The 60,948-nt window shown below is 39.2% G+C and overlaps 1 protein-coding gene and 1 pseudogene across 1 annotated transcript; both read left to right on the top strand.

Moving 5' to 3' along the window:
• Positions 1-14,362: 14,362 nt before the first annotated feature.
• On the top strand, positions 14,363-44,259 carry CIMIP6 (ciliary microtubule inner protein 6). The gene is made up of 5 exons (XM_055400114.2): positions 14,363-14,449; positions 18,254-18,461; positions 26,548-26,701; positions 42,903-43,018; positions 43,858-44,259. Exons 1-5 carry the CDS (start codon positions 14,424-14,426, stop codon positions 44,224-44,226), a joined length of 873 nt encoding a protein of 290 aa, XP_055256089.1. The 5' UTR covers positions 14,363-14,423; the 3' UTR covers positions 44,227-44,259.
• Positions 20,696-21,163, top strand: LOC129539477 (large ribosomal subunit protein uL23 pseudogene; annotated as a pseudogene).
• Positions 44,260-60,948: the final 16,689 nt, after the last annotated feature.

Genomic DNA, 60,948 nt, shown 5'->3' with positions numbered 1-60,948 from the left:
CCTGAGTTCAAACTCTTAACAGAAACAAGTCTAAGTTCTACACAGCACATCCCTCACTACTAAAAGTTTTGCTTTTAAAAAAATCTAACCATGCTAAAGACAAAGCTTGGGTGTATTAAATGGTATTTGTGTGACTAAATTTGAAAATACCACTTTGAGATGTGATAAAAGACCATTTTAATGCAAATTATTTTTTTCCCCAAACCATAACCTGAACTGTTTTTGAAATGCTGGTTGTCCCTGAGTTGCTCACAATTTCAATAGGAAACAAGATATTCACAAACACACATTTAGAGTGAAATTCTGAGGTAATTAGTAATGTTATAGTACTGTAGTTTATGTGGTGTAAATCCTAGAATTAAGGCCTGATGTTATGTGCTTCCTTAACATCTGATGAAATCAGGAGGGTCTCAAATAGCCTATAACTCTTAAGTTCTCTTTGCTAGTCTGCTCCCAGGGAAAGGGTCATGTAGCCAAACAACACTCCTTACAAGGGACCAGATGCACTTCTTGCTTATCCCCGAGTAACAAGTTTCAGTTCCCTGCCAGCCTGCAAAATTATTCAAACAAGCCAGCCATATCCTCCAGAGGAAACCAGGGGTGATCTCGTTCTTTTGACACTGAAGGCCTGCCTCCCACAGCCTCTGGTTGTTCACCCTGTTCCCATGTGGTCTTGCATGGCACGATGTCCTACATATGTGGCTAATAAACTGCTGCCAGTCTCATGTGTCCTGTCCCGTGTCCAGGGTCGTGTGTTCAGCCGTCCCCATAACCCCAGGACAGCACTCTCTCCTTTGTCAACAACACGAATGGGAGAGGATTAGAACAGGCTATGTACCTCAGTGCTATAAAAAGACCCAGTTTGAGAAAAAGATCCTTACAATGACTGTCTAAAAGGGTTCTGCGAAGTAGGTTGTACTGGACGGAGAATGGTGTTGACAATTTGGTTTTGCATGTGGCTTTGGTCTCATTTCTGCAATTCTCTGCTGAAGGAGCATGCAACCAAGAAACCACAGCCAAAGAGCAAACAAAATGCTGATTTTATTAACTGGACAAGGACCTAAAAGTGGATTACAAGTAAAAGCTGGATCACAGAAAATCATTTAGAGCAGGAAGCCAAAGTCAGCCCTCTTACCTCCAATGCCCTCTCCCTTGAATTCTATGTCCTCTTCAAACAGCTGCATGGCCATGGATGACTGCTGCATCAGGTCCATCCAGCTGCAGGTAGAAGAAGGAGGGTTGTGGTGGCCAGGCCAGCTGAGACAGACCGTGTCTAGTTTGTCCAATTTCTGGAGACAGGAAGTACAAGAGAGGACTGGGGCAGGCACCACCCCTGAGCACAGACCTTTCATCCAGCGAACCCACCCTTGAGTAAAACTGTCCCAGTCAAGGTCCTGTTCTGACAGTCTGCTGAGCAAGTTTGTTCTCCAGGGCAATGAAAGCAGGTGGAGAGAGGGGTGGCCGAAATGCAGCAACAGTTTCCTTCTAACCCACAAAGGTGAAAATAAATTCCTTCTCCCCAAAGGAAGAGAAGTATAACCACATAAATATAACTACGTCCACAAAACAGAGTAAAGCAGAAATGAAGATGGTTTGTGGTAAAAGAATACACTATTTGGACCAGAGGATCAAAACTGTGGGGCCGTGAGACACTTGGAGCCAGTGCTAAGACAAAGATTCATGCCTCCTGAGAGTGTGAAGTCCAAAGCTAAGAGACAGCTGAAATAACACCCAAGGAAAAATATATAGTCTGATTAAAACAAAAACCTTTCTTGCTCAATCAAACACAAAGGTCTCTCTGCAAAATAAACAAAAACACTAATTCAAAAAGATACATGCACCCCCCCAATGTTCATAGCAGCATTATTTACAATAGCCAAAATATGTAAGCAATCTAAAGTGTCCATCAGCAGATGGATAACGTAGATGCTACACACACACATACACACACACACACACACACACACACAGCCCTCAACCATAAAAGAATGAAATTTCGCCATTTGCAGTAGCATGGATGAACCCAGAGGGTATTATGTTTAGTGAAATAAGTCAGACAGAGAAAGACAAATACTGTATTGTTATCACTTAAACGTGTAATCTGAAAAATAAACTAGTGAGTATAACAACAAAAAAATCAGACTCATAGGTACAGAGAACAAATTAGTGATTAACAGTGAGGACAGGGAAGTGGGGAGGGGAAAGATAGCGCTAGGAGGTTAAGAGGCACAAACTACTATGTATAAAATAAGTGAACTACAAGGATATATTATTCAACACAGGGAATATAACCGAATCTTTTATAATAGCTATAAATCAAATACAACCTTTAAAAATTGTGAATCGCTATGTTGTACACCTAAAACTTATATAATATTTTATATCAACTACACCTCCGAAAATATGAAGGTCTTGGATACTCCAGCCTCTGGTACCCGTGACTAGGGAAATTACAGAAGCAAGGAGAAATCAGTGACTGGAAGAGAAAGAGCAGGGACTACATAAAACTTACGGATTTTTTGGCTGCTTATTCAGGAGCACCTACTTAGAATCTGCCAGATGCCAAGCACTGTGCCTAGGTGTACAGAGGGGCTGCCTAGGTGTACAGAGGGGAAAATGAGACAGTTTCAACTCTGAAGGCATTTATATCCTGATGGTAATGTTAATAGATAACTAGTGTCTGAGCACCAACCACGTGGCAGGTAGTATATTACAGATGGTCTGATTTTAGTGTCACAAAAACACTATGAGGAAAGCAGGCAGGGCCATTATTACCACTTTACTATGAGGAAATTAAGGTTCAGAAAGATAAAAGTTACTCAAAGTCATGTTGCTAAGAGATGGTTCAATTCCAGGACTCAGTATGTAACCACTGTGCTATATTCCTTCAAATACTGAATGAGAGGAAAGAGAATATTAAAAATAGGAAGTAGAATTTCAGTCCCACTTATATTCAGTTCAGAAAAATAAAAGTGTAATAGATCTAAGTAAAAAAGTATAAAAATTCTTAGAGAAGGTTAAAATAAAAAGTTTAAAGAGTAGTCACCATAAGAAAAAAAAAAAATCACAAGTCTCCCATTACTATATATGAATAGAAAATGATAGGAAGAAAATAAAGTTTGGGATATAACCCCACGAAGTATATCCAAGATAAAATTACATAGCTTCTATATATTTTATTTTATGTAACCTCAACCATTCACCGGAGAAGGCAATGGCAAGCCACTCCAGTATTATTGCCTAGAAAATCCCATGGATGGAGGAGCCTGGTAGGCTGCAGTCCATGGGGTCGCTAAGGGTCAGACACAACTGAGCGACTTCACTTTCACTTTTCACTTTCACACATTGGAGAAGGAAATGGCAACCCACTCCAGTGTTCTTGCCTGGAGAATCCCAGGGATGGGGGAGCCTGGTGGGCTTCCGTCTATGGGGTCACACAGAGTCGGACACGATTGAAGTGACTTAGCAGCAGCAGCAGCAACCATTCACCAGGGAAATAACATACTTAGAATCATTCTCTTTTCCCATAAGGGAGACTTTTTGTTCTCATCCAATCTAATTAACTCATATTCCAGTTAAAATAAACGTTTAAAGGTAATTATTTGGTCCTGTCTTCTGTACTATTCTGGCCTGTCTGTAGAGACAGAAATATGAGTTTGGAGCAGATTACCTTGTGTATGAGCTTCTCAGCCCAATATTCTCACACAGATAAAATATGGCTTAAATAGAGGATCAATAGCAGGCTCAACAAACAAGCAGAGCCTAAAATATCAACAAAAAGCAAAAGTTAAGGCGAGGCTGCTGCCAAAGAACATGCTGACACAAACTGTACTTAACACACAGGGAGCTGCCTCATCCTTTGAAACTAGCCCCAAGAGGGTGAGGTTAGGACAACACTATGGCCCAACTGATGCACTTAATAAAGGGAAGTTCAACCAAGTTCCTTCATATATAAATGTTCGTTTAACCTTGTGGCAGCATGTAGGGTAGGTGTTAGTATCTGATGTACAGACAAAGACACAGAGGCTCAGAAAGGTCACTCTTGACCAATCTTGGTTTCCAACAAGGAATCCCAGGCCCTTGTTCATTGTGGTAATTCATTTCCTTCAACAATGGCTCAAAAGTCTTCCCTGCAGTCCTCATGGGCTTGAGTAGCCATTATCCAAATATTAAGTAAAGACTATGATATTTCCCATATCTATTCTCTACCTGGCAAAAAATTTTTTGCAATGCTGCCTACTTTCTCTTAAAATACAGTAGAATTTCTTTTCCTGAATCTTACAACCCATTATTAAAGCCTCAGAAGTTGGCAGAGGAAGGAAGGAAGGAAAGGAGGGAAGGAAGAAAGAAAAGAAGCAGCAGAGAGAAAGCTTAAATCAGATAAATAGGTAAATAGTTTGCTCCCAGGCTTACTATAAGAGGATAAAAACATGGTTAAGTTTCCAAACTCCTGCAAATCTTGTAAATACTGAAATAATTAAATACAGCTTGAAGCACATAATGCCATTATAGTTACATAAGGGGGAAAGGATATGCTAGAATAATAGTTTAAGAGTGATGACTTGTGAAATGGTCATTTGCCACACCAACTCCTCCCTCCCACCCCCATACCATTGTGAAAGGAATGATACAGGTCAAAGAGAAGGGAATGGCAATCCACTCCAGTATTCTTGCCTGGAGAATATTCTTGCCAGAGCAGCCTGGCAGGCTACAGTCCATGAGGTCACAAAGAGTCAGACATGACTTTGCCGGTATGTACTAAACTGAAGGAGGTATTTGAGATAAAGACAGAGGATGAGATGGCTAGATGGTATCACCAACTCAATGCATATGAGTTTGGGTGAACTCCAGGTGTTGGTGATGGACAGGGAGGCCTGGAGTGCTGCGATTCATGGGGTCACAAAGAGTCGGACACAACTGAGTGACTGAACTGAACTGAAACTAACCCTTATCAATTAAAAGTGTTTTTAAAGTGAGTTTCCTATTTACAACCTCAACTGTGATTTCTTTTTATGTATATCCTACCTTAATTTTTTTTTTTTTAATGGAAGCTTTAAGTTAGCCCCTAACTCTTCACTTTTGGTACAGAAGGAAAGTAGTTTTTAATTTGGCATAGGTCTATATGATAGACCATCCATCCATATAAAAATGATTACTATTGTTTAGCAGTTCATTGGCATAGTCTGATATTGTGGCGCCACGTAAAGTCATGAGTTTACATGGAGTAATGGTGATTTGTGATTGTGTGCTTATTCTTGGATTGTTATGGTTTTCCTTACCAACCATGGAACAGAAACATCAGCTCTAACTGCTGCACACTTGCCAGAATGCACTGTGCATGGTTACATTTTACATGTTGATAGTGGAAACCTCCACTTTTCACTCCCCTTCCCCCACCACTGAATGGTTATCGTAGTCTCCTCCCCAAGCACAGCTTCCTGTCTGGGAGGCTTCCACTTCTAAAACACTGACCAATTTTAGTCTTTCCAGTTATTTTTACCTACTCTTATAATACCATAATGACATTCAGTTCAGTTCAGTTGCTTAGTCGTGTCCGACTCTTTGCGACCCCATGAACCACAGCACACCAGGCCTCCCTGTCCTTCACCAACTCCCAGAGTTCACTCAAACTCATGTCCATCGAGTCGGTGATGCCATCCAGCCATCTCATTCTCTGCCGTCCCCATCTCCTCCTACCCCCAATCCCTCCTAGCATCAGACTCTTTTCCAGTGAGTCAACTAGTCACATGAGGTGGCCAAAGTATTGGAGTTTCAGCCTTTTTTAGTCTTATGTTCAATTTTTACTGCTAATGGTTTAAAGGGAGAGGTAGAGAAACTAGATATAGAGGCAATGTAGTATAAAAAAGAGAGACTGATCTGAAACCAAATCCTAACTGTATCACTGTCTAGCTGGGTAACCTTCCACAAGGGGTAAAGATGGGGAAGAGTGGTGGGAATCATACTTATTGGCCAGGTGCCTTATGCATATCTTATTTAACATAACAATCCTACAAGATAAAAGCTTTTATCACAAATCTTTCAGGATCTTTTCTTATTCATTTACTTTTTAAAGATTAATAACAGGCATATTCAAAATCTAAACCTCAAAGAATTTAAATAACTTGCCCAGAACCATAGGGCTTTAATCACAGAGCTAGGATTTAAACTCAAGTCTACAAAGAATTGATGCTTTTGAACTGTGGTGCTGGAGAAGACTCTTGAGAGTCCCTTGGACTGCAAGGAGATCCAACCAGTCCATTCTGAAGGAGATCAATCCTGGGTGTTAATTGGAAGGACTGATGCTAAAGCTGAAACTCCAATACTTTGGCCACCTCATGCGACGAGTTGACTCACTGGAAAAGACTGATGCTAGAAGGGATTGGGGGCGGGAGGAGACGGGGACGACAGAGAATGAGATGGCTGGATGGCATCACCGACTCGATGGACATGAGTTTGAGTGAACTCTGGGAGTTGGTGATGGACAGGGAGGCCTGGCGTGCTGTGGTTCATGGGGTCGCAAAGAGTCGGACACGACTGAATGACTGAACTGAACTGGACTACTAACTCTGAAGTTCAATAAATATTCATTCTTTACCCCAAGGGAATACACAGAGAATAGCAATTTGTATCATCCAAAGGATCAAAGATAGATTTTTTATGGGCAGACGTTGAAGAATATAAGTTGCTTAGCTTAATAAGTAGTTTTAAACATTGTAAATCAACTATACTTCAGTAAAAAAAAAAAAACTTTTAAATTTAAAGGTGATTTTAATTAAATGTCAAGATTCTCTAAGGAATTTGTTGGACAATTATAATCTGTATCCATAAAACACTTGAAAATGAAAGGTAATGTACAGTTTGTATTATATAACGAAGAATTTTTCTGGGACAAGCTTGCTCATAGGGTGTATTGTTTGCAAGGTACTTTTCTAGGTGCTGAGAATCTCAAATGAATAGACTAAAATCTCATGGTCCTATGAGAACAGACCAGAATATACAAGGAGCTCAATTGGATAGCTCAATAATTAGGTAAGATGTGGTAATAACGTGCAAGGAAAATGACTGTATCTCTGGAAGTCTTCAAGTAGACAAAGGGAAATAGCCTAAAAAAGAAGCTAGACGAAAACAGAAAACCATCAAAATGACAGCTTAGACTAGTGATGTCTAAACATTTTGATAATGGTAACACCCCAGCCATGTTTCATTTTGCATTGTTCCTTCCTTAAGAAGTTCTATGTCGGTGTGTGTGTGTGTGTGTGTGTGTGTGTGCATGCATGTTCAGTCATGTCTAACTCTTTGTGATCCTATGGACTATAGCCTGCTGGGCTTCTCTGTGTGTGTGTGTGTGTGTTTGTGTGTGTGTGTTTGTGTGTGTGTGTGTGTGTGCATGCATGTTCAGTCATGTCTAACTCTTTGTGATCCTATGGACTGTAGCCTGCTGGGCTTCTCTGTCCGTGGAATTTTCCAGGCAAGAACACTGGAGTGGGGTGCCATTTCCTATTCCAGGGGATCATCTGGATCCAAGGATAGAATCTGTGTCTCTTGCGTCTCCCGCATTGGCAAGCAGATTCTTTACACTGATTCACCCTTGCCTATATGTCCATGGCTATTCACAAATCTTTAGCTACATGATCACTCTACTTAAAACGGTACCAAAATGGCCCTCTACTATTTTAGCCACCCAAGACTAGCCTTTCATTCATCCTTGGTTACACAGTTTCTATATGAATGACCACAGTTGGATTATTTAAAAATGAATCTTGAATTATGAAATTATAGAACCCTTCAAATTTATAAAATAGTCTCCTTCCTTCAGTCAGGTGAATTACCTAACTATTGATTTCTAACAATGATTTTGAGTAACCAGGCTGTAATTGTTTTAGTTATTTCAAGAAATTTCATAAAATTAAGGTTTTAACTTGTACATCTATATGAATAAATCCATACTCATGAATACATTCAAGGTCACTTATATTGGAGTGATCTATATGATTTATACCAGACATCTTTACTTTTTAAGAGACACAACACTTCTTACTTGTTATATAATCAATTGACTTTGAACTTGGACCAGAAGGAAATTAACAGTCCCTTTCATATCTGGAGAAGGGAAAGGCTACCACTCCAATATTCTAGCCTGGAGAATTCCATGGACTGCATAGTCCATGGGGTCACAAAGAGTCGGACACAACTGAGCGACTTTCACTTCACTTTACTTCAAATCTGTAATTCATCTGAACTTATCCATCCTCAAAGATAAACAAAACTAATATTAACATTTCTCATTCCTATTGCCCTCAAATTAATGTGTATTTTAGCCTTATAGTCTAAGGTAATGAAATAAAGACAATGTAATGCATGTACTTCATGAATTTTCTATCCTATTAATTATAAAAAAAGAAAGAATACTAACAGCCAGTTTTTAATGTGTGCTCTCTGGTGGCTCAGACAGTAAAGAATTGGCCTGCAATGCAGGAAACCTGGGTCGGGAAGATCCCCTGAAGAAGGGAACGGCAACCCACTCCAGTATTCTTGCCTGGAGAATCCCAGGAACAGAGGAACCTGGCGGGTTACAGTCTATGGGGTTGCAAATAGACATGACTGAGCAACTAACACTTTCATGCTTTTTTCACTTTACTTATGAGGATAAGTTATCTGCACGTATTTTGTAATTTAACCCTTACAACAAATGTAAATGAGGCAAAAAAAAACCCTACCTTTAAAACAATAAATAAAATTAGAGATAGCTTTGTTTATTTGCCGTATTCTTGAGATCCTCACCTGTATCCCATCACTGAAGAAAGAACTGAGAAGAAGCAGGAGCTTCCTGAGCCTCAGCTTTCCCATCAGGTTATACAACCGTACCTTCATTATTTTTGGCATTTTCCAATGGTTCGAAAAAAAACTGTTGACAATTTTCTGCATCTATAACATTTTGGATGAGCAATTTCCATCCTATTGTGTTTCCTCACATATGGTGTTCTAGCTCAAATAGCACTAGTATTTTTATCTTGCACAATTTAAGTATACCACTTTGAATTCTTCTTCGCTGACAAGTATCCAAATTACCTAACACAAATGAGAAAACTCCATGTGTGTTCATTGATTTTCAGACAAAAAATTTCCAACAGAATCACTGTATTTTACAGCTAGAACGGATCATAAAGACAATCTAATCTGTCTCTCTTTAGAAGTGATCATCTACAGCAGAGAGGTTTAAGTGTCTCTGCTAGGTCAGGTTAACTAGTTGATGGTAGAAAAAACTAATAGTACTTCAGTACTTTTTTCTACGTAAAAATGTCAATAGTTATGATAAAAATCCATATTATTTTTCAGTGTCCTGCAGAGTATGTTTCAATAATAAATGATGAGCACATTTTTATAATATTGTATTACTATCAGTACTGAAATTGAAAATTTGTGACTATGAGTTATATAATATCATTGTGGTTCAGAATTTTTTCCTGTATCCATAAATAGATTGTGACTTCCTTGTTGGTTGGCAGAATACTTTTCTTTATATATATATATATATATATATATATATATATAAAGATAGTCGACTTACAATGTTTCAGATTTACAGCAAGGTGATTCAGTTATATACATACTCAATATTACTTTTCACATTATTTTCCATTATAGGTTATTACAAGATACTGACTATAGTTCCCTGTGCTATATACAGCAAACCTTTGTTGCTTGTTGCATATCTGTTTTTTTTTTAATTAGAAATCTAGCATTCTATTTGTACTAAGTTAAACAAGTAGACTCAAAATGTCATACATTTTTTAGCTAGGCAAAAATTCATAAGTTTTCTAAAATATATATAGTATGTTCAGTTCAGTTCAGTCGCTCAGTCATGTCCGACTCTTTGCAACCCCATGAACCACAGCATGCCAGGCCTCCCTGTCCATCACCAACTCCCGGAGTTCACTCAAACTCATGTCCACAGAGTCGGTGATGCCATCCAGCCATCTCATTCTCTGTCGTCCCCATCTCCTCCCACCTCCAATCCCTCCTACCATCAGACTCTTTTCCAGTGAGTCAACTTGTCGCATGAGGTGGCCAAAGTATTGCAGTTTCAGCTTTAGCATCAGTCCTTCCAATGAACACCCAGGATTGATCTCCTTTAGAATGGACTGGTTGGATCTCCTTGCAGGCCAAGGGACTCTCAAGAGTCTTCTCCAACACCACAGTTCAAAAGCATCAATTCTTCGGCAATCAGCTTTCTTCACAGTCCAACTCTCACATCGTTACATACACTATATATATGTATACAAAGGCCTATGCTCAATAAAGGCTTGAGAAAGAACATAAAAAAAAAAAAAGCAAGAAGAGATGGGGAAACTGGAAAACACAGACTAAATGAAATGCAATCACTGAACAGAAATAGAAAAGGTGAAAGACACTAGATAAAAGGCACAATTTCTTTTTAAACAATCTTTTTTATATCCCTTAATAAACCTACACATACACGAACTACTTAACAGCTGAAAGAGACTGGCATAAATACATTTATATTTTAGACTAATACTATATGACTCAAAATAGAATCAAACAACTGTCATCCTGTATGAATGCAGGTGAATATGTTGTTTGGAGAGACAGAAAGTTGAGAAAACTTTTTTTTTTTTTCCTATCAAGCAATTGAGATTGTCCCTGACAGTGAGGGGATTTAGGCGCTTCAAGAGATTGGTGAAGACTGGAATAGAAAGTAGATGGAATGATGAGAGTTGACTGAGTCTTAAGACATCTGGTGACATATGCAGATCAAATTGCTCAATAAAAATAATAGCTAATAATAACTGAGGACTTAGTACATGTTTGGCTCTCCTCTCCATGCTCCTGAGTTAAATCATCTACACTTTGCAAGTCAGTTCAGTCACTCATTCGTGTCCAACTCTTTGCAATCCCATGGACTGCAGCATGCCAGGCTTCCCTGTCCATCACCAACTCCTGGAGCTTACTCAAACTCATGTCCATCGAGTCAGTGATGCCATCCAACCATCTCATCCTCTGTTGTCCCCTTTTCCTCCCACCTTCAATCTTTCCCAGAATCAGGATCTTTTCCAATGAGTCAGTTCTTCGCATCAGGTGGCCAAAGTATTGGGGCTTCAGTTTCAGCACCAGTCCTTCCAATGAATATTCAGAACTGATTTCCTTTAGGACTGACTGTCTGATCTCCTTGCAGTCCAAAAGACTCTTAAGAGTCTTCTCCAACACCACAGTTCTAAAGCATGAATTCCTCCTCGATCAGCTTTGTTTATAGTCCAACTCTCACATCCACACATGACTACTGGGAAAATCAAAGCTTTGACTAGATGGAGCTTTGTTGGCAAAGTAATGTTTCTGCTTTTTAATATGCTGTCTAGGTTGGTCATAGCTTTTCTTCCAAGGAGCAAGAGTCTTTTAATTTCATGGCTACAGTGACCATCTGCAGTGCTTTTGGAGCCCAAAAAAATAAAGTCTCTCACTATTTCCATTGTTTCCCATCTATTTGATATGAAGTGATGGGACCAGATGCCATTGATCTTAGTTTTCTGAATGTTGAGTTTTAAGCCAGCTTTTTCACTCTCCTCTTTCACTTTCATCATGAGCTCTTTAGTTCTTCTTCTTCGCTTTCTGCCATAAGGGTGCTGTCATCTGCATATCTGAGGTTATTGATATTTCTCCCAGCAATCTAGATTCCAGTTTGTGCTCCATCCAGCCTGGCATTTCGCATGATGTACTCTGCATATAAGTTAAATAAGCAGGGTGACAATAAACAGCCTTGATGTACTCTTTTCCCAATTTGGAACCAATCTGTTGTTCCATGTCCAGTTCTAACTGTTTCTTCTTGACCTGCATACAGATTTCTCAGGAAGCAGGTCAGGTGGTTTGGTATTCCCATCTCTTGAAGAATTTTCCCCTTTTTGTGGAAAATTTGCAAAAAACTTCACAAAACCTTAGGTTATTCTTTCTCCATTCTGTGAAGAAACTGAAGCTCAGAGAAGTCAGAACGTTCACTCAACTGAACCAGCTACTCAATAGTGGAATCAGAATTCAAACACTGATGCCCCCCAAGGCCTATGCTCCCAACCACAGTTTAATAGGATACAACCTAACTTAATAGATGAGTATGAGGCACTTTATTTTTTGGGGGGGCTCCAAAATCACTGCAGATGCTGACTGCAGCCATGAAATTAAAAGACACTTACTCCTTGGAAGGAAAGTTATGACCAACCTTGATAATATATTAAAAAGCAGAGACATTACTTTGCCAACAAAGGTCCGTCTAGTCAAGGCTATGGTTTTTCCCGTGGTCATGTATGGATGTGAGAGTTGGACTGTGAAGAAAGCTGATCGCCGAAGAATTGATGCTTTTGAACTGTGGTGTTGGAGAAGACTCTTGAGAGTCCCTTGGACTGCAAGGAGATCCAACCAGTCCATTCTAAGGGAGATCGATCCTGGGTGTTCATTGGAAGGACTGATGCTAAAGCTGAGACTGCAATACTTTGGCCACCTCATGCGACGAGTTGACTCACTGGAAAAGACTGATGCTGGGAGGGATTGGGGGCGGGAGGAGAAGGGGACGAGAGAATGAGATGGCTGGATGGCATCACCGACTCTGTGGACATGAGTTTGAGTGAACTCCGGGAGTTGGTGGACAGGGAGGCCTGGCGTGCTGTGATTCATGGGGTTGTGGAGAGTCGGACACGACTGAGCGACTGAACTGACTAAACTGACTGATGAGGCACTTAATTCAGTGCGGAGCAAATGCTGGGCTCCCAAGCAGGAGTTCAGTTCAGTTGCTCAGTCGTGTCCAACTCTCCGCGACCCCATGAATCACAGCATGCCAGGCCTCCCTGTCCATCACCAGCTCCTGGAGTTCACCCAAACTCTTATTATTAATTCCCTGCTTTTGATTTCAACCCACTCTCCTCATACACATTTCATCATCTTCTCCTTAACTCCCCGAGTACACATACACATAACCATATACTCACACATACTCCCGTCTTTTTGTCAACAAGGTCCACACTCAGGTGTCAAAGGTAGTGAAAGTGAAAGAAAGTGAAAGTTGCTCAGTCCTGTCCAACTCTTTGCAACCCCATGTACAAAACAATCCATTGAATTCTCCAGGCCAGTATACTGGAGTGGGTAGCCTTTCCCTTCTCCAGGAATCTCCCCAACCCAGGCATTGAACCCGGGTCTCCTGCACTGCAGGTGGATTCTTTACCAATTGAGCTATCAGGGAAGCCCACTAGGTATCAAACTTCTATTCAGTTACTCTTCTTCCTCTTAGGGCTTAAGCTCACTTCTGTACAATGATTCCTGCAATCCTACCTCAACAAACCTCTGCTGGCCCATATCTTTCAAGGTAAATGTAAACACATACTAAGGCTGAGGCTGGGTTACAAAATATATGCATGGCACAGTCCAATATACAGCAGAATGCAATTCAAGAAGGAATCTTCTCTTCCCATTATTTAGGGAGATGGCCGAGTGATACCAAAGACATTTGGCTCTGGTAGTGGAAATTGGGAAGCAATGGTGAAATGAGGTAAGACGTTCCAGGGCCAGAAAGTGGACACAAATCATCAGCTGCTTCTCTCAGGAGCTTCTTTTTGGATAAGGGCTATATGTACAAGCCACGATCTCCTGCCACAGCCTCCAGCCCCCTCTACCTGATTCTGAACCCCGCTCAGGCTGGAGCAGATGCCCACAATGCGGGGAGTCTCATTTGTAGGAGATGAGTGTTCCCTTGCTTTATTTTACTGTTTGCCGCCAGCCAGGGTAAGGAGGATGTGTCAGAAATCGTGGAGAACAGCGACAGCCAAGCTTTCTCATGCAAAGACTAAGCAACTCAGGAGCAGCAAATCATGACTTGCACAGTATTTAATGGATCATGGGAAAACAAGCTTCTCTCCTGCCTGCCTGCCCTTTTGGAACCAGCTCTGGCAGACGTGGGCAAAACCGGGGCGGCGTCCTGCGGGGCTCAAGAGGGCGAGCGATGCAGGGACGCGAATCACTCAGCCCCTCACCCCGCACCAGGGCCAAGGGCCGAGCGGGAGGCTCTGGAATTGCCCCTTGATGATCCCAAAAGACAGACTGGGCCCTGATAAATATCCCGCCCGGCCGGATATAGCGAGCGGAGCTTGCAGCGGGTCCGGGAAGTACACAGTCAGATCCAGCCAGCCACTCCCTCCCCATCACCAGGCTCACCCTCTGGCTGCTGCGGCGCCTACAGGGTTACTGCACCTGCGCAGTCCTAGTCCCGCCACTCCCACGCTTTCCGAGGCCTCCAGCCCAGCTTGCTGTCGCTTAGCAACGCACAAGTCACAGTCGCGGGTTCTCCGCGCGTCCCTTTCCTGGCAGGGTTTAGTCCATGGTTTTCCCGTGAGGCTCCACATTGCCTCGAGTAAGACCATAAGGAGCCCATGGAGGGAAAGGAGGATAAGCAGCAGTAAGTGCTGAGGATTGGTTTTTTGTTTCCCCTTCTGAAAATGTTTTCTTCCCTGGGGGGAGGGTCAAGTGAGATCCGAAGGGTGTCTTCAGGCCATCAGGGCCTTTTCTCTGCCAATCCCCTTTCCTACCCTAACTTCTAGTATTGGGTGCAATGATACTTTTTAAAACGCACTGTTTACTGAGCGCCTACAATGTATCAGGCACTTTACATGCATTGCTTGGCCTAAAATTCTTGACACAATACCATCTTGAATCATCCATTCCTTCGGACATCTAATTTATTAGCAAATTCTGTAGGCTTTACCTTGAAAATTAATGCAGAATCCACCACGATCCAGTATCTCTACCGTCATTCCCACTCAAGGCAGCGTTCTGCGTGGTCTTTTTACAGCATAAATTTAGATTCCTGTTCATCCTTGGCCACTGCAGAGGAAAAGGTAGGGCTCCTACGATGGCCACTGGGGCCTGCACAATGTGTCCTTTGCCTTCCTTGGCCTTGCCTCCCTCTGACAGGGTTCTGCTCTGCCACTGAGGCCTCCCTGATACATCTGCAGTAACTTTCTGAGTGTGGTCCCCAGAACAGCATCAGCATCACCTGAGCACTTATTCAAAATGCACATTCTGGGGGGTGGGGAGGGGTTCCCCCCCTCTCCACAGATGCACCATATCAGAAACTCTAGAAGTGCATGATAATTGGGTGTTAACAAAGCCTCCAGGTGATTCCTGATGTACCCTAAATTTTGAGAACTATTCAATGAAGCAGCTTGTTACAGCTTGTTATGTCTGTCGTGGAGCCAGGTTATTTTCTTCCAAAGCCTGTTATTTTTGTCTCGAAAATGATGGTTCTCAAATTTCAATGTATATAAGAATCACCTAGGGTTTCCTGGGAACCTGCCCCAAAGATTGATTTGGTAGGTTAGGGAGGGACCCTTGAATTTGCATTTCTGACAAATTGACAACCGATTCCAGGGCTGCTACTCCAGGAACGATGCTTGAGAAACCGCTGTCCTAAGGTCAGGTACTTCTGCTGCAAAGCTTTGGCAGCTACAGTTCCCTTATTGGAAAGCACTCCCTCAAATACCCACTTAGCTCTCTCCCCTCTTTCCTGTCTTTTTTCATTGCCACCTTCATCATGCAGCCTCCACCTTATCTAAAAATGCCACCTACCTCCCATATACACGGACTTCATTCCCCCATTCTCTGATTTATTTTTGTCCTCAGTATTTAACAGACTGTATATTTTACTTTTTATTTCTCAACTGCCTTCACCTGCTAAAATGTAAGCTCTGTTTACTTTGTTGCTTCTCTATCCTTAATGCCTCAAACAGCACTGAGCGTATAACTCAAGTATTTATTGAAAGAATGAATTATTTAATGTTATTCTCACATGTCTTTTGATAGGTATTATTGTCCTTACCATGCAAAGAATTGGAAACCAAAGCTCAGATAGTAAATGGCAGAGCTGGGGTTCCAACCCAGGACTGACTTACTTCAGAGCCCGCTAGTATTTTTAACCGGAACAGGCAATGGCAACCCACTCCAGTGCTCTTGCCTGGAAAATTCCATGGACTGAGCGGCTTCGCTTTCATGTTTCACTTTCATGCACTGGAGAAGGAAATGGCAATCCACTCCAGTGTTCTTGCCTGGAGAATCCCAGGGACAGGGGAGCCTGGTGGGCTGCTGTCTATGGGGTCGCACACAGTCAGACATGACTGAAGCGACTTAGCAGCAGCAGCAGCAGTATTTTTAACTGTGCTTTCTTTCTAGTAACAGATAACTAAGAACTCCATATTTCACATTTATGAGTCAATCTAGAGCCACTCAGACCACAAATACTTAATCAAATGACTGCATCAGTATGTGAGCAAACAGCCACAGTCTTTCCCTTAGGGACCTGATTCTAGTACAAATGTACTGCTGGGTTACAACTATGAGAAGCAGATGGAAAAAACTGATGCCAGCAGTCTACGATGATAAATAATGGCCTTTAAATAAACCCATTTCTGAAAAGATAACAGGAAAAGCCTTTGAAGTGATTTATGCTTTACCGGTAATCATTTTTTCCAAACCCTTCACAGAGATCAACTTCTGTTGGGACACAGGGAACTGGAATCCAAGGGTCCTGAATATTGTGTGTGTTCTGGGTGAGGGTTGGGTGTGTACAGCTAACACAAAGCCAGAGTGACAAGTCCAGCAGATTCACCAGAAATGGGTAGACAGTATAGTGGCAAGAAACTTGTCTGGATGTTGGGTACATAATGATGAATGAAACCCAGTCATCACCTTCATGGAACTTAATGGATTGTAAAGGACATTCGTAGTGCTTACTAGAACAAGTAAACAAAAATAGGTACATAAATGATAAATCGTAGTTTGTGTTATGAAAGAAATGAACAAAGTACTAAAACAGAGAATACACGGTGTGAGAGGGGGAAGTCTAGGAAAAGCTTCTGGATTCTTTACCCACTGAGCCACTGCTGCTGCTGCTGCTAAGTCATTTCAGTCATGTCCGACTCTGTGCGACCCCATAGACGGCAGCCCACCAGGCTCCCCCGTCCCTGGGATTCTCCAGGCAAGAACATTGGAGTGGGTTGCCATTTCCTTCTCCACACTGAGCCACTAGGGAAGCCCATAAGCTTCTGAGGAGATGACTTTTCAGCTGGAGACCTAATGGTAATGAGTCAGGATCTGTAAAGGGAGCTGGGGGGGGGGGGGGGGGGTCCAGCAGATGCCCTGAGGGGAGAGGAGACTAGTGTGTTCCAGGAACTGAAGGCAGGCACTCTGGCTGCAGAAGGGAAGGGAGAGCGGCTTGAGTGGCTGAAGAGATTAGCGGGAGCAGGGTCACACAGGGTCTCAGAGCTAGGATGAGGACTAAGTGTTTTATCCTAAATGCGATGAAAAGCCACTGGAGGGTTTTAATTGGGAAAAAGTGACAAGAGAGAAGAGATGGACTTGGCTTTGGTTTGAAGTAAGGTAGGGCCATGGATAAAGCTAAATAGAACTACTCACTTTCTCTATAAATTTCAGATCTTATTCACTCACCTTCCATGGGTCAGAGCTTTGATTTTTTTCTACATACAAAGTATCTAAACTCAATATTTTGTTCTTACCTTTATTTTTCAAGTATCTGAAATTTTTTAAAAAGCACCTTTTATAAAGTCTATTACTCATTTGAAAGGAGAAAAACTTTATAAACTATTCCTTTAAAATATGTTTATTTATAACATTTGAAAAAATCAATACTTTTTATTTTTATTCCAGGGTAGTCATTAGAAGCAAAAAGTGATGAGATTGAATTAGCTGTTCTGATGTCTGCCCAGTGGTCTCTTCCTGAAAAGATAAATAATAGTGTTCATTTGGTAGCTTTTGTAAGTCTGCTAGGTGAGCCTTTAAATAGATGGCTTTGTCACCTTGTCCAGATAACTAAAGTTACTACATAACTAACTTAAAGAAGATGAATTAAAATTAGCATGTGAAATAGGCACCTGAATAAACTTTGTAAACATGATTTGTAAGAATGATCAAATCACTACCCTTTCTTTACTCCAAGCAAATGTCTGTACACTGCATTGGTAAAATAGTAATAAAGAATCATGATTAAAACAAGTATCTTTATCTTTTATATGATTTCAAATGAGAGAATACCTTCTCAAATTTTAATTCCACCAGCCCCTAATGTTTATTAATAAAGCCTAAATTGTCTTGACACCAAAATATATTTAAATCTTATTTTATATGATTATCACTCAGCACTGAAATGTTCATTGGAATAAAGGATATACTATTTAATTCTGTTTTTCAGACAGCATAAAATAGAAGATACTGGTATACTGTATGTAACTGAAAAAGAAGAATTCAAACATGAAAAAAAACCTGGAAAAAGTATTCAACATTCAAAACCATGTGTTGGGAGAGGACGTGTATATTATGCTAAATTCATTAACACAAATGTAAGAACATGCAATGAACCAGTTCCCTACATAGATGTCAAAAAAGAGCCAGAAAATCAGGTTGGATTGATGTTCATTACATACAAATATAGATTTAGATTCAGAAATGTTTTGCAGGATCATTTTGTCACAGACTACTTAAAGGATGTGACATATCTCAGACTAATACTTTTTATAATCCAATAGTTAAAAGCAGTAATCTGGAACAATACTCGCAGATAATTTTTGCATACAAACAATGTGTGTGTGTATAGAAGGAATCCAAATAATTGTTTTTCTCAACTGGATCAGATTATTGTCACTCAGTATGCTTAGGGGGAGGAGGGGCTATTGAAGAAATCTCTTCTAAAATATTGTATTTGTGACAGATATTATAAAAATTTCCATGATAGTCAGTAATTCAAATACTTTCTATAAAATAATAGCTACCATTTATTAAAAGTGTGTGACGTGCTAGGAATGAGCTAAGAGTTTTATAGAAATTATATCCTTTAATCTGCACAACTATTTCTAGAAGGTATTATTGAAAATAGTTTAGTGATAACATGCTCTAACACAGTAAATTAACATAACCTGAGATTACATATTAAGCAAATGTCACAGTCACATTTCTGACCCAGGACTGTCGGTTTAGCCAAATCACACTTTCATTCACTATTATATTAAATATATTCCATTATCTATTTTTTAGAATCAGGTTTGTTGAGGTTTATTATATTAGTTTCCTATGTTGCTGTTTATGATTACCACAAACTTAAAACCATAGCTTAAAGCAACACAAAGTTATTCTCAACAGTTCCAAAGCTCAAAAGTCCACAGTCAATCTCATTGGCCACTGGCAGAGCTGGTTCCTTCACCAGGCTCTAAGGAAGAATCCACTTCCTTGTCTTTCCCACCTTCTAGAGGTTGCTGTATTCCTTGGCTCATAGACCCCTCTTTAAAGCCAACGAAATAGCATCTTCAAATCTCTGACTGACTTTCCTGCCTCATTCTTCTTTGTGGTTATACTGGGATCCTTAGAAAAAAATAATCTGGGATAATCTCCCCTTTCCAAGATCGTTAGTCATAGCCGCAAAGTCCCTTTGCCATGTAAGGTTAGGTGTGCCTAGTCATGTCCAACTCTGCGACCCCATGGACTATAGCCCACCAGGCTCCTCTGTCCATGTAATTTTCCAGGCAAGAACACTGCAGTGGGTTGCCATTTCCTACTCCAGGGAAACTCCAATACTTTGGCCACCTCATGCGACAAGCTGACTCACTGGAAAAGACTCTGATGCTAGGAGGGACTGGGGGCAGGAGGAGACGGGGACGACAGAGAATGAGATGGCTGGATGGCATCACCGACTCGATGGACATGAGTTTGAGTGAACTCCGGGAGTTGGTGATGGACAGGGAGGCCTGGTGTGCCGTGATTCATGGGGTCGCAACGAGTCGGACACGACTGAGCGACTGAAATGAACTGAACTGAAATGAACTGAACTGAACTCCAGGGAAGGTTAGGTATAGTTCCGATTTAACTTAACATTTAAATGGAGATTGCTTTTCATGAGCTCTCTTTACACAGATAACATCAACTATTCATGTCATAAAACGCATACCACAGCCCTGCGTGTGAATGTGAAATAAATAAATAAGATAAATAGATACATAAAATTTACCTTGGTTTTTAAGAATTAACTGGTTTATAGTAATAATGACTTTAAAATGAGTAAAGAAAATAAAGTTACCTAAATATTTAAATTGACATATATCTATTATGTATTTTTTTTAAGAAAATGTCTTTAGCATACCAGCTTGGTTAATTTTACTTATTTGCAAGATTTTTAAAATAAATAATCAATTATATAGTTCTACATAGGGACATCAAATTGGTGATATTAGAAAAAGTAAAAACAAGTTTCAGCTCTGTTAATTCCAATGAAAACTAATTTGGTTGTCTTATATTTTTGAATACTGGTAAATATTGATATTTCAAAGACAATTATACTAGGTCAATGTTTTACAAATTGTATTTTTTGGAGCACTAACCTTTGGCTATGTGCTCAACAAAATAAAGCTTCAAAGTCAAATATGCTGTGGAAAAGCTGTATTTTTATATACCCTTCTGAGAGCTTCACAATTCACATCAGTAGATAAAGGTTCTGAGAAATCTTGTGGTAAACTTGTTTAACTTGCTTATCTTAGTATTTGTCAAATCTATTTAACTATGGAAACCTCTTCTATGTAATACTTATTAACATGCTGCAGAACTAGTATTCCACAGAACACAATTCAAGGATAACTGTTGCCTTTTCCCGAAAATGGGGCAAAAAGCGAAGAAGGAAGCCCCTGCCCCTCTCAAAGCTGAAGCCAAAGCAAAGGCCAAGAAAGCACTGTTGAAAGGTGTCCACAGCCACAAACAAAAGAAGATCTGGAGGTCACCCACCTTCCAATGACCCAAAACACTGCAGCTCAGGAGGCAGCCCAAATATCCTTGGAAGAGTGCCCCTAGGAGAAACAAAGCTGACCACTATGCCATCATCAGATTCCCCCTCACCACCAAGTCAGCCGTGAAGAAAATAGAGGACAGCAACACACTGGTGTTCACTGCGGATGTCAAGGCCAACCAGCACCAAACTAAACAGGCTGTGAAGAAGCTCTATGACACTGACATGGTTAAGGACAATACCCTAAGCAAGCCTGATGGAGAGAAGAAAGTGTATGTTTGACTGGCTCCTGACTATGCTACTTTGGATGTTGCCAACGAAAATGGGATCATTTAAACCGAGTCCAGCTGGCTAATTCCAAATATAAAAGTTTTCACTACTGAAAAAAAAAAGAGTAACCGTTATTGAGCAAAGTATGAATTGCTTAAAAAGAGGTATTTTTCAGCATTCTTTCTGATCCACAACAAAATACAGAGGAATGTGGATACAGTGTAACTCTAGTGTTTGCCATAACACAAATTTTTTAAAGCCACAGAGGTCTACTAAAAAACATACGATTATCTATGTGTAAGCTGTTGTCAAAAGTCTGTATTTCCCTAGGAATCCCTACAGTATGATGTTATGTTCCACAGACAGCACCCCCCTCACCACACCCCCATCATCACCAGCAGTCATCTTGGCCAGGCTGCTCTAGAGCTTGGCTTACCACCTCTAACATTCTCTTAACTAGTTTCTCCAGGATATCCCACTTGCTTTCACCATATCCCCCAGGATTCTCCCTTAGTTTCTCAAAGAATGGAAGTAATTTTACTGATGCATTTCTGAAGATACTAGGATGACAGAAGTATAATACAGAGATGGCCTCACAGTGGTTCCCAAGTATAGCCAAGAGGCCTGCAGTACAACGACTCTCGGACCTTCCAGGAGCCTGCATCATAGTGAGTCTTGTCATTAGGAATCTCCAGGCACCTTCCTACCATGGAGCCCCAGTGCTGGTCATCCTGGGGCAAGGACCCTGGACTGGAAGGGAGGACTTCATCCTCTCTCTGGGTCCAAAGTTTGGGGAACAACTTTTTCTTTAGGCAAAACTCCCTCTACAATCTGCAGGATTGTGGTCTGACCCCCAAAACCTAGACAAAGCAATTACAGAGAGGGCCTTTTCCAGTCTCCTTTATCATAAATAACTCCACATCAGTCCCTCACAATCCAATGTAAGTGATTGTACACAGAGTGGTAAAGTTTTATCCTTGGTCCTCCCCTTCAGCCTGAGGTAAAGGAAAAAAAAATAAGCCTCCACCTTTACCTTTAATCTTTGTAATCTGTTTGAGCAACTGCTTGGACCAAAAGGGCATGCATATGTGTCTGGGTGCATACATGCCTTCACTCTTCTAGGAAGGAACCAGACTTTTGGGGCATAGGGAAAAATATCCAGAAATAGAAAAGATAAAAAAAGTTTTTGAACTGTAGGATTTCATTCTCCTGAAGTGAGGATTCATCCAATTGATGACACTAATCAAAACACTCACCAACTCCAAGGGTCTTAAAACCATCAATTACAACAGGAAAAATTGCTCATTATTTTCCTTATATGTATCTGTAAAACCAGAGAGACCATTTTGGTAAAATTATAAATTCAAGTTTTCTTGAAAGGTGAATAATCTCTGCTTTAAGGCTAGCTTTTGCACTATACTCTGGTTTAAGGAAAAAAAACTGAAGTCTCCCAGACATAGCGGTTCACTCATTCCAGAGTCACTTCTCTAGTAATTTGGATGTTAGCAAAATAAATTTCTGATCTACAGAAGATGATATAAAGAAAATACCTTAAAACCTTATCATATGGCTTCCCTGGGGGTCCAGCAGTTGGGAATCTGCTTGCCAGGGTGGGAGACACAGGTTTGATCCCTGGTCTGGGAAGATCCCACATGCCGTGGAGCAGCTAAGCCTGGGTGCCACAACAAGAGAAGCCACCACCACCAATTGAAACTATAGAGTAGCTCTAAACTCATTCACAACTAGAGAAAGCCCAAACACAGCAATGAAGAACCACCACAGCAATGAAGAATCAGCACAACCAAAAATAATAATAATAATCTTAAAAAAAAAACCTTATCATAGAAGATCTTTCTCAAGATATTTACTTAGAGCCTCTTTTTACTTTTGAAATAATTTAAATAACTTGGTGTTTGTCTGGCTTTGCCTTCCACAGCAGGTTTGCGATCGCAGTGGAGCACAGAAATGAAAGGCTCACACCAATAGACGGGGGCAGAGTTGGGTGCAGCTCTGCTACTTGGTAGAGATACACCTTGGGGAAGTTACCTCATCTGTACAGTGTGTGTACACACCTCATAGAACTGGTACAACACCTCAACACCTTGTGTTGAGAATAAGGGAGAGAAGGCCTAGACCCCGGGACATAAGCACCACAGTAATCACAGAGTAGAGAAGAGCCAGAAGTAGGCACTCTGACAACAGTAAGACGAAACTATTTTGAGCCAGAGAGTGAGAAGATGCCATCTGTGTAGTGATCTGTTCTAGAATTCCTAGGATCTACATCAAGTAGTCTTTTTTGCAATTCACCTTTAAGTTCATTCTGAAAAATGAGGCATTAGCTGGTTTTTCCTACTCTCCAAAATTCTTTGATTTGTGCAAACTTATTCATTTTTACCTCTGGTTACAGGTTGTTACTGGCCCTCACTACCAGTTGCAAAGGGAGGTCTAACTCTTTTCAACTGTGCAGGGCTTAGTTCATGTACATGGTCTACAGTCCATGTCCATCCTATCTTTTTTTTTTTTTTTTTAATCATTTGGGGGCTTCCCTGGTGGCTCAGTGGTAATGAATCTGCCAGCCAATGCAGGAGACACAGGTTCAGTCCTTGATCTGGAAAGATACCATATGCCACTGTGCTTACATGCACCACAACTACTGAGCCTGTGCTCTAGAGCCCAGGAACCGCAACTACTGAACCCACGTTCTGCAACTACTGAACCCCGTGAGTAGTTGCAGATCCCTCTCTAGAGCCCGTGCTCCACAACAAGAGAAACCACTACACGAGAAGCCAGAGCGCTGCAACTATAGAGTAGCCCCTGCTTGCTGACATTAAAGAAAAGCCAGCACAGCAATGAAGACACAGAACAGTCAAAAATAAATAAATAAATAATTGAATCTTTTGGCCATGCCAAACAGCATGTGGGATCTTAGTTCCCCAACCAGGGAGCAAACCCTTGTCCCCTACATTGGCAGTGTGAAATTTTAACCCCTGGACCACCAGGGAAGTCCCCATCACATCTTTTCAGTTTGAAGATAATTTCTCTTAAGGAAGAACCTTGGATTGAATAGCTCTGACTTCAGCTCTAAACAGGGTACCCTTCTCCGAATTCTAAGCCTTTCTGTGATTTCTTGCTATAACAGATTTCTTTCCCCAGAATACCCTGTTTTTGCTTCCTTTAGTATTTTCGTAAATTTCTGCTATCTAAGTTTCTTGACAATCTCCTGACAAGACGACTCTATTAGAGTATGTTTTCTTTCAATCTGCTACTGTGCACCTTTTTACACATACAGATCTCTTTGGAAACTAAGCTCAGTTGAAAGTTAACTCCCTACTGTAGCCATATAGGTTTCTTTAGATGTCTCCTTTTTAAAATCAATGCAGCTTCAACTGTATTTTCAGAATTTAACTTACTATAATTTCATATTTATTGCCCTTGACTCATATTTTAAAGTCTCTGACTGTGCAATAACAATTGATTTTTTAAAAGGTTGATCTGTTCCTTTAAAGCCCTGGGTAGCTGTTTGAATACACCCAAGGTTTCTCTCATTCGCTAATATCCAAGAAGTCTGAGGTATCACAGTTCCCTTTTCCCAAGGTTCTCTTCTACCTGATCAACCAGATGAAAAATTTTTAGTCAATTCTAAGACATGGTTCCAAATAGGAAAAGGAATACGTCAAGGCTGTATATTGTCACCCTGCTTATTTAACTTCTATGCAGAGTACATCATGAGAAGCTGGACTGGAAGAAGCACAAGCTGGAATCAAGATTGCCGGGAGAAATATCAATAACCTCAGATATGAAGATGACACCACCCTTATGGCAGAAAGTGAAGAGGAACTAAAAAGCCTCTTGATGAAAGTGAAAGAGGAGAGTGAAAAAGTTGGCTTAAAGCTCAACATTCAGAAAACTAAGATCATAGCATCCAGTCCCATTACTTCATGGCAAATAGATGGGGAAACAGTGGCTGACTTTATTTTTCTGGACTCCAAAATCACTGCAAATGCTGATTGCAGCCATGAAATTAAAAGACGCTTACTCCTTGGAAGGAAAGTTATGACCAACCTAGACAGCATATTAAAAAAGCAGAGACATTACTTCGTCAACAAAGGTCCGTGTAGTCAAGGCTATGGTTTTTCCAGTGGTCATGTATGGATATGAGAGTTGGACTATAAAGAAAGCTGAGCACCGAAGAATTGATGCTTTTGAACTGTGGTGTTGGAGAAGACTCGAGAGTCCCTTGGACTGCAAGGAGATCCAGCCAGTCCATCCTAAAGGAGACCAGTCCTGGATGTTCATTGGAAGGACTGATGTTGAAGCTGAAACTCCAATACTTTGGCCACCTGATGTGAAGAGCTGACTCATTTGAAAAGACCCTGATGCTGGGAAAGATTGAAGGCAGGAGGAGAAGGGCATGACAGAGGATGAGATGGTTGGATGGCATCACCGACTCAATGGACATGGGTTTGGGTGGACTCCGGGAGTTGGCAATGGACAGGGAGGGCTGGCATGCTGCAGTTCATGGGGTCACAAAGAGTCAAACATGACTGAGTGACTGAACTGAACTGAAGTAACAATTCACCTCACTACTTTCTCAGCTTCTAAGAGATCAAATTGTCATATGTGCTAATGCAGAATCTTCACTTGCTTCATACTTAGGTCATGTTTTATTTTGAAAAATTCAGGAACACTGAAGATATTTCTGCTTAGAACAAAATTTTTCAAACTGAGTCATTAGTGAGTTATAAATCCATGTGGACTGCTTTATGAAATGAAAATAGAAAAGTAATATAATAGAAAAATAGCCAAGTGCACTGCATGTCATAAAAATAAGTATTGTTTTGTGAAACCTCTAGTTTTTTGTGTATGTATGCAGTGGATACTCTTGCATGACATAAAATGTATTTTGTGGTAGGGGTCATGGACTAAAAACGTTAAAAAACCATCATCTTAGATAACAATACATTATTTGTATTGCTGAAAGGAAAAGAACAGAATGTAAATTTTAGGTTAAATAATGTTTACCTGGCGTGCTGTGATTCATGGGGTCGCGGAGAGTCGGACACGACTGAGCGACTGAACTGAACTGAACTGAATGTTTACTATATGTTAATACATAGGCATACATGTGTACATATATATATAACTGTAGTACAACATAGAAACATAACTATGTTTCTCCATAACTCCATCTGTTGATAGAAGGTAGTTTAAGAACTTAGCAGCTGTATTTTAGCTAAAATTTTGTGATAATGCATTTTAGATGCCTTTTAAGAAATGTCCTTTGTGAAAATATTCAATATATTTACTCCTAGATTTCAGAACTGTATTTTAGTACTAGAAGAATCCAGTAACTTGTTGAATCAAATTACTGAACATTCATAGACATCAAACAGCACATGAAAATATCTTATAATATCCAATTTTATCTTTCCATTTTCTTTCCCTTGAAGGGTGACTGGTGGCCACATGGTAAAGAACTGGAAAATTCCTTCCAACCACCTTATGACACTAAGAGTACCCAGAGGAGTGACTTTAAGAAGCCAACATGTCCATTGGTTTCTCCAGTCAAATACAGCAAGTTGCAAAAGCCTTCTTACGGAATAGGTAAGGTTAGCATGTCTCCATTGTCTCAAGTTACTGCTATCAAATTAAGATGTATTAGATGTGCTTTTACCTCCCGGGAAAAAATAGTCCTCTACAGGAGTTGAAAATATATATGCAGCAAGTGCAGCCCTTGACAAGTTTGTTTCTCATCCCTTCCTGGTGGACAACTTAGCTCTAAACATGTTTAATATAACATAATAAAAATTGTAATGATCATTGATAACAGTAGCCTCCAAGTCAGAAATATAGTGGCATTCTGCACATTATTGCCAGCAAACTTTTAAAACTGTAACTGTTAAAATAGGAGGCAACTCTAACAAGCAATATTTCTCAAAGTGCACACTGAGGAGCACTAGTTTTTATGATGTTTATAGATACTGCTCAAAAAAAAAAAAAAACAGGGAAAAACTGAATTTATAAAGTTAAACAGTTTTTTTCTTACTACAGAACTCTTAAAACCCTTATTCTAAGCATAAGCATAATGAATTTCCAAAGAGGAATAAGTATGCTATGTTTGAATGTAAAAGACAACGTCATCCTTTTCAGAAGATCATCTACATGACTGGTATCTCACAAAACATAATTTAGGAAATACTGCTCTATACACTATTCATAGTCAATGAAGCAGAAATAGATATTTTTCTGGAACTCTCGCTTTCTCCATGATCCAGCGGATGTTGGCAATTTGATCTTTGACTGTGTGGATCACAATAAACTGTGGAAAATTCTGAAAGAGATGGGAATACCAGACCACCTGACCTGCCTCTTGAGAAACCTGTATGCAGGTCAGGAAGCAACAGTCAGAACTGTACATGGAACAACAGACTGGTTCCAAATAGGAAAAGGAGTACGTCAAGGCTGTATATTGTCACCTTGCTTATTTAACTTATATGCAGAGTACATCATGAGGAATGCTGGGCTGGAAGAAGCAAAAGCTGGAATCAAGATTTCTGGGAGAAATATCAATAACCTCAGATATGCAGATGACAACACCCTTATGGCAGAAAGTGAAGAGGAACTCAAAAGCCTCTTGATGAAAGTGAAAGAGGAGAGTGAAAAGGTTGGCTTGAAGCTCAACATTCAGAAAACAATGATCATGGCATCTGGTCCCATCACTTCATGGGAAATCGATGGAAAAACAGTGGAAACAGTGTCAGACTTTATTTTTTTGGGCTCCAAAATCACTGCAGATGCTGATTGCAGCCATGAAATTAAAAGATGCTTACTCCTTGGAAGGAAAGTTATGACCAACCTTGATAGTATATTAAAAAGCAGAGACATTACTTTGCCAACAAAGGTCCGTCTAGTCAAGGCAATGGTTTTTCCCGTGGTCATGTATGGATGTGAGAGTTGGACTGTGAAGAAAGCTGGGCGCCGAAGAATTGATGCTTTTGAACTGTGGTGTTGGAGAAGACTCTTGAGAGTCCCTTGTACCACAAGGAGATCCAACCAGTCCATTCTAAAGGAGATCAATCCTGGGTGTTCATTGGAAGGACTGATGCTAAAGCTGAAACTGCAATACTTTGGCCACCTCATGCGACGAGTTGACTCACTGGAAAAAACTCTGATGCTGGGAAAGGTTGGGGGCGGTAGGAGAAGGGGACGACCGAGAATGAGATGGCTGGATGGCATCACCGACTCTGTGGGCATGAGTTTGAGTGAACTCCGGGAGTTGGTGATGGACAGAGAGGCCTGGCATGCTGTGATTCATGGGGTCGCAGAGAGTCGGACACGACTGAGCGACTGAACTGAACTGAACTGAACACTATTCATATATTTTGAGATCTAAAATTTGTTTTACTTGATGGTGTCATTATCATATCTAAGTCTCACATTTATTCAATTTGTTTCTGTTTCTTAACCCAGTCCTACTCACCTCTGCCACAGGAATAGGATTTTTTAGCAAGTCTTTTTTTTCCACATTTACTAACTTACTTTTACCATAATGAGAAATGATTTCTATTTTTCTAAGCCAACTAAAAAACTCTAGGTCAATTGACTCTACTGGTGAAATGAAGTAAAACATGGCTCCCTCCTCCCCCAAATGACTACCAAAAAAAAAAAAAAATTCACTTGAGTTCTTTCACTTAAGTGAATTGTATTTGATCAATGACACTAATATCAATACATGTTTAGAGATAATAATGCTTCACATTTTCAAGGTTGAGTGGTGGTTTACCATGGTCTGGGAAGAGCCTAGGTAATTACCTATAAAGAAAGAACCATCTGTTATCTCTTGTCCCGAATGTGAATCTTCATCAGTATTAATTAACTAGAATACTTCCAATAAACACCTGCAGTTTATGTATGTTTAAGGATTTATCTTTACTAGCATGTGAGATGAGTGCAATTGTGCAGTAGTTTGCGCATTCTTTGGCATTGCCTTTCTTTGGGACTGGAATGAAAACTGACGTTTTCCAGTCCTGTGGCCACTGCTGAGTTTTCCAAATTTGCTGGCATATTGGGTACAGCACTTTCACAGCATCACCTTTCAGGATTTGAAATAGCTCAACTGGAATTCCATCACCTCTACTAGCTTTGTTCGTAGTGATGCTTTCTAAGGCCCACTTGACTTCACATTCCAAGATGTCTGGTTCTAGGTGAGTGATCACACCATCGTGATTATCTTGGTCGTGAAGATCATTTTTGTACAGTTCTTCTGTGTATTCTTACCACCTCTTCTTAATATCTTCTGCTTCTGTTAGGTCCATACCATTTCTGTCCTTTATTGAGCCCATGAAATGTTCCCTTGGTATCTCTAATTTTCTTGACGAGATCTCTAGTCTTTCCTATTCTGTTGTTTTCCTCTATTTCTTTGCATTGATCGCTGAGGAAGGCTTTCTTATCTCTCCTTGCTATTCTTTGGAACTCTGCATTCAGATGCTTATATCTTTCCTTTTCTCCTTTGCTTTTCACTTCTCTTCTTTTCACAGCTATTTGTAAGGCCTCCCCAGATAGCCATTTTGCTTTTTTGCATTTCTTTTTCTTGGGGATGGTCTTCATCCCTGTCTCCTGTACAATGTCACAAACCTCTGTCCATAGTTCATCAGGCACTCTATCAGATCTAGTCCCATAAATCTATTTCTCACTTCCACTATATAATCATAAAGGATTTGATATAGGTCATATCTGAATTGTCTAGTGGTTTTCCCTACTTTCTTCAATTTAAGTCTGAATTTGGCAATAAAGAGTTCATGATCTGAGTACAATTGCACTCATCTCCCAGGCTAGTAAAGTAATGCTCAAAATTCTCCAAGTCAGCCTTTAGCAATACATGAACCGTGAACTTCCAGATGTCCAAGCTGGTTTTAGAAAAGGCAGAAGAACCAGAGATCAAATTGCCAACATACGCTGGATCATGGAGAAAGCAAGAGAGTTCCAGAAAAACATCTATTTCTGCTTCATTGACTATGGCCAAAGCCTTTGATTGTGTGGATCACAATAAACTGTGGAACATTCTGAAAGAGATGGGAATCCCAGACCACCTCACCTGCCTCTTGAGAAACCTGTATGCAGGTCAGGAAGGAACAGTCAGAACTGTACATGGAACAACAGACTGGTTCCAAATAGGAAAAGAGTACGTCAAAGCTGTATATTGTCACTGTGCTTATTTAACTTATATGCAGAATACATCATGAGGAACGCTGGGCTGGATGAAGCACAAACTGGAATTAAGATTGCTGGGAGAAATATCAATAACCTCAGATATGCAGATGACAACACCCTTATGGCAGAAAGTGAAGAAGAACTCAAAAGCCTCTTGATGAAAGTGAAAGAGGAGAGTGAAAAAGTTGGCTTGAAGCTCAACATTTAGAAAACAAAGATCATGGCCTCTGGTCCCATCACTTCATGGGAAATAGATGGAGAAACAGTGGAAACAGTGTCAGACTTTATTTTTGGTGGCTCCAAAATCACTGCAGATGCTGATTGCAGCCATGGAATTAAAAGACGCTTACTCCTTGGAAGGAAAGTTATGACCAACCTAGATAGCATATTAAAAAGCAGAGACATTACTTTGTCAACAATGGTCCATCTAGTCAAGGCTATGGTTTTTCCATTGGTCATGTATGGATGTGAGAGTTGGACTCTGAAGAAAGCTGATTGCCAAAGAATTGATGCTTTTGAACTGTGGTGTTAGAGAAGACTCTTGAGAGTCCCTTGGACTGCAAGGAGATCCAACCAGTCCATTCTAAAGGAGATCAATCCTGGGTGTTCATTGGAAGGACTGATGCTAAAGCTGAAACTGCAATACTTTGGCCACCTCATGCCAAGAGTTGACTCACTGGAAAAGACTCTGATGCTTGGAGGGATTGAGGGCAGGAGGAGAAGGGGACGACAGAGAATGAGGTGGCTGGATGGCATCACCGACTCTGTGGACATGAGTTTGAGTGAACTCCGGGAGTTGGTGATGGACAGGGAGGCCTGGCATGCTGTGATTCATGGGGTCGCAAAGAGTCACACACGACTGAGCAACTCAACTGAAGGGTTTATCTGGAAATACAATTTTTAATAATTCTCTTTTTTGACCCCTTGGACTGCATTGGTAGCCTCCCAGGCTCCTCTTTCCGTGGGATTTCCCAAGCAAGAATACTGGAGTGGGTTGACATTTCCTTCTCCATTTAGCAAGTCTTCAAGCCAGCATCAAGCTTGCCAGGAGAAGTATCAATAACCTCAGATATGCAGATGACAACACGCTTATGGCAGAAAGTGAAGTAGAACTAAAGAGACTATTGATGAAAGTGAAAGAGGACAGTGAAAAAGTTGGCTTAAAACTCAACAGTCAAAAAAGATCATGGTATCTGATCTCATCACTTCACGGCAAATAGATGGGAAAATAATGGAAACAGTGACAGACTTTATTTTCTTGGGCTCCAAAATCACTGCGGATAGTTACTGCAGCCACAAATTTAAAAGATGCTTGCTCCTTGGAAGAAAAACTATGACAAATCTAAACAGCGTGTTAAAAAGCAGAGACATTACTTTGCTGACAAAGGTCTGTATAGTCAAAACTATGGTTTTTCCAGTAGTCATGTATGGATGTGGGATTTAGACCATAAAGAAGACTAAATGCCAAACAATTCATGCTTTTGAACTGTGGTGTTGGAGAAATCTCCTGAGAATCCTTTGGACAGCAAGGAGATCAAACCAGTCAATCCTAAAGGAAATCAACCCTCAATAATCATTGGAAGGACTGATGCTGAAGCTGAAACTCCAATACTCTGACACCTGATGCAAAGAGCCAGCTCTTTGGAAAAGACCCTGATACTGGAAAAGACTGAAGGCAGGAGATGGGGATGACAAAGGATGAAATGGTTGGATGGCATCTCCAACTCAAAGGACATGAGTTTGAGCAAACTCTGGGAGATTTGGAAGGTCAAGGGGATCTGGTGTGCTGCAGTCCATGGGGTGGCAAAGAATCAGAAACGACTGAGCAACTTAGCAACAAATAGAAGTGTAGGATCAAGTCCAAACAAAAATGTATTTATTGAGTACCCTATCTGTTCTGACCCTATACAGAAGTTCACAAGATAAATATCAAATTTTCTGAACACAACAGTAGGCAGTGAAGGATTACTTTGAGGTCAACAGTCCCTCAGTTGTAGCCTTTAGGCCTCAGTAACTGGCCAGTCTAATTAAGGATACAAGAGGCAGCTAGACTGAAGGTCGGATATTAGAAAATGATCATATTTAACATGATTTCTACCTCAAGAGAGGTAATCAATAGGGAGGGCAAGCCATGAGATAATCTATAACAATGGTGTCTCTTTTAGGAATGTAATAAAGTTTCCAATTCTAATTCAAAATGGTAGACTGAACAGAAACATCTAAATCCCCTGCCTCCCACAGCAGTCAACCCACAAAAGACCCATAAAAGTGAGAAGAATGGAAGGAAGAGCTTTCTAACATGTGAAAAGGAATGGAAAACTGTTGATGGATAAAAGACAGCAAAGAAGCAATAATCTAGACCATATAGAAGGAGATGCAACAAAGAAGAACCAATCTGCCTGAAAAAAAAACCGAAGTGTCTGAAGGTTCAGTCAGGAGACAAAGCGAAATGCAAAGTGTGGAGGGAGAATTAGAGGGTTACTTAAATAACTTCTCCAGTCATGAGCACGCTACCCTCTCCCCACATTGGCTGCTAGAGTCTAGTGTCTCAGCCAGATGTCAACTACCACACTAGTTAGTTCAATATTTCAAACTGGTCTCCTATCCTATTCTTAATTTACGAATGGACAACCAAAGATTAGAATTATTCCAAATTATATTTTTTTTAGTTTGGAGCATAAAGTCAAGAAAGTATCACAGAGCATAAAAAAACAAAGACAAAAACCTTAGAAAACATGAGAGAATGAAAACAAAATAGAGAATCAATCTTGGAGTTCCAACTCTTCTGGAGTTCCAGAAAAGAGTAAAAATAAAAGAGAGAGAATTATCCACATATAACATTTATTGAAAGTGAAAGTATTGGTCTCTCAATCGTGTCCCCAGGTCTCCTGCATCGCAGGCAGATTCTTTATAATCTGAGCCACCAGGGAAGCCCTAAACATTTATTAAGCATATACTATCTGCCAGGTACTTTATGAAACTTCTAAATGTTAACTCATTCCATTCTCACAGCAACATAATGGAATATAATATTATTATTATATAGGTGACACTAGTGGTAAAGAATCCTTCTGCCAATGCAGTTCAATCCCTGGGTTGGGAAGATCCCTTGGAGTAGGAAATGGCAACCCACTCCAGTATTCTTGCCTGGAAAATTCCATGGGCAGAGGAGCCTGGTAGGCTACAGTCCATGAGGGTCATAGAGATTTGGACACTACTGAGTGACCGAGCACAATACTATTAATACTTTCATTTTTCAGATAAGAAACCAGAGTTTAAGAGTTTTAAAAAATAATCTTCCCAAGGCTACACAGCAAATAACTGGTGTCTGAACTCACTCTGACTCTAGTACCTGTAAAAATAACCAGTGCTTGGACTTCCCTGGCAGTCCAGTGGTTAAGATTCTGCACTTCCACTGCAAGAGACACAGCTTAGATCCCTGGTTGGGGAACTAAGATCCCATATGCCATGCAGTAAATATTAAAATTAAAAATAACCAGTATTCTACACAGCCTGTAAAATAATAATAATTTCCCAAATGAAGGAGAGCCACTGAAAGAGTCCACTGAGTACTTCAAAATATGAAGGGAAAAAAAAAAGAGACACACCTACACATCACTATGAAACTGTAAAACAACAATTATAAAAAGATTCTAAAAGTTTCCATTAAAAGAAAACTAAATCACCACCTAAAGAATAAGTATATGGAATTAAGTAACACCACTGGAAGAGCGCAATGGAGTTAATGTCTTCAAAAATCTCAGGGGAAATCATTTTTAACCTAGCAAAGAGGATTCTATTTGACATGTACACTAGAACCTTTTTTAACCCCTAATGGCACCAGGCATTGGATCAAATGAGAAAGAAATGTAGTACTAGCACAATATTTGGTCATTAAATGGACAAAATTCATATAATTGTTAATATATTGTAAATACTATATAGTAGTTGTCAACTTTTAGCATCACTCTATAGACACAACACAGAAAATGTAAAGCTTCCCTGGTGGCTCAGACTGTAAAGAATCTGATATCAGGACCAGCAGGAGATAAAGTAGGTAGATCTGGCAGGTCAAATAAGATCATGTAGACCACAGCAAAGAATTTGAAATTTATTCTACAAATAATGAGAAATAACTGGAGGCTCTAAACCTCCAGAGTGATATCATTTATGTTTTTAAAAGATCCCTCCAAGGATCTGAGTTTTTTTAAAAAAGTTTTTTCTATAAAACGTTCAAAGTTGAATGCTTTAGAAAAGATTTGCTAAAAGGTCATTCACTAACTTAAAAATGCTAATTAAGAGTGGGTAAAATAACTATAAAAGAAGAGAGAAAGCGAACTTTTTAAATAGTGAAGGACACCGTACTCATTTTCCTTCAAAAGATTCCTTAAGTTTCCATTCTGTGTTAAACAAACTGAAAAGGATGCATCAGGGTATGGTCTGTGCAAGAAATAAAAAGTGAAATTCCAAACAGACACTTCCTCAAAGAAAATGCCTTTGCACTTCAATAAAATGTTGGTAAATGGACTGCTTAAAATATCTAGACATGGTTTCATCATTGATTGTGATCCTTTGCCTTTACTGACATTTTTGTTAGCTAACCGGTCAGTCCCAATACTTTCTCTGGGAGTAGCTGTTTCTTCTCAGGTTCAAGAAGGGATGTGGTGGAAGATGAGACAGAGAGACAGGCTTTGTTCTAGGATGAAAAGGCAAGACCTGGCCATTTCATAAAGGAACAACCATAATCACTATCTATAGGTCAGTCCGTTTTCTCAAAGAGGAATCCTCCAAGCCTCTGCCTGGAGTAGGGGAGAGAAAATCTGGGAGTCCCTCAAGCAATCTTCAGGTTACAGCTTCAACTTGCACCACTTTGCATGCACCCAGCCTCAGAAGCATCTGATGCCAAAAGCTGGGGCATGAACTAGATTGATTTTCACCCCACCTCCTCCTCCACAAGCACTTAGCTTCCAGTTCTCTGGGATCTACTCAAGTCAATTGCCACTTATCCATCTGCTTTCTAACTTCCATATTTGTTAGTATCTTTGCTCATATTTAGTTCTCTTTTTTTCCTTAAGGCTTTAAGACATTTTAATTTCTTTACTATCACTGTACTATCTTTTTTCTCTTTCTGTCTCTTCTTCTCTTTCTTGTTCTTTTATTGGTATCTCTCATTGCCAAGATCATCACTATATTCCAGGTCCTACCACTATGCCCAGACTCAACAATTATTTATTGATTAAGTTAAATGATAATTCATATTATTCAGTAGATTATTTTAAAGTCATAATATAACTTAAACTAATGACACACAATATAAACCTGTAATTTATTCATAGTTTAGATGGTGTTTGGATACTAGATGAGAATGATTTTAGTTTATGTAACATTTTAAAATGTGTATATAAACCAGTCTGTATGTCAGATTTTTAATGTATATATTTATATATATGCATATAGACAGAAAATGTGTATTAAACATGCATTACTAACAAAAGTCATCTCATAGTTATTCTTTTCCATCAGCCCACTTAATTATGCCTGGCTTTTGGCATTTTAGTAATGTCATCTTATGCTGATAATGAAAGTGCCCTTTATGTCTTGTACCACCACACAATTTCCTGGCTGCCATCCATGGTCAGTTCAACAAATGGCTATACTCCATCATATCTGAGTCACTGTAGGAGTAAGTGTTCGCTTTTGGTTTTATATAATAAAACTTTATAAATTGGAAAAGCTGATCTAATTTATAAGGGAGGTATTTCAAACAAATGAAATTTTGACTGGTTAAAAAATTACTTGATATTTTAACATTCTTGCAAATTCAGATACAGTGCTAAAGATATTTTTCTAAAATAGGTTTTAGTTTGTGTTGCTTCTTTTGTATAAGGGTATAACAATGACTTCTTGCTATAATTGTATTCAAGTTTCTTTTTTTTCACTGTATTTTGAAAATCTGTACTGTTGTTTTTACATTAATAATATTTTATTTAAGATGAAAATAAATCCTACTTTGAAGAATGGGGTTTCTAATAGAAAAATTATGCTGAGGAATGCTTTCTCATTTGTATCTCTTATTGTTTGTATCTCTTAAGTAGATATAAACAAAAAGTTAAGAAAATTTTTCAAAGTAAAAACTGCTAAGTTCCCAGCAATATGAGGAGCAAGTTGTGTGCTTGAACAAATCCTGCCTTTGTTGATAAAATATAGATGGCTAGACACCAACTTGTTTGGAAAATTCCTATTTTAATTAGAAGTTTCCAAGAAACAGAGAGTGGATTTCAAATATTTTTCATAGACTTTGCCTTACTTTTGGAAGCCTCATCTAACAAGGCTTCTTTTAAGTAATTATTTTGGATCCAATTTGAATTCTTAAGTAACCACTAAGAACTTGAATATCTTCTTTGATGTTTTCCCACTTAGATGATCTTCACTATTGTGGGCTTCTTTTAAAATCTCATGTATTTGCATAAATGAATATGGTAGTTATGTCTACTTTTAATAATGTCTGGGTAAGGAACTTCTTTCTGTAATACTCTAGATTGCCTTCCTTGTCCCCTTATTAGTCTCCATGAAGATATTTTTTTTAAGTTACTACTTTTAAGATTCTGGGAGGTCCTATATAAAAGATGATTTATTTTAATTGATTTAGTTAACTTCCTTCTGAAGTCTTTCTGGCTGTTATCTGCATAACAAGTCACTCCAATATTTAGTTGCTTAAAACAACAATTATTTTATTTGCTCATGATTCTGCAATCTGGGCTGTGCTCAGTTCTTTAGCTGGTCTTATCGGTGGGCACTTGAGTGGCTTAATTTAATTGACAGGTCATCTGAGGACTGGACTCAGCTAGGATGCTGGAGTGATTGGGCCTCTCCTTCTGCATTTGGTCTCTGAATGTGGTTTCTCTAGCAGGGTAGATGGACTTCTTACATGGCAGTTCAAGGCTCTCAAGAATGCAGAATTTTTTAAGCTTTATGCCTGGAACTGGCATGATATTGCTTCTGCTTCATCCTATTGACTGAAGCTAATCACAAGGCCAGTTCACATTCACAGAGGGACTGTGCAAGTATGTGAATACTGGAAGGCCTGATTCTTTGGGGCCATCAATGTAACACATTAGTTCAATGTCTTTAAATAGTTCTTTCCATTAAAATTTAGGAATGGCCAACTCTTCATCTCTCTGTCTGAAAATGTCTAAACTGAATTCCCCTCACTCTTTAATGAATGAAAGTATAGCTGGATATAGAATTCTAGATCCACAGTTAGTTAGCTTTTACACCAGGAAGGTATTATTCCACTGTCATCTGGATTCTATTGTTATGTCAAGTGTGCAAGTGAGCCAGTTGTTAATCCTTTGAAGGGCTCATGTTTCAGTAGATCTTTTTTATGTTTTAAGGGAGTCTTTGTATACAGAAAGAGTTTATAGTTACTTATGGTTTAAATTAATATTCTAGATTTAACATTATAAATTTAAAGATATTTCTTTCCTTCCATTCCGTTCCGTCGCTCAGTTGTGTCCGACTCTTTGCGACCCCGTGGACTGTAGCCTACCAGGCTTCTCCGTCCATGGGATTCTCCAGGCAAGAATACTGGAGTGGGTTACCATTTCCTTCTCCAGGGGATCTTCCCGACGCAGGGATCGAACCCGGGTCTCTCGCATTGGAGGCAGATGCTTTAACCTCTGAGCCACCAGGGAAGCCCATTTCTTTCCTTAAGCCTTTGATTTTTAAATATAATAGTAGAAAGTAACTTTCACTTATTCTTTGATGTTTAAACTCAAGTTGAACATAAATCTTAGGCACACAAGGGTTTAAACATAAACCCTTCTTAATTTATTTCTATTCTTGAGTTCTTCCTCTAGAAATTTTTTTAAGTGATCTGTTTTACAGGGAAATATTCTAAGGCCTTCTTTGCCTCTGAATATTTTTTACTTTGGCTTCATAATTAAATGACAGTTTGGCTGGATATAGAAAATCCAGGCTTAAAGATTTTTCTCTTTAATATTTTTAAAATATTAATGTTATCATGTGTCCAATGTTGTTGTTATCAAGTCTGATATAAATCTGCTTCTTACTCTTTTGTAGGTAATCTACCTCTCCTCTTTGAAGACATTTAAAATTTTTTTTTGTCCCACATGACTTTAAATTTCTCTTTAAAATGTCTAAGATAAGTTTTTTCTCTTTATCTACCATGCAGGATTTGGAGGAGTGTGAGCCAAGTGAGAGATCTAGGGTGCAAAATGCAAGGAGGCACTTGCTCCCAGCATTGTACAAGTGCCTCCTTAAATTTGCATCCCATGGGCCTCACCTACTCCATCTTACTTCTCACCCTGCTACCTGTTTGGTAATCTATGAGCCCTTTCAATCTGAGGCCTCTGGATTTTCTTTAATTCTGATATATTTATCATCCTTACTTTAAACATTTCATTTTCTGTCTTCTAGATTTCCTGAATTCTAGTATTGGTATTTCTATCATCCATGTCTCTTAGCTTTTAATTTTTATTTTTTTAACCTTTCCAACTGTCTTCTAGGAGAGCATCTCAGTCTGATTTCCTAGTTCATAAATGTTATTTATCTCATCATTTCCATTTCGACTATTAATTTTTCATTTCTAATATTTTACGTGATTCTTTTTTTATGTTCTCATTCTTGCTTTATATTAATACCTTCTATATCTTTGAGGATATTTGTTATGCTTATTCTGTTCCTGGTGCATAGGTTCTAATAATTCTCCTTCACATATGTTTTAAATTTTGTTGTCTTTCTTTTACAGTGTCTCTAGTTTAACTTTAGGTCATATTCCACAAGGGGAATTATCAAGCTCTGTGAGGGTAAGGCTAAAGACCAGGGCTTGGATTGTGTGTCTCCCAGTGAATTTAAGGCAAGAAGATGAAGGTCAGGCTGAGCCAGCTGTGAGTCAGGCCCCACAAAACCAGTTTTGACCATCTCTATTTTTTGTCCCTACTGAGACCAATCCTCTAGTCAGGGCTCCACTCCTTTCTCCTCTAAACTCCTGAAAAGAGGCATCACTGAGAGAAAGCTCTTGTTTTTAATCCACCAGCACTGACAGTTGCTAGGGGAATGCTGGAGGAGGAAATGCCCAAGAGGGCCGCATGTGTCCATTTTCATCAGCTCCTTACCCTGGAGGGATTTCTGTGCTGTTTCAATGATGTTACTAAGTCGACAACAGATGGCTAGACTGTTGCTGCCAGTTTCTGCTGCCTTCAGGCAAACAGTGATCTTCCTAAGGCAAGGTAGGGGAAAGTCAAGAGCAGATTTGAAAAGCTCTCCTCAACCTATTCTCCACTGGCTATTTCTGATCTCCCTATCCTCCAGCCCAAACTGCCACCAATCCTTCATTCCAGTTTACTAAACTCTTTAGTTTTCTCACAGTCTTTTGATAGTTCATTGGATTCATGCTTGTCTTCCATGGTTTCCCTCTTGTCAGGATACAAAAGAGCTCTCCCGTTGCCTAACTTGGAAATCCCTTTCTAATTTGGTCCATCATCCTGGAGACTTTATAGACACTGTGTTTAATCTTCACAGCTCTGAAAGGGAAGTATTATTATCCTCATTTTAGAGACAGAAGTGATTTGTCCAAAGTGACACAGGTGGGATGTGTGGGAGAGCTGGAATTTGATAACACATCTATCTTTTCCCAAAGCCCATGCTTTGGATACTCCATTGACCCCACCTAATTAATGCTAAAGCTGAAACTCCAATACTTTGGCTACCTCATGTGTTGAGTTGACTCACTGGAAAAGAGTCTGATGCTAGGAAGAACTGGGGGTGGAAGGAGAGGGGGATGACAGAGAATGAGATGGCTGGATGGCATCACCGACTCGATGGAAATGAGTTTGAGTGAACTCCGGGAGTTGGTGATGGACAGGGAGGCCTGGCGTGCTGTGATTCATGGGGTCGCAAAGAGTCGGACACGACTGAGCGACTGAACTGAACTGAATTAATGCCTCAATTTAGAAGAGCTTCATTTTATTCACAGTTATCAGACTATGTTCCTGGAAACACTAACATTCTGTGAGTTGTACTGTGACATTTACCCCAAAACTGACAGTCTTTTCCAAATTGGTAGAAAAATATGTCATGGTAAGAATTTTCTCAATTTAGTGGTTGTCCACATATTTTTGTTAAATTTTTGGCACCTGCTATCTGTAATAGCAAATCCTAAAGGAAAGGTAATGATAAGGCAGAAAATGAGTTTTGAGTTCAGTTCAGTCGCTCAGTCGTGTCCAACTCTTTGCGACCCCATGAATCACAGCACGCCAGGCCTCCCTGTCCATCACCAACTCCCAGAGTTCACTCAAACTCATGTACATCGAGTCAGTGATGCCATCCAGCCATCTCATTTCTCTGTCGTCCCCTTCTCCTCCCACCCCCAATCCTTCCTAGCATCAGAGTCTTTTCCAGTGAGTCAATTCTTGGCATGAGGTGGCCAGAGTATTGGAGTTTCAGCTTTAGCATCAGTCCTTCCAGTGAACACCCAGGACTGATCTCCTTTAGAATGGACTGGTTGGATCTCCTTGCAGTCCAAGGGACTCTCAAGAGTCTTCTCCAACACCACAGTTCAAAAGCATCAATTCTTCAGCGATCAGCTTTCTTCACAGTCCAACTCTCACATCCATACATGACTACTGGAAAAACCATAGCCTGAGTTTTGAGTATCTGATCTCAATTAGAAATCAAGGAAATGTTATCAATTAGCATTTTTTCCTGGTAGTTGGAAAAGAATGCCATCTCACATCATGTAATATATAAATGTTTGAATGCTTCATTCCTGCTAGTAAAATTAGTTTATATTAATGTCTGACTATTGAATTGAATTTGTGAATACTAATAAATGTAAATTTACTGACATTTTTCCTTTTTATATGCACTCCCTAATTTTAAAGGCATGTTTTTTAAAAATTAAATTTTATTTTTTAATAGTGAATACATGCATATGATACAAAATTCAAATGGTATAATAGGATGAAGAGTGAAAGTGAATCCACCTTTCTCTACCTCTATTCTCCAGTCAGCTAACTCCTTCCTCCTGCAGCAGCCACTGTTATCAGTTTCTTGTTATCACTCCATAGATATGGTAGTGATATGTATGTAATTATGTATGTATGTTTTTTCTATAAAAAGGAGAACATTTTATTTATTTTTAAAATTATTTATTTTAATTGAAGGCTAATTACTTTACAATATTGTAGTGGTTTTTGCCATACATTGACATGAATCAGCCATGGGTGTACATGTGTTCCCCATCCTGAACCCCCCTCCCACCTCCCTCCCCATCCCATCCCTCAGGGTCATCTCAGTGCACCAGCCCTGAGCACCCTGTCTCATGCATCGAACCTGGACTGGCGATCTGTTTCACACATGATAATATACATGTTTCAATGCTATTCTATAAAAAGGAGAAATTTTTAATTTTTTTCCTTGACAGAATTTTATGTCACTAAACTGGGTGTTACTCTGACTCCTTACATAACATTGTCTGCTAAAAGCAGAAATAAAGTGAGTTTTAAAATTAAAAAACTTTAACTTTGAGAGTCCAACATAATGAACCCCTATATAGATAGCTATTACCCACATTAAAAGATTATTTTAAAGTGATTTTTAGAGAGCTTAATACTCTTGCAAATTTTCAGAGCCTCTGTAAATGGGAAATGAAAAGAATTATGTGTTCAACTCTAGGTACAGCAGCCCTGGAATCTTCCAGTTCATCTGTCAGTATTATCTGAGAGAAATTTGTGCATAAATTTCTCAAAACCTTTCTAGTAGTTAAAAAAAAAAAAGCTGACAAATAAATTGTATTTATGCTTTTCCTAGCACTTTGGTTGGTATATGTGCAAGAAGCAGATCTAACAGCAGGTTTTTAAAAGCCATCAAAGTTATGGTTTTTCCAGTAGTCATGTATGGATGTAAGAGTTGGACTATAAAAAAAGCTCAACACCCAAGAATTGATACTTTTAAACTGTGGTGTTGGAGAAGACTCTTGAGTGTCCCTTGGACTGCAAGGAGATCAAACCAGTTAATCCTAAAGGAAGTCGGTCCTGAATATTCATTGGAAGGATTGATGCTGAAGCTGAAACTCCAACAAGGCTTTGGCCACCTGATGCAAAGAACTGACTCACTGGAAAAGACCCTTATGGTGGGAAAGATTGAAGGCAAGAGGAGAAGGGACAACAGAGGATGAGATGGTTGGATAGCATCACCAACTCGAGACATGAGTTTGAGCAAGCTCCGGGAGTTGGTGATGGACAGGGAAGCCCGGTGTGCTGCAGTCCATGGAGTCGCAGAGTTGGACACAACTGAGTAACTAAACTGAACTGAATTGCATTAACATTAGCTTTTTAAATTACTAGCAATTCCACATGTGGGGCTAATTTGGTTGTTTTGATTTGGTTCTTCTCATAGAGAAAGAATGATAAATCTATCATAGTATTATTTAGACGTGTTTAGGTAACCTTGCATACTTAAAACAATTTAGTTTCATTAGCATTTTTTATAAAGCAAAATATTATAAATACTTAGGTTTCCATATACAAATCTAACTGTATCCTGACCTTCACAAAATCTTTTTCCCCCTTAGTTCCACTTGTCTCTCCTGATGCATCAGCAGAACTTCAAAGGAACTTTAGAGAACGCATCTCTTTTATACACCAATATGATGCCAGAAAAACACCCAATGAGCCCATTCGGGGAAAGGTGAGACAGTATTTAGAATCAATTATTTAATACTTTATGATGGTGGATAGATTTATGCTAGAACTCCAAGCCTTTTCAAGTCACAATCATCTTTCTCAAAGTTGATTTAAACAAACTAACATGGTTATTAGGAGGATAAAAATCTTAAGCACATGTCATAATCAAAACTAAAGAATGATGTCATCATTTTGGATCACAGTATTTGGAATTTGGTTCAAATTAGTAAAATCATTCACTTAATGTAAAGCAAAGCAATTTGATAAATTTTTGTATGTGTGTAGCTGGGGGATGCATATCAAGTTTATAAATTGAAACAGTGATTTAATAGCCAATTGCTGGATTTTTTTTTTTACCAACTACAGATGTTTGTTTTCATATTTCACAATGGCTAATAATAATATTTCACAACAACTATTAGTTGTTGGAACTAATAGATGTTTGCGATGCAATCATAAATCCTTAGGTCTTTAAACTGCAGTTTCTATTGTTTCCATAGCAACCCAAAGAGCAAGAAAGGAAATTTGATATGAATAGTCTCATACAATCCAAATGACAGAAAAATTGAGAATGAGAGATAACGAGACGCTCCTCTGACTTTGTTTTTCCTTTCCTGTTCATTTTCTAGTGCACCTTTGTTCATACTTTGTTTGAATGGTTCACCAATAATTATTATGCTGCTGCAGTCTACAGTTTCAGACTAAGGTGACAGCTAATGAACAGGCAGAGAAGTAAGAGCCTGTTTCAACCAGGACTGGAGCTAATACATGAACTCAGGTCACAGCTGCGTCTTCCAGCAACTTGTGTGCCCTGGTTAACATCAACTTTGTTTTCCTTTCCAGAGACATGGAGTTTTTGTGCAGACAGAGATAAAACCAGGGAGTAGGCCAACAGTTCCTGAGAGAACAGAGGTATTACTGAATGCTTCAGAGTCATGCTCATCAGAACAGTCCAAAAAAACAGAGAAAGGAAACTCAGCGGAAAGCAAAATGATCTCACCCGGTCTCTGCCAACAAAATTCCCAGGAGCTGTTAGAGACTAAAACTCACTTATCAGAAACAGACATCAGAGTGGCAGCCAATGCCTCCCCCAGAAGGCTTGAGAGAAGGGAGAAGACTGCAGAAGTCTTTCAAATAGCTGTGGTAAATGATCTTCTCACCAGGCATGATCCTTTAAGTCCACCAATAAAAAGTCAAGATAAATCAGGATAAATTACCCTTTTTAGAAAAAGACATAAACCTAATATAGAGAAACATAATATAGAGAAATTTCAGAATCATCATACAGGCCCTCACCTTTGTTTTTTCTTTGATCAATAACCTCAAAAATTACAATTTATATAAAATGAGAAAATGAAAAAGAGATAATAAAATACACCAAAAATTCAAGTGTGGTCTTCAATGAGTGATGGACATGAGACATATTTCTATGTCATATTTATAAATATAACAACTTTGTTTTGCACAGCAATGGATGTAATTAACAAATATAAAACTCTTAGAGGAGAGGCCCTGTTAGACAGTCATTAATCATGGCTTTAGAATCTAACTGGGGTTGAAATTTTGGCTCTAGCACATATAAGCGATGGGACCTTGGATAAATTACTTAACCTCTCTAGAAGTCAGTTTCCTCATCCATAAAATTAGGATAATAGCAACTTCATAAGGATATTAAGCATGAGATCATGCACACTGATCAGTGATCAATATAACCACATCATCACTATTACTATAAATAAAATTTCAACTTAAGGATAACATTCTCCCATATACTTGAATTTCCCTCCTTATTCTAAAATTTTGAACCCTTTTATAAGGAAATGGCAACCCACTCCAGTGTTCTTGCCTGGAGAATCCCAGGGACGGGGGAGCCTGGTGGGCTGCCGTCTATGGGGTCACACAGAATCGGACACGACTGAAGCATCTTAGCAGCAGCAGCAGCATACACAGTTAAGAGTGTGAAAACTAAAAACATTCCTTCCAGTACAAGATAAACAAACATATCCACTTAATTCAAAAGCATGAGTACCTAGAATATCAAAATATTTCCTAAACTGATTTCTATTTTACTTAAATTATTTCTAGCACTAACTCACTCTTTGCCTTTTGGCTCAGTTTGGTATGGTTAATTCTTCCAGTTATTCTCTTTGATATATTTTGTGCCAAAATATCTATTATAAGCTTGTTGAATTGCTATGTTGTGTTGCACACAAGTGGAAGTAGGTAAAGTATTCCTGTGATGCCTAAAAGAGTATTTACGTACACAACGACTTTCCACCGGAACTTATCAGTTGTGCTCTATTATTGTAGTACTGGTAAGACTCTAGGTATATCTTTATTTCTTCACTAAACACATTTTAATAGACTGCAAACAACCAAATACCATTATTAAATATTTGTGTATTGGGGACTTCTGCTTCTTACAACATGGCAGATTAAACCAAATAGTGAATCCCTTTTATTACAAATGCATTGAAATGCTGAATAAAATAGAACAATAAAAGTCCTAGCCCAGTTCACAAAACAGAGAAACCCTCATTTCCAAAATAGAGAACTTGCTTATTTTATGTATCAATTCCTATCTTGGAGATCTCTCCTTATCAATACATGTAGACTACCTTATTATTTTTTTATTGAGGTATGTGAAGGTGCTCAGTCGTGTCCGACTCTTTGCGACCCATTGGACTTGTAGCCCACCAGGCTCCTCCATCCATGGAATTTTCTAAGCAAGAGTACTGGAGTAGGTTGCCATTTCCTTCTCCAGGGGACCTTCCCGACCCAGGGATCAAACCCGGGTCTCCTGCATTGCAGGCAGATGCTTTACCCGTCTGAGCCACCAGGGAATCCCTATAGCTGATTTATAATACAGCTGTGTTAGTTTCTGGTGTACAGTAAAGTGATTCAGTTATACACACATGTACATATTCTTTTTTCATCATGGTTTATTATAGGATATACCCTGTGCTGTACCAGAGGACCCTGCCTATTTTATATATAATAGTTTGTATCTGACAATCCCAAACTCCTAATTTACCTCTACCCAATCCTCTTTTCCCTTTGGTAACCATAAGTTTGTTTTTTTTCTGTCTGTCAATCTGTTTCTGTTTTGTAAATAAGTTCATTTGTAGACTACCTCATTATTTTAACAAGCTTTGGTGTGTTGGGGAAAGGAATGGAGGTTGATAGTAGATTTGGAGAGAGATCTTAAAGGCTATGGACTTGAAAAAAAATTTGTTAAAGTATACACTTTAAAAAAAAAAAAGGCTTTGGACTTGAATTTTAATTCACATTGGAACAGAGATGGAACGTTATAACCTCCAAAGTAGAGGGATGGAACTGAAATTTGCATAAAGCTAGAACTCTAGAATAGCTGGTGTCTCGTTACAAGACAGACTAAAAGAATTCCATTCAACTATTTTTATGAGATTTAGCCCAAATCAGTGGCTCAGACAGTAAAGAGCCTGCCTGCCATGTGGGAGTGGAATACCTGGGTTCAATCCCTGGGTTGGGAAAATACCCTGGAGAAGGGAATAGCAACCCACTCCAGTATTCTTTCCTAGAAAATCCCACAATGGAGGAGCCTGACAGGCCCCAACCATGGGGCTGCAAAAGAGTTGGACACACCTGAGTGACTCACACACATAATGAGATTTAGTATGCAGTGATAGAGGTGTATGATCAGTCTGCCATCTTGAGTCAATCTTTAATTTTCTTTAAGTAAATCATTTGTAAACTCAATCCTTTAATTATGAGTAGATCACAGATACTCTGAGATAGACCTCGCAGTTGACTAATAATCACTGAGCATTGCTACAGTCCTTCTGCCTTAGACATATGCTTTAGTGAGGGATAGAGGGTCTGGATCCAGTTAGTGGACTACTGCCATAGGCTAGGTCTGTCTTTTTCAATATTTTCAAGTATGAGGACATCTTTTCTGCATTATAAAAAGATTTTGTTTCTGCACAAAATAATAATTGGACTTTCAGTATCCATTGTTTGAATAAACAATATCAAAGTGCAATGATGACTTTCAGGTTCAATTCTCTGTTTTTAACTGCTAAGAGTCTCTCTCTCCACAATGAATTCCTCAGTCTATTAAACTTATAACTGTCTGTCCGTGTAAGTGCTGCTCTTAAATTTTGCCAGAATATTTGAATGTTTCCATGTAGTTCCCTTATTAGGTATTTTCATAGAATGATAGCTTTTACCAGGAAACAGGATCTTTTTTTTCATTAATGGGGGTCACAGAGAGTTGGACACAACTCAGCAACTAAACAACAATAACAAATCAAACAAACCATAATTCTTCACATAATATTTTAAAACCTTCTTAATGAATGTGTTAATGGTTTCAATCCTTGACACTGCTATTAATAATACCATAAATTTACATTATGTGATCTAAGCTTTAACATATTTTTTAGTCTACTATCTCATTTGATCCTTATAAAAATCCTATGAAGCAGGCAAATAATAATATGTCAAATTTACAGCTAATCATAGGCTCAGCGAATTTAAGTAATTTCCCCAAATCTGCAATTAGCAAGCAACAAAGCAAGGACCTGAATCTAATCTCAATGCTCTTTTCCATTAATTCCAAAATGTCAACCACAGGGCAATGCTAGCCCATCACAAATGTGTAAACAAAGACAGTATAAGAAGTATCAAAGTAAATAATTTCAACACTTTTATTGAAAGATTTTCATTCTATTGCTTTGGGGATTTAAATTCTCTTTGCCAGACTTTTTATCACTATGATGGACTAAGCTGATATGGAAAACACAAATCATTCCTAACACAGATAAAAGCTCAATAAAATATATTTTAAAAGTTGAAGTATACGACTAAGCACTAAAACAAGAAAATAAAATTCTCAAATACCAGAAATAAAGAGAACGCTAAAAAGTGGTGAGTAAGAGGTGAGGCTAAAGAGGAAACTGAAGAAGCGGAATCAGAAATTGAACTTAAGGGCTGGGATTTTAATATCTGAGCTGAAAAGGAAGCTGAGATTCCAAGCAGTGGAGTTGGGGTTAAGCCTTAGAGAGCATCACGACGAACAAAGCTAGTGGATGTGATGGAATTCCAATTGAGCTATTTCAAATCCTGAAAGATGATGCTGTGAAAGTGCTGCACTCAATATGCCAGCAAATTTGGAAAACTCAGAAGTGGCCACAGGACTGGAAAAGGTCAGTCTTCATTCCAATCCCAAAGAAAGGGAATGTCAAAGAATGCTCAAACTACCGCACAATTGCACTCATCTCACACGCTAGTAAAGTCATGCTCAAAATTCTCCAAGCTAGGCTTCAGCAATATGTGAATCGTGAACTTCCAGATGTTCAAGCAGGTTTTAGAAAAGGCAGAGGTACCAGAGATCAAATTGCCAACATCCACTGGATCAATGAGAAAGCAAGAGAGTTCCAGAAAAACATCTATTTCTGCTTTATTGACTATGCCAAGGCCTTTGACTGTGTGGATCACAATAAACAGTGGAATATTCTGAAAGAGATGGGAATACAAGACCACCTGACCTGCCTCTTGAGAAACCTGTATGCAGGTCAGGAAGCAACAGTTAAAACTGGACATGGAACAACAGACTGGTTCCAAATAGGAAAAGGAGTACGTCAAGGTGGTATATTGTCACCCTGCTTATTTAACTTATATGCAGAGTACATCATGAGGAATGCTGGGCTGGAAGAAGCACAAGCTGGAATCAAGATTGCTGGGAGAAATATCAATAACCTCAGATATGCAGATGACACCACCCTTATGGCAGAAAGTGAAGAGGAACTCAAAGCCCTCTTGATGAAAGTAAAAGAGGAGAGTGAAAAGGTTGGCTTGAAGCTCAACATTCAGAAAACGAAGATCATGGCATCTGGTCCCATCACTTCATGGGAAATAGATGGGGAAACAGTGGAAACCATGTCAGACTTTATTTTTTTGGGCTCCAAAATCACTGCAGATGCTGATTGCAGCCATGAAATTAAAAGACGCTTACACCTTGGAAGGAAAGTTATGACCAACCTAGACAGCATATTAAAAAGCAGAGACATTACTTTGCCAACCAAGGTCCATCTAGTCAAGGCTATGGTTTTTCCCGTGGTCATGTATGGATGTGAGAGTTGGACTGTGAAGAAAGCTGATCGCCGAAGAATTGATGCTTTTGAACTGTGGCGCTGGAGAAGACTCTTGAGAGTCCCTTGGACTGCAAGGAGATCCAACCAGTCCATTCTGGAGGAGATCAATCCGGGGTGTTCATTGGAAGGCCTGATGCTAAAGCTGAAACTCCAATACTTTGGCCACATCATGCGACGAGTTGACTCACTGGAAAAGACTCTGATGCTGGGAAAGGTTGGGGGCGGGAGGAGAAGGGGACGAAAGAGAATGAGATGGCTGGATGGCATCACCGACTCGATGGACATGAGTTTGAGTGAACTTCGGGAGTTGGTGATGGACAGGGAGGCCTTTCGTGTTGTGGTTCATAGGGTCGCTAAGAGTCGGACACGACTGAGCGACTGAACTGAACCGAATTGAACATACAGCCAGGATTTCAGAAGAGATTTGCTGCTTTGAAAAGGATACTAGAATATCTCCTCTCATTAGCCTGATAATTGGGGAGAGAGTAGAATGATTGCCACCCACATGACGTATCTCCCAAACTGAACTGTGAACAGGCGTGTAGGACAAATGTGCATTCACGAATAGTGCAGGAAACTGAAACAGAGGGAGCAATAGAAAAGCTGGCTCAAACCAGGAAAACCTGAAGGCTGCCAGCAGAGACAAATACAAAACTGCTCCATAATGACCATTTACAATCCTAGATACATGATACAGTATGGAGAGAAATACCCAAGATGAGATGAAAACACATACACACACAGGGCTTTGCTGGTGGCTCAGATGGTAGAGAATCTGTCTGCAAAGCAGGAGACCTGGGTTCAATCCCTGGGTCAGGAAGATCCCCTGGAGAAGGGAATGGCTACCCACTTAAGTATCCTTGCCTGGAGAATTCCATGGACAGAGGAACCAGGCGGGCTACAGTCCACTGGGTTGCAAAGAGTTGGACAAGACTGAGTGACTAACACTGACTATCAGTCACATGTCAGTGACTAACACGTACGTATGTGTGTGTCTATCTATTTTATGGGAAGAAGTTAGGAGATTTCATTCCCCCAAGAATTACAGATGGTAGGGCAGAGAGACTATAAAGTAAGTACAGTACACTTAAATGATTTGAGACATAAAAGAATAAAAACTATACAGTAAAAAATAACAGGCATATTTCAGGGAAAAAGTCACAGAAATTCTAAAGATAAAAAAAATATCATTTTTCTCAGTGATATGAATGGACCTAGAGAGTATTATACTAAGTGAAGTAAGTCAAAGAACAATAAATACTACTGCATGATATTACTTATATGTGAAATCTAAAAAATAATATAAATGAATGTATATGCAAAACAGAAACACACTCACAGATATAGAACACAGCTAGTTGTTAAAAAGAAAAAAAGGAAAGAACTAGCTGTAACCAAAGGGGAGAGGTAATGGGGAGGGGCAAATTAGGGGTATGGGACTTAGAGATACAAACACCTATGTATCAAATAGGTAAGTAATAAGGATATACTGTGTAGCACAAGGAATTATAGCCATTATCTTGTAATAACTTTTAATGGAGTATACTCTGTTAAAATACTGAATCACCATGCTGTACACCTGAATTTAATATAATATGGTAAATCAGCTATACTTCAATAAAATATGTATCATTAAAAAAAACTTAACTCAGTAGACAAAACATAGCTCAAAAGAAAAGCAGTAAATTGGAAGATCAAGCTGAATAAATCTCACAGAATATAACACAGAAAGATTAAAACACATTAGAAGGAGGCAAAGAGAACAGAATGTTAGTCAGAATGTAATGTGACAGAGAGTTCCAGAAGGACATAATAGAGGGAATACGTGAGAAATCTGCAACCAGAAAAATGGCTATGAGGGAGACTACTACTTGTTTCCAGTAACCAATCTCTCCCTCTGCCTTATTCATAGAATCACCCATTTTCAGCTGGGAATTTGGTTGCCTAAAGACAGTATTTTCCAGCTTCCCTTGTATCTGTACTGACCATATGACTATGATCTGAGATATAACTAAAACAGCAGAACAGCTTCCAGAAACATAAAGGGAGGAGGTTCAGTTCAGTTCAGTTCAGTCGCTCAGTCATGTCCGACTCTCCGCGACCCCATGAATCACAGCACGCCAGGCCTCCCTGTCCATCACCAACTCCCGGAGTTCACTCAAACTCATGTCCACAGAGTCGGTGATGCCATCCAGCCATCTCATTCTCTGTCGTCCCCTTCTCCTCCCGCCCCCAACCTTTCCCAGCATCAGAGTCTTTTCCAGTGAGTCAACTCGTCGCATGAGGTGGCCAAAGTATTGCAGTTTCAGCTTTAGCATCAGTCCCTCCAATGAACATCCAGGATTGATCTCCTCTAGAATGGACTGGTTGGATCTCCTTGCAGTATAAGGGACTCTCAAGAGTCTTCTCCAACACCACAGTTCAAAAGCATTGATTCTTCGGCGGTCAGCCTTCTTCACAGTCCAACTCTCACATCCATACATGACCACGGGAAAAACCATTGCCTTGACTAGACGGACCTTGGTTGGCAAAGTAATGTCTCTGCTTTTTAATATACTATCAAGGTTGGTCATAACTTTCCTTCCAAGGAGCAAGCGTCTTTTAATTTCATGGCTGCAATCAGCATCTGCAGTGATTTTGGAGCCCAAAAAAACAAAGTCTGACACTGTTTCCACTGTTTTTCCATCTATTTCCCATGAAGTGATGGGACCAGATGCCATGATCTTTGTTTTCTGAATGTTGAGCTTCAAGCCAACCTTTTCACTCTCCTCTTTCACTTTCATCAAGAGGCTTTTGAGTTCCTCTTCACTTTCTGCCATAAGGGTAGTGTCATCTGCATATCGGAGGAGGTAGGCCCTTCTTTATACGTTTTCCTTCCTAGTAACTGGAATGCAGATGCTAAGGTTTGAGCAGAGAATCTACTTGCAGAGTATGTTGGAACAATAAAATAGAAGGGTCCCTGAGCCCATGGCATCATCAAACATCACCTGGAAGGCCTAATTTATGTGAAAAAAAAACTTCTATCTTATATACATTACTCTGATTCAGAGTTTTTCTGGGTTTTTTGGTTTGCTTCTATTACTTGCAGCAGAATCTCATCCTAATTTACACAATGATTAAGAATTTTCTAGGACTAAAGAAAGATGTGAGTCTTCAATTTGTAGGAGCAAATAATTTTGAGCTAGGAAAATGCAATTAAACTCACACATGAACACATAATAATGAAACCACAGAACATCAAGTATAAAGAAAGAAAGCTTTGAAGCAAATAGAGAAAAGAGACTCTTGCCTACAAAGGGAAGGCAACTGCAATGGCAACAGACTTTGCATTCACAACAAAAGATGTTAAGAAGATGGTGGAGTAGTATCTTGAAATGCTGAAGGCAATAATGGTCAACACAGTATTTCATGCTTAATTAAACTGTAATTCAAGAATGAAGACAAAACATGGACATTTTCTAACATACACAGATTAATAATAACAGCAAGTGCTATGTAACACAATTTTATAGGGCACTATTCTAAGTGCTTTGTATGTTTTCACTTAGTAATCTCCATAACACTTTAAGATATTATTTACCATATTAGAAATGATGACATGAATACACAGGGAGGTTAAGTAACTTGCCCAAGGTCACACAGCTAGTCAGTAGCCAAATGGGGATTCAAGCACAGGCATTCCCTTTTTTTTAAAATTTTAATTGGAGGCTAATTACTTTACAATATTGTATTGGTTTTTGCCATACATTGACATGAGTCTGCCCTGGGTGTACATGTGTTCCCCATCCTGAACCCCCCTCCCACCTCCCTCCCTATCCCATCTCTCAGGGTCATCCCAGTGCACCAGCCCTGAGCACCCTGCCTCATGTACTGAACCTGGACTGGAGAGTTGTTTCACATATGATAATATACACATTTCAGTGCTATTCTCTCAAATCATCCTAACCTCATCTTCTCCCACAGAGTTCAAAAGACTGTTCTTTATATCTGTGTCTCTTTTGCTGTCTCGCATATAGGGGCCTCATTAACCATCTTTATAAATTTCATATATGTGTTAGTATACTGTATTGGTGTTTTTCTTTCTGACTTAACTCTGTATAACAGGCTCCAGTTTCATCCACCTTATTAGAACTGATTCAAATGCATTCTTTTTAATTGCTGAGTAATATTCCATTGTGTATATGGACCACAGCTTTCTTATCCATTTGTCTGCTGATGGACATCTAGGTTGCTTCCATGTCCTGGCTGTTGTAAACAGTGCTGCAATGAACACTGGGGTACACGTGTCTCTTTCAACTCTGGTTTCCTCAGTGTATATGCCCAGCAGTGGGATTGCTGGGTTGTATTGAAGTTCTATTTCCAGTTTTTTAAGGAATATCTCCACACTGTTTCTCCATAGTGGCTATACTAGTTTGCATTCCCACCAACACTGTAAGAGGGTTCCCTTTTCTCCACACCCTTTCAGCATTTATTGTTTGTAGATTTTTTGACAGCAGCCATTCTGACTGGCGTGAGATGGTACCTCATTGTGGTTTTGATTTGCATTTCTCTGATAATGAGTGATGTTGAGCATATTTTCCTGTGTTTATTAACCATCTGTATGTCTTCTTTGGAGAAATGTCTGTTTAGTTCTTTGGCCCATTTTTTGATTGGATCGTTTATTTTTCTGGAATTGAGCTGCAGGAGCTGCTTGTATATTTTTGAGACTAATTATTTGTCAGTTGCTTCATTTGCTATTATTTTCTCCCATTCTGAAGGCTGTTTTTTCACTGTGCTTACAGTTTCCTTCATTGTGCAAAAGTTTTTAAGTTTAATTAGGTCTCACTTGTTTATTTTTACTTTTATTTCCATTACTCTGGGAGGTGGGTCATAGAGGATCTTGCTGAGAGTGACTCTTGTCAGAGAGTGTTTTGCCTATGTTTTCCTCTAAGAGTTTTATAGTTTCTGGTCTTATGTTTAGATCTTTAATCCATTTTGAGTTTATTTTTGTGTATGGTGTTAGAAAGTGTTCTAGTTTCATTCTTTTACAGGTGATTGTCCAGTTTTCTCAGCACCACTTGTTAAAGAGATTGTCTTTTCTCCATTGTATATTCTTGCCTAGTTTGGCGAAGATAAGCTGTCCATAGGTGCGTGGATTTATCTCTGGGCTTTCTATTTTGTTCCATTGATCTATATTGCTATCTTTGTGTCAGTACCAAACTGTCTTGACGACTGTAGCTTTGTAGTATAGTCTGAAGTCAGACAGGCTGATTCCTCCAGTTCCATTCTTCTTTCTCAAGATTGCTTTGGCTATTTGAGGTTTTTTGTATTTCCATACAAATTGTGAAATTATTTGTTCTAGTTCTCTGAAAAATACTGTTGGTAGCTTGATAGGGATTGCATTGAATCTTTAGATTGCTCAGGGTAGTATACTCATTTTCACTATATTGATTCTTCCAATCCATGAACATGGTATATTTCTCTATCTATTTGTGTCATCTTTGATTTATTTCATCAGTGTTTTATAGTTTTCTATATATAGGTCTTTTGCTTCTTTAGGTAGATTTATTCCTAAGTATTTTATTCTTTTCGTTGCAATGGTGAATGGATTTGTTTCCTTAGTTTCTCTGTTTTCCCATTGTTAGTGTATAGGAATACAAGGGATTTCTGTGTGTTAATTTTATATCCAGCAACTTTATGATATTCATTGATTAGTTCTAGTAATTTTCTGGTGGAGTCTTTCAATGTAGAGGATCATGTCATTTGCAAACAGTGAGAGTTTTACTTCTTTTCCAATCTGGATTCCTTTTATTTCTTTTTCTGCTCTGATTGCTATGGCTAAAACTTCCAAAACTATGTTGAATAGTAGTGGTGAGAGTGGGCACCTTTGTCTTATTCCTGATTTTAGGGGAAATTCTTTCAATTTTTCACCATTGAGAATAATGTTTGCTGTGGGTTTATCATATATGGCTTTTATTATGTTGAGGTATGTTCCTTCTATTCCTGCTTTCTGGAGGGTTTTTATCATAAATGGATGTTGAATTTTGTCAAAGGCTTTCTCTGCATCTACTGAGATAATCATATAGTTTTTATCTTTCAATTTGTTAATATGGTGTATCACATTGACTGATTTGTGGATATTAAAGAATCCTTGCATGCCTGTGATAAAGCCCACTTGTTCATGATGTATGATCTTTTTAATATGTTGTTGGATTCTGTTTGCTAGAGTTTTGTTAAGGATTTTTGCATCTATGTTCATCAGTGATATTGGCCTGTAGTTTTCTTTTTTTGTGGCATCTTTCTCTGGTTTTGGTATTAGGGTGATGGTGGTCTCATAGAATGAGTTTAGAATTTACTTTCCTCTGCAATTTTCTGGAAGAGTTTGAGTAGGATAGGTGTTAGCTCTTCTCTAAATTTTTGGTAGAATTCAGCTGCAAGCACAGGCATTCTTCCCCAGAGTCCATGGTTTTAATCACTCACAGTAATGGACTGTATTACCCTCTGACCTTCTCTGAAATTTTCACTAAAAGAATGATCTTGAACCTGGACATAAAAAGTAGGATGTAAGTAGAAAAATAAGACAAATCAGTAAATCATATTGAGTAACTCATGTATTAACTACAAAAATGCTCTTTTGTAAAATAATTCTGATACTAGATTTTAGGGATCTTTTTTTCCTTGTAGAGTCTTTACTTGGCAAAAGAAAATATTTAACAACTCTATGTTAGTTCCCCCAGAAAAAACTTTGGGAATTTTCCTAGTCTATGAAATCACAAAGTCTGGAAACTATTGGTTTAATCTATTGTGCAACAAAGGTTTGTTTTTTGAAAAAGCAAATTAGAGAAGCTTATTAATGTGTTATACAAAAAATATACTTATTAGTAAGAGGATATTTCACTGGGTATTTGAATTCATGGTGTAAAGAGGACACAGGCTACATGTAACCATTAGGGAGAATCACCCAGGAAAGGGCATGCTATAAATCAAATGTAAAAAAGGAAGGGAAAAAAGCCCTTTTGGCCACAGAAATTCATTGCTAACTTATTAAGATTTATGGAGAGAATGTCATTGGCTGATAAATTATATCAAGATGATCTATAGTATTTCATCCAGGAAGGCAGAGCCCAGTGTTGTTATATGTACAACAAAGTCAAAGATGGATAACCAGACTGCACACTTCTGAAAGAGTGAATTTTGTGAGGAAGAGAGAAAATAGATTACTTTTTCACTTCAGTTCATTTGCTCGGTCGTGTCCAACTCTTTGCAACCCCATGGACTGCAGCACGCCAGGCTTCCCTGTCCATGACTGCTCCTGGAGCTTGCTCAAACTCATGTCCATTGAGTCAGTGATGCCATCCAACCATCTCATCCTCTACCGTCCCCTTCTCCTCCTGTTACTTTTTACATGCTTGTGATGATTAACTTTCTGGGGAAACTTTTTAAAAAATGATTTATGTACTCAATTTTTTGGCTGCACTGGGTCTTTGTTGCTGCACACAGGCTACTCTCTAGTTGTGGGGCATAGGCTTCTCATTGTGATGGCTTCTCCTATGCTGGAACACAGGCTCTAAGGTGCACGGTTCTGTACTTGCAGCTCAAGGACTCAGCAGTTGCACCTCGTGGGCTCCAGAGCGCTGGCTCACTAGTTGTGGTACATGTGCTTAGCTGCTTTGTGGCATGTGGGATCTTCCTGGACCAGGGATGAACTGGTGTCCCTTGAATTGCCAGGCAGATTCCTAACCACTGGACCACCAGGGAAGCCCAATTAACTTCTTTATTATAAAACTTTCTTCAAATGACTCTGTAAACTATCTTTTTAAATTCTGTAGATAAAGAATGCCTAACATTTTACTCTTAGGTAATCACATTTCCTCATTCTTTAGTCAACTTTGCACTAGAAGGAAACATCCCAAAAATGATGCCCAGAGCTCTTTGTTTCACAATCACAAGCAAATGAGCTGAAGAAGCCTATGACCTAATGGAGTTTTTAAGACTAGAATCTTAATTGAGGCTCTAATAGAAGCTGAGTTTTCAGATTAAGCTCTTCTGAAAGAAACAATTTCATTATTTAGGTTGTTTCTGTTTCTTTATGCTTATTTCTGCTTTGGTATTTAGAGGCTTCAGTATTTCATTGTGGTGGGAGCTGGGTAAATGAGAAGGTATTTTTAAAAGTCATGCTGTAAAGTAAAAAGTCCTTTGAAAGACCTTCACATTATTTAGGATGTCTAGTACATGAAATTTTGGGTATAGTAATTTTTATATACACTAAAGTATCACTGAGCTACAAGGACAAAAGAAAAATCTCGATCAGATGTCTGCCTGCCTTAAGGGTTTCCTCCATTCTGTTTTTTAAATTAGGATTCTATAACCCTACATGCTTGTGTAATGAAGTATTCATCCTGCCTAAAGAGAGGACTGACCTTTACCCTTGGCTTCTATGAGGTCACTTCTAAGACTTTGGAATATCCTGACTGATAAGTGTGTCTTTGTTGACCTGGGGACCTTGGGCCATGCCAGATAGTCAATGCAACAATATGGTTATTTGGGGGTGGGTCCTGGGCCATGTAGTTTTAGTTTGACCACTATAGGCTCTGGAGACAAAGGTCAGTCATTCAGGCAGTCAACCATGGCTGTATGACCAAGCTCAATAAACACTTTGGACACCAAAACTCAGGTTTGGACACAAAATCCCAGGTGAAAATATTTCATGTGTCTGTAACAGGACCGAGAGAAGTTAGTTCTGTCCACAACTCCATGGGGAGACAACTGGAAGCTCACGCTTGGATCTCTCCTGGACCTGCCCTATGTGCCTTTTAATTTTGCTGATTTTAATGTGTATCCTTTCACTGTAATAAACTGTAACCGTGAGTATAAGAGCTTAGTGAATTCTGTGACTCTTAGCAAATTATTAAACCTAAGGATGGATCACATATAACTGTGGGAAATTCCTCAAGAGATGGGAATATCAGACTACCTTACCTGCCTTCTGAGAAACTTGTATGCAGGTCAACAAGAAACAGTTAGAACCAGACACGGGAACAATGGACTGGTTCAAAACTGGGAAAGGAGAACATCAAGGCTATATATTGTCACCCAGCTTATTTAACTTATATGCAGAGTGCATCATGTGAATGGAGAAGGAAATGGCAACCCACTCCAGTGTTCTTGCCTGGAGAATCCCAGGGACGGGGGAGCCTGGTGGGCTGCCATCTATGGGATTGTACAGAGTCGGACACGACTAAAGTGACTTAGCGGCACCAGCAGCATCATGCGAAATGCCAGACTAGATGAAGCAGAAGCTGGAATCAAGATTGCTGGAAGAAATAACAACCTCAGATATGCAGATGATACCACCCAAATGGCAGAAAGTGAAGAGGAATTAAAGAGCCTCTTGATGAAGATGAAAGAGGAGAGTAAAAAGGCTGACTTAAGACTCAACATCTCAACATTAAAAAAATTAAGATCATAGCATCGAGTCCAATCATTTCATGGCATATAGATGGGGAAAAGATGGAAACAGTGACAGACTTTATTTTCGGGCTCCAAAATCACTGCAGATGGTGACTGCAGCCATGAAATTAAAAGACGTTTGCTCCTTAGAAGAAAAGCTATGACAAACCTAGACAGTGTATTAAAAACCAAAGACATCACCCTGCTGACAAAGGTCTATATAGTCAAGGCTATGGTTTTTTCAGTACTCATGTACAAATGTGAGAGTTGGATGATAAAGAAGGCTGAGTGTTGAAGAACTGATGTTTTTGAACTTTAATTCTGGAGAAGACTCTTGAGAGTCCCTTGGACAGCAAGATCAAACCAGTCAATCCTAAAAGAAATCAACCCTGGATATTCATTGGAAGGAGTGATGCTGAAACCGAAGCTCCAATACTTTGGCCAACTGATGAGAAAAACCAACTCATTGGAAAAGACTTTGATGCTGGGAAAAATTGAGGGCAGGAGAAGGGGGAGACAGAAGATGAGATGGTTGAATGGCATCACTGACTTAATGGACATGAGTTTGAACAAACTCCGGGAGTTGGTGATGGACAGGGAAGCCTGGTGTGCTGCAGTCCATGGAGTCAGCACATGACTGGTCACAAAGAGTCAGACATGACTGAACAACAAAAGGTGATCTTGGGGACCCTAGAACTTGCAGTTAGTGTCAGAAGTGAGAACAGTCTTCAGTCAGTTCAGTTCAGTTCAGTCGCTCAGTCATGTCCGACTCTTTGTGACCTCATGAATCACAGCACGCCCGGCCTCCCTGTCCATCACCAACTCCCGGAGTTCACTCAAACTCACGTCCATCGAGTTGGTGATGCCATCCAGTCAACTCAGTCTTAGAGGCCCTCAAACAAAGCAATACTGTTGTGAGGATTAAGCAAGATAATTAAGTCTATAGTGAAATTGCCTGGTAATATAGTACCTCTCACTACATTAGATAGAGTTGGAATGTTTGACAGAAGAACGTAATAATTTAATTTATTTAGCTCTAAAAGTATACCCAAGCATTTTCAAGAAGAAATTCTGAAATTTTAAAGGACAAAGTCTTGATTTTACTACAACTAACCTCAGTTGTGGTAAAGAAATGGCAAAAAAGACGACCTGTGCATCAGTCAATAAAACTCTCATTTCTTTAATCAGTCCTATCAAAGGTCCTTTGGTCTTTAAGTGGTCATCACTATTTCTGGCTGTGGTACAGCATGCTCCTTATTAACTTCATTTAACTCTGACCACAGCTTCCTAAATTATCCCTTTGTTCTCCACATTCACGCTTTTTGAGTGGTCATTATTTTCTAGCTGGACTAGATTGATACAGTGATTGGCACTGTCACATATGATCACAGAATCTTCTCAACACCAGGTTATAACTATAAATTGATTAAAGTTGACATTTAAATACATTTATCATTCTTAGATTTTGTACATAATGATATCCCTCCTGGTTTGAACTTGTACAAAGAAACATGCTTCATTATTGGACACTTGACGGCTCTCTCATTTCCGGTTCATGGAGTAACAATGTCTAGTTACACCATATCTTAGTTACACCACTCTGTGGTCCTAGTAATGGGAATTTTAACCCAATTTATCTGTCTGTTAATAAAGCCTCCAAGATGCCCTGTGACCCAATAAACTTTTGCTTCATACCTCTTTTTTGAGTCACCTGCTTCTATGTCTCAAATTTCCACAGAGACCAGCAGGTTAACCAAAATAAGACAGTGGTATAAATAATAGTTCTGATTTCTGGTATATCAAAGAAAAGACTTCAGAAAAATTCATTTCTCCATGAAAGAAATGAGACACCGGCAAAAGTGGTTGAAATCAACTACTTCAAAACTTTGAAAATTAACCAAAAGCTTTTTAAAACCGGAAGAACATTCATTCAATAAAAATGACAATCTCTGTGAGAACAGTGAGCTCTTTGGTATTTTAACTCATTCTATTTCCATCCCACTCTCAAAAAGAATAGAACACTTAGGAATAAGTGTTTCAAAGACTGCAAGTCTTTTAAACTGAAAATTATGAAATATTGTTTAAAGAAATTAGAGGATCTAAATACATGGAAAGACAGTGCATGTTCAAGGACTGGAACAACTGATATTGTTAAAATGCAAAATACCCTGACTGGTTTACAGAGAAAACACAATACTTTTCAAAATCCTAGGTGCCAATTTTGTTTTTAAAGAAATCAAAGCTGATTCCCAAATTCATATGGAAATGCAAGGGGGCTAAAATAGCCAAGACAATCTTAAAAAAGAAGAGCAAAGTTGGAGTACTCACACTTCCTAGTTTCAAAACTTAACACAAAGCTACAGTAAATAAA

Source organism: Moschus berezovskii, chromosome 11, assembly GCF_049115385.1.
Source record: "Moschus berezovskii isolate FMDL1 chromosome 11, NW_MosBer_1.0, whole genome shotgun sequence".
NCBI lineage: Eukaryota > Metazoa > Chordata > Mammalia > Artiodactyla > Moschidae > Moschus > Moschus berezovskii.
The sequence above is the reverse complement of the archived record's forward strand: the minus strand, read 5'-3'. Positions and strand labels throughout refer to the sequence as shown.

Coding starts and splice junctions, on each gene's coding strand:
- CIMIP6 (XM_055400114.2), top strand. CDS start 14,424: ATGGAGGGAAAGGAGGATAAGCAGCA. Junction 14,450..18,253: donor GGAAAGGAGGATAAGCAGCA/GTAAGTGCTGAG, acceptor TCTGTTTTTCAG/ACAGCATAAAATAGAAGATA. Junction 18,462..26,547: donor AAAAAGAGCCAGAAAATCAG/GTTGGATTGATG, acceptor TTTCCCTTGAAG/GGTGACTGGTGGCCACATGG.